The sequence below is a fragment of the Aegilops tauschii genome, chromosome 1 (genome assembly GCF_002575655.3).
Source record: "Aegilops tauschii subsp. strangulata cultivar AL8/78 chromosome 1, Aet v6.0, whole genome shotgun sequence".
In the NCBI taxonomy this organism is placed as follows: domain Eukaryota; kingdom Viridiplantae; phylum Streptophyta; class Magnoliopsida; order Poales; family Poaceae; genus Aegilops; species Aegilops tauschii.
This window is the reverse complement of record NC_053035.3, coordinates 76,486,634-76,557,799: the sequence shown is the minus strand read 5'-3', so window position 1 is coordinate 76,557,799 and position 71,166 is coordinate 76,486,634. Positions and strand designations below refer to the sequence as shown.

The window sequence follows — 71,166 nt, the reverse complement described above, 5'->3', positions numbered from 1 at the left end:
TGGGACGTGTGAAACCTCGTTTATGTTCCTAAAACCACCGTGCTCCCCCTTTCCTGTACCTGAGGGTCAGAATTTGGTAGTAGTGTCGGTGGCGAGGAGATGAACGAGGAGCCTAACTCTACTTCGCCCCTGCCTCCGCCAATAGTGCGAGAATGGTCGACTGAAGTGGGGAAACGGCAAGGCCTGTTGCCGGGCAACGATGTTTACCTTAAAAATAACAAGGATTCGTCCTTGGCATGGGCCTCGCTCACGCACAAAAAGCCCAGCAAGCACCCTTTTTCATTAAAAACGTCCCATACAGGTACAGTTCGTACGGAAAGAAAAACATGAGCAAGGGGATTACAAGCTTTAAATCTAACAAGTACCCGCAGGCTTACAAACTAAAAAGAGATAAGGTGCCCGTAATCCCTTTCTTGTCCCTCTCCTCAGAAGGTGGAGCAATACAGCGGAGGGCAAAAGGGGTGCCTAGGCGAGGTGCGAGGAGCAAAAGGCACCAAGAGAACATCTTGGTGCCGGGAAAGGAGCTGGAAGACGAGGCAGCGGGCCGGCAATACGCGACGAAGGCGTCGGTGCCCGCGTACTCCGAGTTGACGGCCGCCACCCGCCTTCTTCGCCTTCTCCGGCCCTCCTACGCCAGCCGCCCAAGGAGACGACGGGGAGCACCCCAATGGAGAACTTGGCAAGGATGGCCCTCGGCAGGGTGCGTGGCCGAGGGAGGGGCGGCGCGGTCAGTCGGAGTCGGCATCCTGCCGCTCGACTCCCTCGTCGCCGCTGTCGCTGTCCTCCTCGTCACTCCCGCTTGAGGAGGAATCTTCATCGTCGGAGGAGCTCTCCATGCAGCACTTCAGGCTAGTGCCAAGATCTCCGAAGACCTTGACGGAGAGCAGGCCGCCCTCCATTAACTTGAAGTAGAGGACGAGCCCCACCGTCAGGCTATGGATGCGGGCAAACATCTTCCATCCACGACGGAGATACATGACATGAGGAGCGGGAAAGTCGACATCGACCCGCGTGCCGCCGGTCCCGTAGCCCCTCATGTGCAATCTGAGGGTCTGGGGCGGATCGAGCTCCATCTCCTGTCTGAAGGGGGTGGGGAGACGGAGATGATGGCGCAGTGGCCGGCGCAGCCTGATGAAGAACTCGCGGGGCCGGTCCCTAACGTGACCCTCCATCACGGGAGGCACCGCTGGCGTAGGCACGGCTGCCGCGCCACCTCGTCCCCCTCTCCCCTGACCGCCGCGGCGACCTGGGCCACGCCCCCTCCCCCTTCCTCTTGTGGCTGGCTCCGCCGCCACGGGCTCGTGGGAAGGAGGGACGCGCTGACGAGCAGTGACCCTCGCCGCCACCGTCGACGGTCCAGCACCTCCTCTCACCAAGGCAGGTGGGAGAAAGAAGCAAAGATGAAGGAGCATGGATACTGAAGGAATGTGGGACGACGCCCTCCCTCCCCCTCCTTATAAAGGGGCGAGGTCGAGGCTTGGCCGCCCCACTCAGCCAATCCAGACGTCGGAGGCGCAGGGAATCAGGACCGACCCGCTGCCCCAATCAGGACCGACCCGCTGCCCCAATCAGGTCGAAAGGATGGGTGAGGCGACCGTTCCCCGCCCCGTGATCGGGGGCGTAGGCGCCTTGAATACTGCGACCCAAGTCCATCTAGTAAATGAGCCGCGCCTCCACGCCTCCCTCTTTTTATGGGGAAGGCATGAGCCGCCTCTTTACCACGATGTGACGCATGCATGTTGGAATCACCCCACGCATGACCCCCACGTCACGCACGACCCTCCACGTCGCGCGCAGGTCGTGGGGAAGCACAGCGGGCGGAACAGTTACTACGGTGAAATCCGCGCCACCTGACCGCGCACCGTTCTGGGCCTGGCCCAACAACGTGTCGCGCTCATGTGTGGCCCAGGACCGGGGGTTCCTGTCAGTGTACAAAAGTAGGGGCGCTCCTTTTGACCCCTTTACTTGTGCATGGACAGTCGGAGCCGCGCCCACGGCCACGCTAAGCAGAGCAGGGGAGGGAAACCGGAGAAAAGCCAGAGGCACCAGATGGTCAGACGCAACGCCAAGACCAGAAACACAAGACAGCAAAGGGGCGAGGTGGAGCCCCCCAGCAAGGGCCTTGCCGGGGCGGCCTCCGCGGCCCCGGCAAAGGCCTTGCCGGGGCAACTTGCCCAAACACCAACGGAGTGAGCCACCCTTGAGCCCACAGGTTCCAACCCAACCAACTACGTTGGGACTAGGGCTCGGGAGGCACCTCCGTGGTGGCATGCAGAGCTTTGTCAAGATCATAAACACACAAGATCAGATGAGGGTCAGAAGACGACGACCCTCGGTGACATCCTTGCCGAGGAAAGCCACAAAACCCCCGGCAAGATCCTTGCCCGGGACGACTGCGCGCCACGGCAAGACCCTTGATGGGCCCCCGGCAAGACCCTTTCCGAGGACATCAGCGGGGCCACTGCCAGGCCCGCGCCAGCCAAGTTTCCACCGCCATTAGCATGCAGCTGCTAGCCCGACCAACTGGGTAGGCACCTGCGTGGCAACATGCGGCTCCCAGGCCAACTCAGCAAGTGCCTGCGTGGCGGCATGCAGATCTTCGTGAAGACCCTACCACCGTGCCACCTCAGCTGCCTGCCTGCCTACATGGCGCCGCATGCATCGCTGGCCAGGGCGCGTGTCGAATCAAGGAGGAGCGGTGACGGACGGGACGGGCCTCGTTCCCGTCCCCAATAAAGCTAAGGGACACCTAAGCGATGCATTAAATGCATCTTCTCCTGTAATACGGGCGATAAGCTCGCAGTACTGTAGGCCTTTCCACCTCATGTGTGCCACAGTGGCGGCCCCTTTCGACTATAAAAGGAGGCCCATGGCATACTGGAGAGGGATTCGGCTCTTTGGAACGGCACAACCACCGTAGCTAGTTCGAGAGCTCAAGAACACTCAATACATCCACCAAAGCAGGACTATGGTTTTACGCACCCTCGCGGCCCGAACCTGGGTAAACGATCCTTGTGCTGACTGTTAATCCTGCTCTCCTCACAACCCCGCGCCCCGGCAACCGTAGTAGGGATTCTTGTGATCCCATAGGTGTCGTTTCCCACCGACAATCTTATTATCTCTATCAGATCTCACTTTTGCAAGTGGACGTGAAGGGATTGACAACCCCTTTATTGCGTTGGTTGCAAGGTTCTTATTTGTTTGTGTAGGTACAAGGCGACTTGCCTGTAGTCTCCTACTGGATTGATACCTTGGTTCTCAAAAACTGAGGGAAATACTTACGCTAGTTTGTTGCATCACCCTTTCCTCTTCAAGGAAAAACCAACGCAGTGCTCAAGAGGTAGCATTGCCATGGCGACATGTGGGTGAACACAAGGTTTCCCGCCCCTCAAGTAATGCTCCATCGTCGAGGATGGAAAACCTTCGCACGTGCCCATTGCTTGATGGATGGGCACGTCCTCTGCTTCAAGCTAGCGGAGAGCGACCTGCTCTCCATCAAGGTCTCCGGGCGCTCGGGACACAGGCTAGGGTGCTGTGCAGAGAGCTCGACCGATGACGAAAGCTCCTCCTCAGGCGACAGCGACGGCGACGACGAGGGTAGCGGGCGGGAGGATGACGGGTCCGACTAGGTGTTGGACACATCGTCCCTGGGTGACGCCGGCAGCACCACCGTCTACACCGCCAGCTCCTTGAACTTCTCGGGGCCGCTGCTTCTGGTGGCTGGCGCTGGAGGGCCGGAGAAGGCGAAGAAGGCGGGTGGCGGGCCGTCAACTCGGAGTACGATGGCACCGACGCCTTTGTCGCGTATTGCCGGCCCGCTGCCTCATCTTTCGGCCTCTTCCCCAGCGCCGTCATCACCAGCCTTCTCTTGGTGTCTTCTGCTGCTCGTACCTCGCCTAGGCACCCCTTTTGCCCTCCCGCTTATCCTGGTCTATTTCCTGGGGAGAGGGACAAGAAAGGGATTACGGGCATCTTATCCTTTTTTTAGTTTTTAAGCCTGCGGGCACTTGTTAGATTTAAACCTTGTAATCCCCTTGCTCATGTTTGCATTTCGTACGGACTATACCTGTTTGGAACGTATTAATGAAAAAGGGTGCTTGCCGGGTTCTTTGTGCGTGAGCGAGTCCCATGCCAAGGAATGAATCCTTGTTATTTTTAAGATAAACATTGTCGCCCGGCAACAGGCCTTGCCGTCCCCTCACTTCATTCACGACCATACTCACGCTCTCGGCGGAGGCAGGGCGAAGTAGGGTTAGGCCCTTCGTTTGCTTCCTTGTCATCGCAACTACAACCAAGTTCCAGCCCAGGGAATAGTTCTGGGGCACAGGAAAGGGGGAGCACGGTGGCCCGGGAATAAATGAGGCTTCATACGTCCCAATTCCATACGGAAATGCATAATAGGGGATAAAGGACTGATCTGAATCTGCAGCCCCAGGCAACCTTGGCTTGTCGTGGTCGGGTGCTTGAATCTGCAGCCCCCGGCAATGGCTTGCCGGGGTCGGGGATGTCGATTCGTCTCCCTGCCCTTAAATGGCTTAGCTGAAACGCCTGTGCAGCCTGCGAACCAAAGAAAAGACTGGAAAGGACGGAAAGAGACACACCCGACCTCTATGCTAGGGGTTAGTTGCCGTCGGGCACTATCAACCCTACCAAAGAGAGACTTAACCTAGCATATGCATGCTAAAACTTAGAGCGCCAGCGCTTCATTTATTTATGCTCAGGATCTGTGCCTGGCTTTGTACAAAGGGTTACATGCCTTGTCGGCAAGGCTTGTACAAAAGGTGGCTTGTCGAGAGGCCCGGCAACCGCTCCTCATGGGTAAAACTTACGAAGATGTTCGATGTTCCAGGAGTTGCTCACTGGGATACCATCTTCGGTCTCTAGGCGGACTGCGCTAGGCCTGGTGACTCGTATTACCCGATAAGGGCCTTTCCACCTTGGTGTCAACTTGTTGGAATTCTTGGCCGACTGAACGCACTGAAGAACAAGGTCGCCTTCCTCAAGACTCCGGGCATGAACCTTGCGGCTATGGTAGCGGCGCAAGGCTTGCTGGTAGCATGCAGCTCGCACAGCCGCCCAAAGACGATCTTCCTCAAGGAGCATCACGTCAACTTGCCGCAACTGCTCTTGCTCAAGCTCATCATAAGCGAGCACTCGAGGTGACCCGTATGTGAGTTCTGTGGGGAGAACTGCTTCTGCCCCGTATACCAGGGCAAAGGGTGTCTGGCCGGTGGCTCGATTTGGTGTCGTTCTGATCGACCAAAGAACCGTCGGCAACTCATCAATCCAGCGCCTTCCACACTTGTGCAGCCTGTCAAAAGTCTTTGTCCTCAGGCCTCGCAGTACTTCAGCATTTTCCCTCTCCGCCTGGCCGTTGCTCCGTGGGTGCGTCACTGAAGCGAAACAGACCTTGCTGCCGAGGTCCTGGATGTATTGCATGAAGGTGCGGCTTGTGAACTGTGTGCCGTTGTCGGTGATAACCCTGTTCGGCACACCAAAACGGCAAACTAGCCCCTTGAAGAACTTGACGGCTGACCGTGTTGTCACCTTCCTCACTGCCTGCACTTCGGGCCACTTTGTGAACTTGTCGATTGCGACGTACAAGTACTCAAAGCCCCCGACAGCACGGGGGAAGGGGCCTAGTATGTTGAGCACCCAGACCGAAAATGGCTAGGAGAGAGGGATTGTTTGAAGGGCTTGAGCTGGCTGATGAAGCTTCTTCGAATGGAACTGACATGCTTCACACTTGGTTACTAGCGCAGCTGCATCCTGGAGGGCTGTGGGCTAGAAGAAACCTTGCCGGAATGCCTTGCCGGCAAGGGCCCTTGACCCTATGTGGGAGCCACACATACCTCCATGTATCTCTGCCAACATCTCTAGTCCGTCCTCTTGAGGTATGCACTTCAGCCTGACTCCGTTTGGCCTCCTTCTGTACAGGGTATCATCCACAAACTGGTACATGTTGGACCGATGGGCTACTTTCTCTGCTTCTTCCTGCTCCTCGGGGAGCTCTCCTGTTTGGAGGAAATGAACGGTGGGCTGTGCCCATGCCGGATCATGGGGCTCGATGGTAAGGACCAAAGGCACATCTTCGGCCGCAGGGGCAGCTGCCTCTACGGTCACGGCCTGGGCCCTGTCGGAGGTAGTTGCCCCTCGGCAAGCTTGGGGTACCCGGCAACCTCCTTGCCGGCGGCTCCTGGGAGCTCAGCGGGAAGGTACTTGCCGGGGCTTGTCTTCCTTCGCTTGTTCTACCCTGCTGATGGCTCTACGGATGGTTGTATTAACTGAAGTACAAAGGTACCTGGTTCCACAGGCAACTTGAGGGCAGCGCGTTTCGATAGGTCGTCGGCAATGTCGTTCTTCGCTCGGGGTACATGTTCTGCCTGTAGGCCGTCGAAACGTTCTTCCAACTTCCTAACTTCATTCATGTAGGCCTCCATCAATGGGCTCTGGTAATCTTTGTTAACTTGCTTGACGACGAGCTGTGAATCACCTCTGATGATGAGCTTCTTGATTCCAAGGTCTGCTGCAATCCTGAGACCGGCAAGCAGCCCCTCGTACTCCGCCTTATTGTTTGTTGATTTTTCCTGGGGGAAGTGCATCTGGATTACGTACTTGAGGTGCTCTCCGGTGGGTGCGACGAGTAGCACGCCAGCACCAGCACCTTGGAGTGAGAAAGCTCCGTCAAAGTACATAATCCACTCACTGCTCGCCTCCTTGCCGGGAAGGGTGGTCTCTTGGTATATCCGCATCGGGTGTTGCGGTCCACTCTGCTATGAACTCTGCCAAAGCTCGGCTCTTGATTGTTGAAGTACTTTCAAACCTAAGGCCAAAGCTTGACAGCTCCAATGCCCACTCCATAATCCTCCCCGTCGCATCTGGGTTGTGCAAAATCTGTTGCAAAGGGAGGCGGGTGACGACGGTGATCTCGTGCGTGTGGAAATAGTGGCGCAGCTTTCTCAAGGCCATGAGAAGGCCGAAAAGCAGCTTCTGCATTCCAGAATATCTTGACCTAGCCCCCTGCAAGAGGGAGCTGACAAAATATACTGGGTGCTGCACCATCTTCTTCTTCTGTCCCACTTCGCCCATCCGCTCAGGCTCTGCCTCGCCGGGTCTGGGCCTTGCCGGGGGTTCTGGTTTGCCGGCATCAGGCTCTGCCGGGGAAGACCCCAGCCCGCCATCTGACAGCTCTGCTGCAACTGCTGCTTCTCCCTCAGGTTCCCTCTGCGCCACTAGCGCAGCACTGACCACTTGATTCGTTGCTGCTAAGTACAGCAGCAACGGCTCTCATGGTTTAGGCGCGACTAGTATTGGCGTGGAGGAGAGGTACCTCTTCAAATCTTGCAGTGCTGCCTCTGCCTCCGGAGTCCATTTTACTGGACCCGCCTTTTTCAAAACTTTGAAAAAGGGGAGGGCGTGCTCAGCAGATTTGGAGATGAACCTACTCAGGGCAGCAACGCAGCCGGCGAGCCTACGGACGTCTTTGACCCATTTCAGCGCCTCAATCTGCTCAATCGCTTTGATCTTGTCGGGATTTGCTTCCATTCCGCGTTGAGACACAAAGAACCCAAGAAGTTTGCCAGAGGGGACACCGAACACGCACTTCTCTGGGTTGAGCTTGAGGTTGATCTTGTGCAGGTTTGCGAATGTTTCTTCTAAATCTTGCATGAGTGTGGCCCTGTCCTTGGTTTTGACCTCTATGTCATCCATATAAGCCTCCATATTTCTATGTAGCTGGGGCTCAAAACCAATCTGGACTGCTCGGGCAAACGTCGAACCAGCGCTCTTCAACCCGAAGGGAATTCGTACAAAACAGTACGTAGCACATGGGGTGATGAACGCGGTCTTCTCTTCGTCTTCCTTCATCATGAAGATCTGGTGGTACCCTGAATAGGCATCGAGGAATGACAGCAGGTCACACCCGGCAGTGGAGTTTACAATCTGGTCGATGTGTGGCAGAGGGAAAGGATCCTTTGGACAGGCTTTATTGATGTCTGTGTAGTCAATACACAGCCTCCACTTCCCATTTGCCTTACGCACCACCACCGGATTGGCCAACCACGTGGGGTGGAGTACTCCTCTTTCCAGGCATGCTGCCTCCAACTTCCTGATCTCTTCAATGATGAACTCTTGTCGCTCCAAAGCTTGCTTCCTGACCTTCTGCTTGACGGGCCGCGCGTGAGGACAGACAGCAAGATGGTGCTCAATCACCTCCCTGGGAACGCCGGGGATGTCAGATGCTTGCCATGCAAATAAATCGACATTCGCCCGCAGGAAGGTGACGAGCGTGCTTTCCTATTTGCTGTCGAGGGTGGAGCTTATAGTGAAAGCCCCGCCCGTGCCGTCCTCCTTGACAGACACCTTCTTGGTTTCTGATGGTGCAGCCTTGGACTTGTTGGTCTTGCCGATGGAGCTCTCTGGCACGTCCTCAACGGGAGCACAATAGTCCAAAGAGGTGCACTTGCCGGAGTGGGTGCAAGAGGTCTTGCCGGAAGAGGTCTTGCCGGAAGGAGTCCTGCCGGCCTTCTTCCTCCTTGGAGCTTCAGCGTCAGGAGCAAGTGCCCTGGCGGCAGTTGCTGCAACTGCCTCTCGGTAGAGTTGGTCGGCGCAGATGAGTGCGTCTTTCTTGTCAAAGGGGACGGTGATGATGGTCAGCGGCCCCGGCATCTTCAACGTGTTGCAGGCGTAGTGGGCCACCGCCATGAACTTGGCCAGCGCTGGGCAGCCAAGGATCCCATTGTATGGCAAGGGGATCTCGGCGACATCGAAGACGATCTTCTCCGTCCTATTGTTCAGCTCGCCCCCCAAACGTAACGGACAGCGTGATTTTACCTTTAGGATGGCTCCTTCCCGGGTTGACCCCTTGAAACGTGCCCGTCTCTTCGAGGTCTCCATCAGGAATCTGCAGGTTCTTGATCACAGCGGGCGAGATCAAATTCAGACCGGCCCTACCATCAACCAGCACTCTGGTTACCTTGAGGTTGTGTATTATTGGTGAAACCAACAATGGCAAACACCCGACTGTAGTTGTGCGGTCAATGTGATCCTCGGTGTCAAAAACGATGGGCGTGCGGGACCACTTCAGTGGCTTCTGGGCATCGAACGACGGCTCCGGCACAGTGACCTCACGCGCCCAGTGCTTCAGCTGGCGGTGTGAGGTGTGCAACGAGGCGCCACCGTCGACGCACATAGCCTCTATAGCCTTCTGAAACTCGTGCTCGCCAGACTCATCGTCCTTGTCGTGATCATCATCCTCCTCTTTCTTGTCGCGGCCCCGAGCAGGCCTCTCTTGTTGGTTATCTTTGCCGCGGTGACCCCCTTGGCCGCCATGCTTCTTGCTGGATCCCTCAGCATCCTGGCCCTTCTCCTTGTCTCGCCTTTCATATTCAGCCTTCTGCTTTTCTGCAAGCAGCTCAACTTGTCGGCAGTTCTGGAGGTCATGGCCCTTGGTGCGGTGGATCTTGCAGTACTGCTTGTCGGTGGCCGCCAGGGCCAAGCAAGCGGCACACCCGGCAACCACCTTGTCGGGGTTGTTAGCCTTGGCCTTTTTGGTAGCGTCGAGCTCGCCGGATCCCTCAACAGCAAGCACAGTCTTGCCCTTGCGCTTCCTGTTGCGGCGCCGACCCTTCTTTGTTGGGGCGGCGGTGTCTTCCTTTGTGGAGTCGGTTTCCGCACCGACGTCCTCGCCGGGGTACTTCCTCCCCTCTTCAGCTCGAGCACATCTATCGACCAAAACATAAAGTTCAGCCACATCTTTGACCTTGTTCATCGCCAACTCTCCACGCATCTTGCGGTTGCGTAATGGCGGCGGGATGAACATCTGGGATGTTGTACTGCACCCGGCTGAACCTCTGTATGTACTTGCACAGGTTTTCAACTTCTTTTTGGGGGATGATATGCAAATCGCTTGCCTGGCCATGAGCTTGGTGGCCTCCAGTGAAGGCGCCAACAATCTCATGACACAAATCCGACCAAGAAGAAATGGAATCCACTGGCAAGTGCATCAACCATGACATGACGTTGGGTTTGAGTGCCAACGGGAAGTAATTGGCAAGCACCTTGTCATCGCGAGCTCCAGCAGCTTGCATCGTGATGGTGTAGATGCTGAGGAACTCCAATGGGTGGGTCTTGCTGTTGTACTTCTCGCCAACATCGGGCTTGAACGTGCGGTGGGAGGGCCACTGGAACTGCCGCAGCTCTCGGGTAAAGGCTGGACAACCCACCTCGTAAGGCAGGTCGCCGGGGCCCCCCGACGCCGGGTGGTCCATAGTAGGCCCTGCACGCCGATCTGACTAATGGCACGTCTGCCGTCGTCGTTCGATGGTAGTTCGAGCGTCTTCCTGGGCCCGTTCCCAAAGGACTTGACATTGGTCGCAGCGGGTTCGCGGGTCGGACGACGCTGTGGAAACGTTGTCACCGACGTCGGGTCGACAGGCCGGTGGCTATTGTCGCGGCCGCGGGGGGGGGGGGGGGGAGTGCACTGTGGTCGCAGCGTCTCTGGTCCCCCCACCGCCGGCATGCACCAGCTCGTCTGGACGCCAGTGCGAGGGTCCCGTCAGGAGCGGCTCGTCTTTGTTGGCGAAGCTGACAAGGCTTCGGATGGTGGCTCTCCACTCGTCGAGCTTCTCCGCAGCAGGGGAGAAGTCGAGGAGCAGCTGCACGCGCGCCAGCGCTTCTGCTGGCGTAGGCGGTGGCGAGATCTGCGTAGGCCGTGATGCGCTCAGACCTCTAACCAGGTTAGAAGGGGCCCTGTCGCGGTCTTGCGGTCGCACACCGCCTGCACCGGAGTCCGAGCGCACACGCCGGCCTGGTTCGTCCTGCGAGTGGCGCACAGGGCTCTTTCCGCGGCTGTGCCCGGTGGCTCCGGCATCGCGGTGTTGCTCATCACGCGCGGCCTGGGAAGGGCGCGGCGCGGGAGCCAGCTGGGGTGCCGTAGAGGCTGCTGCGCCGCCTGTGGGCAGCACGGCCCCGCCCTCGGACCCAGCGGCGCGTGGCTCGTCGTCTCGGATTCGGACGATGCCGCTCGCCTGGCTCCGATCACAAGAATGTCATGGATGCTAGCGGGCCACGTCTCCGGCCCCATCCGTGGGTACCCGTCCGCCTGCTCGCGCTGGCGCGGACGGGCCGGCCCCGGACGAGCCGATCGTTGTGATCCCCTTTCTCTTGGGGGCCATGGTGATGATGAAGTCGGTGTGCTAACCTTCCAACCGGATTTTCACAGCTTGCGCCCCCTACCTGGCGCGCGAAAGATGCCAAAGATGTCGGGGGAAACGACACCTACGGGATCACGAAGAATGCCTTTTGCTACGGTTGGCGGGCGCGGGGTTGTGGAAAGAGCGGGATTGAGAGATCAACGCAGGGGGATTATCCAGGTTTGGGCCGCAAGTGATGTGTAATACCCTACTCCTGCGGGTTTCTGTTTATGTGGTGTTCTTGGACTAGCTACAAAGCATGCATGGTCCAAAAAGTCCGAATCCTTCCTCAGTACGTCGTGGGCCTCCTTTTATAGTCAAAGGGGCTGCCACAGTGGCACACAGGAGGTGGAAAGCTATACAGCGGTTGAGTCTATCTCTTGGCATCGTAGGACAAACGCATTTAATGCACTGCCGACGTGCCCTCCTTGCTTTATCGGGGACGGCAAGGAAGCTCGCCCCAGCTGTCGCCGCCTCGCCTGGCTTCAACGCGCGTCCGAAATGACGAGGCGTGTAGTGCCATGCTGGTTGGCTGGCTGCTGAGTTGGTGCGATGGCAGAGTCTTCATGAAGCTCCGCATGCCACCACGCAGGTGCTTGCTGAGTTGGCCTAGAGGCCGCACGTCGCCATGCAGGTGCTCACCTAGTTTGTGGGCTGGCAGTTGCATGGGAACGGTGGAGTCTTGGCAGAAGTGGGCCTGGCTGCGGCCCTGCGGACGTCTTCGGCAAGAGTCTTGCCGGGGCCCCAGCAAGGGTCTCGCCGTGGCATCGTGGTCGTCCCCGGCAAGAGTCTTGTCGGGGGTCTCATGGGTATCCTTGGCAAGGATCTTGCCGAGGATCTTCGTCTTCTGGTTATCATCTTGTCTTGTGTGCTTCTGGTCTTCACAAAGATCTGCATGCCACCATGGAGGTGCCTCCCGAGCCTCGGTTCCAAAGTGGTTGAGGGCGTTGGAACTCTCACGCTCAAGGGTGGCAGCTCTGCTGGTGTTGGGCAAGCTGCCCCGGCAAGGTTCTTGCCGGGGCTGTGGAGGCCGCCCCGGCAAGGGCCTTGCCGGGGGAGTCCGCCTCACCCTTCTGCCCTTCGTGTTTCTGGCTTGGTGTTGCTCTGGTTGTGTTGTGCCTTTGCTTCCTCTGCCCCGCCAAGCGTGGCCAGGGGCGTGGGGCTGTGACTTCCCGTGCACAAGTAAAGGGGTACAAAAAGGGGCCCCTACTTTTGTACACCGACAATGAGACTGGTTCCACCGACAGACATGCAACTAGTTTTGCATAAAGGTGGCTGGCGGGTGTCTATTTCTCCAACTTTAGTTGAATCAAATTTGACTGCGGCCGGTCCTTATTGAAGGTTAAAACAAAAAACTTGATAAATCACCGTTGTGCTTTTGATGCGTAGGTAAGAACGGTTCTTGCTAGAAGCCCGCAGCAGCCACGTAAAACTTGCCACAACAAAGTAGAGGACGTTTAACTTGTTTTTGCAGGGCATGTTGTGATGTGATATGGTCAAGACATGATGTGATATACGTTATTGTATGAGATGACCATGTTTTGTAAAAGTTATCGGCAACTGGTAGGAGCCTTATGGTTATCGCTTTATTGTATGAAATGCAAACGCCATGTAATTGCTTTACTTTATCACTATGCGTTAGCGATAGTTGTAGAAGCAGTAGTTGGAGAGACAACCACGATGCTATGATGGAGATCAAAGTGTCAAGCCGGTGACGATGGAGATCATGACGGTGCTTTGGATACGGAGATCAAAGGCACAAGATGGTGATGGCCATATCATGTCACATATTTTGATTGCATGTGATGTTTATCTTTTATGCATCTTATTTTGCTTAGTTCGGCGGTAGCATTATAAGATGATCCCTTAAAAAAATTTCAAGGTATAAGTGTTCTCCCTGAGTATGCACCGTTGTGATAGTTCGTCGTGTTGAGACACCACGTGATGATCGGGTGTGATAGACTCTACGTTCAAATACAACGGGTGCAAGACCGTTTTGCACATGCAGAATACTCGGGTTAAACTTGATGACCCTGGCATGTACAGACATGGCCTCAGAACACTAGAGACTGAAAGGTCGAACGTGAATCATATAGTAGATATGATCAACATAGAGATGTTCACAATTGATGACTACTCCATCTCACGTGATAATCGAACACGGTTTAGTTGATTTGGATCACGTATCATTTAGATGACTTGAGGGATGTCTATCTAAGTGGGAGTTCTTAAGTAATTTGATTAATTGAACTTAATTTATCATGAACTTAGTCCTGATAGTATTTGCATATCTATGTTGTAGATCAATAGCTCGCGATATAGCTCCTATATTTTTTTGATATGTTCCTAGAGAAAACTAAGTTGAAAGATGATAGTAGCAATGATGCGGACTGGGTCCATGATCTAAGGATTATCCTCATTGCTGCACAGAAGAATTATGTCCTCGATGCACCGCTAGGTGACAGATCAATCGCAAGAGCAGAAGCAGACGTTATGAACGTTTGACAAGCTCGGTATGATGACTACTTCATAGTTTAGTGTGCCCTGCTTAACGGCTTAGAACCGGGACTTCAAAAACGTTTTGAATCCACAGAGCATATGGGATGTTCCAAGAACTAAAATTGGTATTTCAGACTCATGCCAGTGTCGAGAGGTATGAGACCTCTGATAAGTACTTTGCCTACAAGATGGAGGAGAATAGCTCAGGCAGTGAGCATGTGCTCAGAATGTCTGGGTAGTACAATCGCTTGAATCAAGTGGGAGTTAATCTTCCAGATAAGATAGTGATTGACAGAGTTCTCTAGTCCGTATCACCAAGTTACTAGAACTTCGTGATGAACTACAATATGCAAGGGATGATGAAAACGATTCCCAAGCTCTTCGCCATGCCGAAATCGACGAAGGTAGAAATCAAGAAATAGCATCAAGTGTTAATGGTTAACAAGACCACTAGTTTCAAGAAAAAGGGCAAGGGAAAGAAAGCGAACTTCAAGAATAATGGCAAGCAAGTTGCCACTCCCATGAAGAAGCCCAAAGCTAGACCTAAGCCTGAAACTGAGTGCTTCTACTGCAAAGGAATGGTCACTGGAAGCGGAACTACCCCAAATACTTGGCAGATAAGAAGGATGGCAAAGTGAACAAAGGTATATTTGATATACATGTTATTGATGTGTACTTTACTAGTGTTCATAGTAACCCCATGGTATTTGATACCGGTTCAGTTTCTAAGATTAGTAACTCACAATGGGAATTGCAGAATGAGCAGAGACTAGTTAAGGACGAGGTGATGATGTGTGTTGGAGGTAATTCCAAGGTTGATACGATCACCATCGCACACACTCTCTACCTTCGGGATTAGTGTTGGACTAAAATAAGTGTTCTTTGGTGTTTGCATTGAGCATGAATATGATTGGATCATGTTTATTGCGATACAGTTATTCATTTAAGTTAGAGAATAATTGTTGTTCTGTTTACATGAATAAAACCTTCTATGGTCATACACCAAATGTAAATGGTTTATTCAATCTCGATCGTAGTCATACACATATTCATAATATTGATGCCAAAAGATGCAAAGTTGAAAATGATAGTGCAAAATATTTGTGGCACTACCGTTTAGGTCATAGTGGTGTAAAGCGCATGAAGAAACTCCATGCAGATGGGCTTTTGGAATCACTTGATTATGAATCATTTGATACTTGCGAACCATGCCAAATGGGCAAGATGACTAAAACTCCATTCTACGGAACAATGGAGCGAGCTAATGACTTATTAGAAATAATACATACCGATGTATGCGGTCCGGTGAGTGTTGAGGCTCGCGGCGACTATCGTTATTTTCTGACCTTCATAGATGATTTCAGCAGATATGGGTATATCTACTTAATGAAACACACGTCTGAAACATTTGAAAAGTTCAAAGAATTTCATAGTGAAGTGGAGAATCATCGTAAACAAGAAAATAAAGTTTCTATGATCTGATCGCAGAGGCGAATATTTGAGTTACGAGTATGGCCTTCATTTAAAACAATGTGGAATAGTTTCACAACTCACGCCACCTGTAACACCATAGCGTAATGGTGTGTCCGAACATCGTAACCGTACTTTATTAGATATGGTATGATTTATGATGTCTCTTACCGATTTACCACCATCATTTTGGGGTTATGCATTAGAGATAGCTAAATTCACGTTAAATAGGGCACCGTCTAAATCCGTTGAGACGACGCCGCATGAACTGTGGTTTGGCAAGAAACCTAAGCTGACATTTCTTAAAGTTTGGGGATGCGACGCTTATGTGAAAAAACTTCAACCTGATAAGCTCGAACCCAAATCGGAGAAGTGCGTCTTCATAGAATACCCAAAAGAAACTATTGGGTACACCTTCTATCATAGATCCGAAGGCAAGATCTTTGTTGCTAAAAATGGATCCTTTCTAGAGAAGGAGTTTCTCTCGAAAGAAGTGAGTAGGAGGAAAGTAGAACTTGATGAGCTAATTGTACCTTCTCCCGAATCATGTTAGCAATTGCCGCATTTTTATGAAATCTGGCAAATGGATATCAAAACTGCATTCCTTAATGGATTCATTAAAGAAGAGTTGTATATGATACAACCAAAAGATTTTGTCAATCCTAAAGATGCTAACAAAATGTGCAAGCTCCAGTGATCGATCTATGGACTGGTGCAAGCTTCTCGAAGTTGGAATATACGCTTTGATGAGTTGATCAAAGCATATAGTTTTATACAGACTTGTGGTGAAGCCTGTATTTACAAGAAAGTGAGTGGGGGCACTACAACCTTTCTGATAAGTATATGTGAATGACATATTATTGATCGGAAATGATGTAGAATTTTGGAAAGCATAAAGGAGTGTTTGAAAAGAGTTTTTCAAAGAAAGACCTAGTTGAAGCTGCTTACATATTGGGCATCAAGATCTATAGAGATAGATCAAGACGTTTGATAAAACTTTCGATCAGTACATACCTTGATAAGATTTTGAAGGAGTTCAAAATGGATCAGTCAAAGAAGGAGTTCTTGCCTGAGTTGTAAGGTATGAAGTTGAGTAAGACTCAAAACCCGACCATGGCAGAAGATAGAGAGAGAATGAAAGTCATTCCCTGTCGGAGTAAATGGCCACGGGTAGCCTAACCGACTCCTCCTGGCTCTTTGAAAAATAATCAGGCCAATCGAGCCTTCAAGCATCCAAAGCACAGGGCCGCCTTCCCCTGGCCAGCTAGCTCACGAGCCGACTCCTGGACGGCGACCCGGCCCTAAAAACCATCCCAAAGAGAACCACAAGATGGCCGACTCCAGGAAGCCGGCCCCAAGGGTGCCGACTCCCAGAAGCCGGCCAAGATTGCACCCTCAAGGGCTGCACCCTCATAACAGTGACGAGACGGGACGTGGTTACAGTACAGCCTGCCACCCCCCCCCCCCGAATCCCAGAGCACGCGTGGCCACAGTGCGTCGTACGGGTCGGCCATCCCCCGTCCGGCGTAGCACTGTTGCCATGTTGACCATGACGCCACCCATGACAGGCGCCAGTACGGCCCGCGGGCGGCGGGCCCCTTCAGCCAGAGAGACGCTCGAAGGCGGCCAAGCCTCCCCCAGTCGGCCTGGGGCGTAGCCGGCTCCCAATAGCCGGCTACCTCCCTCCCTCGAAGTATGTGCATCATTAAGGAGACAAGACGAGGTAAGGCTACAGTGAGAGCCCGCCAGGCGGCGGCACTGTGGCCATGCTTACCTCGACAAAGCCCTCGTCATCAGGGGCGAGGCAACAGTAACCAGCCACTGACAAGACCCCCAGGCGGTGGGGCCGGCCTGTCGGCCAAGAGGCCGGCAGCCGGCGGGACCCACCAGTCGGCGAGCCCCAACGGACGGCGGAGAAGCCGGCGAACACAGACACTGACGGCTGGGACCCGTGCCCAGCCGGATTACCATTGTATCCCTGGGGGGTAGGCCTATATAAACCCCCTAGGGCACCCATGCAAAGGGTTGATCTCTTAGAGTTTTAGGCGCCACATAGAGAGAAAAGGAGAGCTAGCCTTGCCCTTCTTCTTCCTCTAGCCAAACAGCTCAAGGAGCCTCTTGTAGCTACTTGTGTTGATCTAGTGATCATGCGGAGACCCCGCAGAGCAGGATAAGGGGTGTTATCTCCACGGAGAGCCCCGAACCTGGGTAAGATTCGACGGCGTGCATGTCTTCGCCTTATCCCGTTTCCAGGCACCGGCGATGTCTTACTGGCTCCCACAATGATAAGCCACCCATTGGCATATGTCGCACCTACCACCCGACATTCCCTATGTATAAGCCATAGGTTCTATAAAGTATGCCATGCTGTGTACCAGACCTATTGTGTACTTTGCCATGAGTTTGGCAAGGGGGTACAATAGTGATCCAGTAGTAGATCACTGGACAGCGGTAAAAATTACCCTGAGAGGACTAATGAAATATTTCTCGGTTATGGAGGTGATAAAGAGTTCGTCGTAAAGAGTTACGTTGATGCAAGCTTTGACACTGATCTGGATGACTCTGAATCTCGATCTGGATACATATTGAAAGTGGGAGCAATTAAGCTAGAGTAGCTCCATGAAGAGCATTGTAGACATAGAAATTTGCAAAATACATACGGATCTGAATGTGGCAGACCCGTTGACTAAACTTCTCTCACAAGCAAAACATGATCACACCTTATTACTCTTTGGGTGTTAATCACATGACGATGTGAGCTAGATTATTGACTCTAGTAAACCCTTTGGGTGTTGGTCACATGGCAATGTGAACTATGGGTGTTAATCACATAAAGATGTGAACTATTGGTGTTAAATCACACGGCGATGTGAACTAGATTATTGACTCTAGTGCAAGTGGGAGACTGAAGGAAATATGTCCTAGAGGCAATAATAAAGTTGTTATTTCATATTTCCTTATATCATGATAAATGTTTATTATTCATGCTAGAATTGTATTAACCGGAAACTTTATACATGTGTGAATACATAGACAAAACACCGTGTCCCTAGTAAGCCTCTACTAGACTAGCTCATTAATCAAAGATCGTTAAGTTTCCTAACCATAGACATGTGTTGTCATTTGATGAACGGGATCACATCATTAGGAGAATGATGTGATGGACAAGACCCATCCGTTAGCTTAGCTTATTGATCGTTCAGTTTTATTGCTATTGCTTTCTTCATGTCAAATACATATTCCTTCGACTATGAGATTATGCAACTCCCGGATACCGGAGGAATACCTTGTGTGCTATCAAACATCACAACATAACTGGGTGATTATAAAGATGCTCTACAGGTATATCCGAAGGTGTTTGTTGGGTTGCACTACTAGGAAAATGCTTACAGACAGTAGCATAGTAGTAGTGCTTTTTATAATAAAGCGCTGCTACTACTTATCAGTAGCGCTTTTTATAAAAAGCGCTACTGCTATGCACTTAGCCGTAGCACTGTTTTAGTAAAAAAACGCTACTACTACAATTACCAGGTCGTTGCCGGCGGGCCAGGCATAGTAGTAGCTCTTTTATGTACGAAGCGCTGCTGCTACCGGACGTAGCAGTAGCGCTTTCTACATATAAGCGCTACTACTACGGGCTCTTTATCTAGCCCAACGGCCCGCGCTCGACCTCTCTATCTCACTCCCCCGCCCTCACACACTCACTCGCCTCTCTCCGCCGCTGTTGCCACCGCCCTCCCCCACGCACCGTCGTCCCCCGCGCCAGAGGTCTCCCATCGGCCGCCCTCCCCCGCGCCGGCCTCCTCCCCCGCCGGCCTCCTCCACCACCGTGAGGTACTCCTCCTCCCTCCATTTAGTTCATTAGGTTAGGTAACTTAGGTGAATTTAGTTAATTAACTTAGATGTTTTTTAGTTAGGGAAGTAGGTTAGGTAACTAATTAAGTAGATGCTAATTTAGGGCAGTGGTGTTTAGTTTATAGAAAAAATTCAATATACTTTTCTTTACTATTTTTTAGTAAGTGTTTAATAGAATTAGTTAGAAAATTAATAGAACTAGTTAAACTAGTTTATTTTTAGTAAGTACTAGTTTATTTTATTTATAGTAAGTGCTTAGTTGAACTAGTTGAATTAATAAACTAGTTTATTTTTAGTAAGAAAATTTAGTTATATGAGATTTGATGATCTAATTAAAATTTTACTATAGAACTAGTTTAATTTTAGTAATAAAATTAATAGAACTAGTTTATTTTTTTAGTTAAACCAATTATTCCCGCATCGACGTCGACGATGCCTATCCAGCATCCTCGCCGTCGACTCGGCGGATGAGGCCTGGGCTTGGTGAGGAGCCATGTCCGGGACTGGGCTCCACCGGGCTGGTACTGGGAGGTGCTACCTTCCGGGGGCGTATCTTGGTGAGGAGCCAGCCCGTCGTTGACCCAAACCTTCTTTGGTGGCGGTCGCGTGGGACAGTGACGGTGCGGAGGCTTGGGGACCCCGCGGAGGTGGTACGTCACCATGTCAGTGAGGAGCACGAGCACGTCCGTCGCTACATGGTTGCGTTGGAGGGCAGGTTCTCCAATACCTGGAAGGTTCTTCAGGGAAATCACTGGAGCTATGATCCTGTGATGGTTCCTTCTCTTTGGGTGTCCACCGCCCGCGCCGATACCCGTCGTTCGCTCCGGTTTTAGCTGTATTAGTGATGTTATATGTATGATACTATTCGAGATCTATTAGTAATAATATTCGACGATGTACGGACGAAAGAGATGGTTTAATTTTGCTTATTGAATGAATGCTAATTTAAATACTAATTTATTTACGATTTGGTTTTGCTTATTGAATGCTCAAATTGGAAAACTACCCCATCAAGTTTGAATGCTCATATGATGTAGATATAAACATGTATATCTTGTGTTGCTCAAATAGGATATGTGCTTGCCCAAGTGGTCGGCCATGTTTGCAGGTTACACCTCCTATAGTGGCCTATGTTTTGCCGGAGTGTTGATTAATTTCCATTCCGGCAAATTTCAGGCGCTCAATATGTCCTTTTTTAGCAAAGGTCATGCCGGATTTTTCCGTGAATTCTGGCATGACTTGTGCTAGAATATGTAGGAAATATTGAGTGGCCTGGATTTTCTCGAAAAATAATTAAACGACATTTCGGGTTGACTTTAAGTCTGTCGAGGCTCCATCACCGAAGGTCGAAAAATCAGTGAGGGAGTGTATCCACCATATATGAGAGAGGACAAAGAATCCCGACTGTTGTCGTGGGGGTCGTTTTTCCTTCTTCTCCTTGTGCTAGACCTTTGTTATGCACTAGGGGAAGGAGGAATAACGACCATCACCGACGGTCGAAAAATCTAAGAGGGAGTGTATCCACCATATATGAGAGAGGACGAAAAATCCCGACTGTTGTCGTGGGGGTCGTTTCTCCTTCTTCTCCTTGTGCTAGACCTTTGTTATCCACTAGGGGAAGGAGGAGTAACGACCATCACCGACGGTCGCAAATGTCAGAGAGGAATCAGTGAGGGAGAGTCTCCACCATATAGACTCGGCACACCGATAGTCAACCCGTGATGAATAATAATGATCTAATTTAATTTTTAGAGTACATATATTGAATTGTACAAGTTTAATCTTTGAATTATGAATGTAGGAAATGTCGTCATCGAACGACGAAAGTCTCCCGGGGGAGTGCAGCTGGAGGAACGATGACCGAGGTCTGTGCGACAGGCCTCACCTGGACGAAGATTGGCACTTCAGCATTAAGCTCCAGGAGACCTTCGATGTTGAAACGGTACGCAACGACGACAAGTGTTTTTTTGTAATTAATTAAGCACGACTTCAACTATTTCAACGTGTAATTTTCATCTTTTACAATTTGACTAGCTTATCCCATGCCATGCAAGACGCTATGTCTTGGAGAGGATGGGTTTTGAAGACCATGAAAGTTTCAAAACAAAGAAAATTCACCTAAGGACCCATCATGATATGGATTTTGAAGTAAATCTGTATAATTCTGAGAGTAACCCATTTTGGTTGCAAAAATTGGGAAGCACTTTGCAAGATGTATGATTTTTATGAGGGTATGCTTGTCACCATGGATCTTGGTGATCTTGACATCGACCAAGACAATATGGACATTTGGGTCCTTGTTCATACGCTTCCAATTCTACCGCTATGTGAGTTTCTCAAACATAGTTATTAACTAATTTATATTGTTCATTTCAAAATAGTTGACAGCTTATTTTCATTGTTCAAACAATGTGCGGAACATGGTAGACAGAACCTACTACACCGATGGCTCTGAGTTAACTTATCAGGAGAAAAATCAACTGGTCACATTTTGTACTTATCTTCAGAATTACAATATCTATTATAAAACTCCTCCACATTATGGTCAATACGTGCCTATAGTGCATGTGTTGAACTACGGTAACATCCATGGAGATGCCATGGTAAGATTTTTTAGTATTACGACATCCGTGCATCTTTTGCATAAATTCTTTTAAAACATAACTATATTGCTAACTATGAAGTTATTACTATGTCTTTCAACAGAAAATCCCGAATGATTGTGTGCCTCATCTGATGTATCAGAATGGTCGCCTTGATGTTTTGAACATACGGCCAGGTCATCCTACGAATCTCACCTGTCCATATCGGATTTCTAAAAGAAGTGGAGACATGAAAATCAAAGAATGGAAAAAATGTATGGACAGTCGTAAGGAGGTACTTGGAAGCAACATTGTGCGAAAGGCAAGAATTGAAGACAGGATAATCTCCATTCTCCATAATGGAGAGTCAGGGCCTATCTTGTTTTATGCTATTTTACCTAAGAGAAGGTAGTAGGTCCTAGTTAATAATACTCATGATCATGTGCTAAGAACAACTAAGTAGGATTGGTTAGATGACTATGATGATGATGTGGTATCGAGTAGAAGTTGTATGATCGATGATGATGAGTATGACTTGTTATTATGATACCAATGATGAGTTATTTATTATTATGATCGATGATGCATGATGCTAAGTTGTTATATGAGCATGATTACTTATTATATATAACAGTGGGTGAAATGAACATGGATTAGATTCAAGTGAAGCCAACATGTGGTGCACATCGAAAGTACTACTAATCCAAACTAGATCAAGTTTGGATTAGAGTAGTACTTTCGACATGCACCACATGTTGCCTCCACTTGAATCTACTCCATGTTCATTTCACCCACTGTTATATATAATAAGTAATCATGGTCATAAAATCATATGATGAAAGTACTGTATGTAAAACCACACAATGAAAATAAGCTGTGTTTTTTAAAATACAGGAAAATTTAGCAGCAACGCTTTTTAGAACAAGCACTACTGCTACATACAAGTAGCAGTAGCGCTGTCCAAAGGAAAGCGCTACTGCTAACTAGGTATAGCAGTAGCGCTCCTTTTCCAGCGCTACTGCTACTAGTTAGTTGTAGCGCCTTAGTGGTAGCGCTTGGCCCAGCGCTACTGCTATGCATATTTCAAGCGCTACTGCTACTTGTATATATCGAGATTAGGATTCACTACTACAGGATGGTCCAAACGCGACACTATGATCAGAGACCCTTCGACAAAACTGTGTGCGATGCCATAATCGCAAATGGTGGTGTAAAAGAACCGTCAAAAAAGGTGCAAAACGTTTGCGATGGCGGAGCCATCAAACAGGGTTCAGATTTTAGTTGCATGTGCGATCCAGGGCATACGGTTCAGCTCAATGAACTGTTTGCGATGAGGCGGAACAAAAGAAACGGGCAGCCTGATGATGGCGTGTGCGATATAGAGCATACGGTTCACTCGGATGAACTGTTTGTGATTAGGCAACACAAAAGAAATGGTTAGCCAGATCAAGGTGTGTGTGATTGATGGGAAACACGTCCGTAATCAGAAATGTGTGCGAAGACCAATAATAACACAGACGATTGCTGCTAATAAGCTGTGTGAATTTCTCTATCTACAGTAGAATAACATGTATATATATATAACTGAAATAAACATCCAATTACATAAGTGACTGTATAGATCATTCGCACACACCTCAATAAACAATTGCATGCATTCTAAAGTAGGAGAAACGATCATCTAGTCATCTACTTCTTGTGACGCTCCCGCCACTGCTATGTGGCTCGATCCCTCGTCTGGGTCAGGAAGAAGGAAATCCTCATGTTAACATGCGCCTGTACATCTCGTAGCTTGAGTATGCGTCCATGGCCGTGTACTTTACATGTTGTTCATCCAGTCTCTCATGCCACACACTGTGCCAGGCGTTCTTATCCTTATTGCTCTCTTCCTTCATCTTCGCGTAGTAGGGGTCGATGATGGCCGAGGCGAGGTCAACCAGGGAGTTCAATTTGTTTTTGTCGCTGCCCCAGACCTTGTAGTGGTGCTAGATGTTGACAAGATTCGGGCATTTCAAGTCCAAAACCTTAAGCGCTTTTAGATCGTTGGTGGTGTCCACCGTAGCGAAACTGTAGTCGGAGCTGTTGATAAACCTGGAGAAATGCTCGCAAGGCCTTGTGGCAAGGTGGTAGTGGTAGACGAGGACGTCATGTCGCACGCACAACTGGGCGACGGCAACCTTATGATTGTGCCCGGCACGACCGATGGTGTACTCGAGGTCAAAGCCGACCACTTGGTACTTGTCCTCGGCAAGGAACTGCTCCATAGTTTGGATGGAGCTCTCCACCGAGACCGGATCGTTCGTGTACACCACCGAGAGGGCCTTCCCCCTCACGTGGGTGTCCACTACGTGATGCGTGGTGAACTGCCTGCCGTTGTCGTCGTCGGCCGCTGGGAGCGCCATTGGAGCCACGGGGAGCGCCATTGGAACCGCTGGATGTCCTCTCTGTATGTGTCCTTGTGGGTGTGCTTATTGTGTCGTGTGAGACGAGAGATGAAGGTAAATGGCCGCAGGAATAAAAGGGGGCCGGGCGGCATGGATTCTCGGCGCGTCCGCATGGCAGTTTTTGCAGCGGGTAACTGCATCGTCGTGCCGCGCCCGGTGCAACCGCTTGCACACGAACGTGCGTGATCGTGTGCTGGCCCCAAACACTAGCAGCGCACGTGGAGGGACGAGGGCAGAGCACCCGGAGGGACGAGAGAGTAGAGCTCGCGCGGCGGGACGCGAGCAGAGTGCGCCGTGGCTGCCTGAACCGCAAGCAGCCACACACATAGAGCAGTTGAACACGCAGGAAATGGTCGCCTACAAGCCGGCCGACCATTGCATCCCTGCGTAGAGAGCAGCCGTGTGCTACTACCTCCATCTAGTCTATAGTCGCCTTTATATTCTGTGCCATACTTTGTCCTTAAATTTAACCAACAAAATGTTAATGCATGTTTTAAAAATTATATAATTGGAAACTATGTTCAAATACAAATCCAACTATATAATCTTTGGGGACATGCATTCGCATTTTATTAGTTAAATCATACTTATAAACCAGGACGGTGGTATAGTAGGTAATTAAATTGCAAACGTTTTTTTATTAACCGTATGTCTACGTGGCCTTTCATCCTCCTCTCGCACGTCTTGTCACCGCGCTGCCGCAGACAGCTTACATCGCAAGCTTGCGCAGCGCGCGGGGGCGTTCTTTTGGCCAAACGGTGACGCCAACGAATCATCGGTGAGCCAGTTCCCACGCAACCTCGCAGGTTCCCGCGCAAGCTTCCCCCCCCCCCCCCCCCCCCGACTCGGTGAAATCCCCCAAAATCCCAATGCTTACCTGCCTGCTATAAAAACCCTCACGGCCGGCGAGTCGCGCGTCGCATTTTCCCCTCCCTCCCTGTAGCTTATCTCGTCTGCTTCTCCCACAATTGCCAATGGCACCGGTCCATCGTCGTCGCTCAGCCACTCTGCCATCATCAGAGGACAGCTCCAGCTGGGAGGCTACACCGCAGCGGCGGCGCAGTCCTCGGCGTAGTGTAGTGCGCGTGGCGTCCCTGTTCGGTGTGAGCGGAACACTCACCACATGCTCTGCCGCCGGTGCCCGTCGGCTGCTGTTGCTGCCACACCACCATCGAAAGCCAGGGCCATCGCCCGCTCCGCCGCCGCGGCCCGAAGGCGGGAGGTGGCCGTCGTGGCCGCCACCCCACTACCGGCCACTGTGGCCATCACCCGCTCCGCCACCGCGGCCCGAATGCGGGAGGTGGTGGTCGTGGCCACCACCCCGTCGTCAGCCGCTGTGGCCGCCAGCCCACCGTCGACCGCCGGGGTCATCACGCGCTCCGCCACCACCACCCGAAGGCGGGAGGCGGAGGTGGATGCCTGCACGTGCGTCAGCGACCTTGCGCGCTACACCGTTTTCCTGCAGGAGGAGGAAGAGCGCCTCGTCGAGCATGCAAAGAGCCTTACCGCCGCCGTGGCCGCGGCACACGTCGCCTCAGAGGCGAGGAATCAGGAGATCTACGAGGAGAACCACCGCTTCGAGAGGGGTCTTCTGGAGCAGCAGAGGGCGTTCGAGGTGAGCGTCGCTGAAGCTGCAACAAAGGCAGGCACCGTATTGCGGTTGCCCAGCTCGTCGGTAGGCTCCTCCTCCTCCGCCTCTTACTGAGCACGCTCGGCAGAGGAGAGGCAGCCGAAAGTAGTATACAAAGCCCCTCCACAGTAGTAGTAGTAGTAGTAGTAGTAGTAGTAGTAGTAGTAGTAGTAGTAATATTTAGGGGCTATTTTGTTCAGTTCATTTGACTATAGATGTGGTGGAACTGTACAACGTACTTAAAATTAGCTAGTATATATAGTTGAACTAGCTAACAATTGGGGAAAAGTTTGGTCGGTTCAGCTGTCGAGTTGAAATGTTTGTATAAATTAAGAACGACTGCTTAATCTATGAATGAAATCTATGCTTAATTACTGAATTTTAGTTGCAAAAATTAGATACTGCTAGTGATTTTTAGCTTCATATTTTGACAAATTGCAGTGTTACAAGGATTGACAAATCTTACCAAATTGTTTGTACGTGGTTGCGCACGGGTCATCCAAAACAACCATTTGCGTTGAAAGGATGCACAAATCCTACGCTGCTCTCACTTTGCATACGGGTGTTCTATCTAAAACGTTTGTGATCAAGAGCTGCAGAAATCCTGCTCGGCACATTTTCTCTTGGCTTCCTGGGGAAGCTGTCGGTTTGCATACGGGTATCTATCTATCTATTATGGAAAATGCTTCTTTCCAGCCGACTGATCTCTCGCTCTCGTAAATCTCCTCGCGCACCGTCCGATCGCGAGAGATCCGACGGACCCGGTGTAGCGCCCGACGCGAGAGATCTATCGGGTCGGCGTTTTCCCTCACCCGCACCCCCTTCCGAACACCGCAACATTTCCCCTTTCCCCTTCGTTCCTCTCGCCCTCGCTCCAAATCTCCGATGCGACGGTCGTCGCGGCGTCCAGCTCCTGGGGCGGCGAAGCTGACGCGAGGTCGACGAGGGGAGGCGCGCGAGGAGGTCCGCGAGGAGGCGGCTGAAGACATGGACGGCGACAATCTGCAGGACAGGTACCTCGGATCCTTCTCCAAAATAATACGGAAATCCGCAGCAGAAATTCGTAGTAGAAAGGCCAGACGATCTATTTTTGGGGAGGCGGATCGCCGGCTCGCCGGAGTTTTAGTGGCGGGCTCGTCGGTAGACATCTATTTTTGGGAGAGGCGGGGTGGTCTTTGTTCTGGATCTGGAGCAGGAGTTTTGCCAGAGCCCATACACTCTCTCCGGGATCTCGCGCTCGCAACTGCCTCTGTTTCAAGCTTGTTGCAATCTTCCACGTCTTTTTCACTGCACCTTGCTGAAGGTCATCAGTGATGGCATGTGTGTGTGTGTGCTGCTGCTTTTTTGACAGGTTTCGGTGGTGCTCACGACTAATGCTGCAATGTCGTCGACTGCATGTGGATTTATGCAGACGGTTGCTGCTGTTTTTATGTGTGTAGCAGGTCTGATGATGCAGAGATATGATTAGACGGTTTTTTGCATTTGTAGTACTTGCGAGTTGTAGATTTTAGTGTAGTTTTGTCTGTTGTTGTGTTTGTTCAGGAGGCAGTTGTGTTGCATTGCAGTACATGTTACCCCAGGATTTTTACCCATATTGCATGGAAATTGCAGAAGTAGTTGTTTGTGTTTGTTTTTATTTGATATCTGTTAGTGATAGCTATATAAGTTTTCCCTTTCAGAAGTTAGTGAAGATGCTACATTGCATTTTTTATGTGGCCTCCTAAAATGAATGACCAACCAGCATTTTCATGCAATGACCAAGTACATTTCAGATTTTTTTTCACAAGTTTCAGATTTTTCATGCATTCCTTCTCTATAGCTTTTAGTGTTGTTAATGGGTGTTCTGAACATTTCCTTTTTGTTTTTTTTGCAGTGATCCAAAAATGGATGATGATGAATCTTCCGATGGGTCGTTTTCAACGCGCTTTTCAGCTAGCTGTTTGCGTGAGGTTGCAGAGAAGGAGCTGAATGCTAACAAGAGGGCAGTGCTAGAGAAGTCGAGTTTTGGTTCGTTGTTGAAGATCAGACCATTTTCTGTACCTCTTGAGCTGATTGACTGGGTAGTTATGAGAATTGACACTAAGCATTCTTTGTTCAGGTACCTTCAAATCACCCTTTGGCCCATTTCATTTTGTGTGTGTCTCTGTTGCAATGTTCTTTATTTGGAATTGCATAGCAATGTTCTTCGTCCTCAAATTTGACATGTGCCTTTTGGCAGCCATAAAAAGAAGACTATATTGTTCACTAGAGACATGGTGCAAAAAAAAATTAATGTCCCATCCGGACCAAGGGTAGTGGAGCTGCTGAAGAGGAACGAACGTTGCGAGCTGCGCGACATATATCGAGAAGGCACAAGGGCTCCAATTAAGAAATCCATTTCTGTAATCAAGAAAGCATCGGATAATGATGTTGTTACTTTAGAGAGGACTTGGGTTCTTTTATGCCTTGCTCTCGTGCTAGTTCCTGGCACCGGCAACATGGTCTCGTTGGACTACCTTGCTAGCTTGAAGGACTTGGATGAACTGAATGAGTTTGCGTGGGACGAGCATGTGTTGGCAACTGCGTTGAGGGAGGCGAGGAATTACCAACTAAAGAGGGAGGCTGGGGCAAGTGGCTTCTGGATAGGGGGTTGTCTACCTATGTTCGTGGTATGCCAAACGCAAATCATTTTTGTCTATGTTTTCATTGGTTCATATTTTTGCTTTACTTTATTTTATTTTATTCTGCTCGCAACAATCATATGTACGATACAACCTTCTGATTTGTTTTCTTTTTCAAAAATATATGTAGTTAATTTACATGGATTTCCTGGATGTGCCTCGGTCATTGATTAGTGAGGAGACGTTCAACTACTCGCTGCCCAGGGCTTGCTTTGTGTGCAATGCAGATTTTGAGCTTGTTAAAGAATTTGACAGGAACAAGCTCACCCTCGAGAAGGTTGATTTTGGAAAGCGCAATGTAAGAGCAGACCCAATCTTCCTTTTTTTAAAGATTTCTTTCGGTGATAAACATCTTACTTTCTTCTTTTTGGTGATTGTTGTATGAAGCATCGTCCTTTGTCTCAAACGCCATATGCAGTACTGAAGGCGGACAAGCAATGTGAGGGTCAGAATCAACATCATCCGGCAAATATCACTAATAGAGCTGACAAAGCCAACACTCAAGTCAGTGTTGAGGGTGATTTAGGTGCCAAGTTTCGCGTCTCTCTGGATGAGTGGCTGCAGCCGCTCCCTTCCTGCCAAGAGTTAGAGGTAGAAATGCACTACCTTTTGTTAGTGCATGATTTTGCTTCTTTGTGTTCTTTTGATCTTCTTTTTTCATTTTTATTTATGCTTACCCCCATTTGTTTGTTTCTTATTTTCTGTGCCAGATACCTTTGCACTTGAAGCCTATATATGAGAAGCACAAAATTCTCTATACGGCAGAGTTGAAGAATGTTGTTACCTCTTTTGGGCAGGTCCTGCAGTCAACTTTCTGCAAGCGGTTGGGTCTCATGTTGATGGAAGCGCACTCCAATGCAGTGTCAAACCATGAGCACAGGAGTGAAGGTTTTGTCGCCCCAAGAGTCATTGCAACAAGAAGTGTCGAGCACACGGGAGCGGTGACTTTTGGCACCCCAACAGCCACTGCAGCAGGCATTGCTATCCACTCTTCCAAGTGTCCATTATCGGATCCTGATTCCTGGGCAGAAGCAGGTGCTGATGATCAGAACAAGGCACAACCTGGTGGTGTAGTTGCTGCTCCCAAAGTAGTGGAGACCGGTGCATTAGCTGAGAAGGTTGGGGTGGAAGCGGAACAGGGGGCGGGTCAAAGCACAAGCGTTGCTAAGCGTTCCAGGGCTGCTGCGTTGCAACAAGGTGAGAGTAGCAATCATTCTCATGGGAAGGATTGTGTGGAGCAAGAGGAAGTTATACATCAGGGCGGAAAGGTGACCCCCAAAGATGCTTGCAACATGGATCCTTCGGGAGCTTCTGATAAGGTTGAAACACCAGTTCTTTCCCAGGGCACGGTGCAGGCAATGATGGTAACTGCCTTGGAGTGGGAAGATGGCCCATCTTGTGCTCTTTTCTCGGAGGGGACCAAAGACTGTGAGTGGATGAATCAAAAAGTAGACATACCAGTCAAGCATGTGCAGACAGCAAATGCTTCTAGCTCTGATGTGCAGAATTCAATCCCATCAGTGCCAAACTTTGACAACACTCCTCAAGTTGAAAGGCCTAGCAACCTCCCAACCGCAACAGTTGACATAGCTCCAAAGCTCCCTAGGGCAAACGACATTCCGGGGCCTGTGTTTGATGTGTCCCCCATCTCATTCAAAAACGCTTCCTCCGATGGACCTCAAGGTTTTTTCTTGCTTCAGAACACAAGCTCCTTTTTATCCAAGAGTTTTCTCAGTGCGTTTCCTTTTTGCATTCTCATTTTTCTTTCTGTTTTTTGTGTTGTTGCAATGTTGTGCAGTAGTAGTGGATTTGCACGAGACAACCGAGGCGAATGTTGAGGTCAGGGGTGAGTCCAACAGTCTTGGTAAACAGTCAAAGAAGAAAAGGGTGGCTGTCTCCCCAGACAATGTGCCAACGATGAAGAAGATTAAGGTTGATGCACACGGTGATGCCTTACACCATCAGTATGTAATGACCAGATACAAGACAAGAAAACCAAAGAAAAACGAGCTTCTGTGAGTCATATGATGATGCTTTTCTATTACTCATTTTTGCCTGAAATCTTTTTTTTTTGTTTCCATAGATGAAAGAGTTTGATATGTGAGCATATCTCTTGCTGTTTTTATCTAAAATCAACACAAATTTTCTTTTGCAGGCCCGACTTCATTGAAATAGATGGCTTCCATACATCTCTCGAGAATTTTCATGCATCTCTAAAGCCAAGAGCGGAGATTGACAATGAGGTCATGACCTTATACCTGAAGACATTCAACTATGATCAGTCCGTGAAGAAGAAGAAGCCAAAAAAAATTGTTTTCTCAGTGTTGATGAGTGTTAGTGTTCAAATCTGTTTTTTTCTATCTGTTTGTTTCAATGCTTTTTTTATTTATCATATAGTTGTGGTCTGCCCTCTAATATTTTTGTTTTGTTTTGTGATTTTCTCCATCAGTTGAAACTCAGTGCTGAGCCAGATGTGTTTGATCCGAAGGTGTGCGAAAAAGAATTTAAGAATGCTTGCTTACAAAATCACATTTCAAAATCTGACCTAGTAAGTTCTTATCTTGTTCCATCTTGCATTCTTTTTCTATTTTTTTCATTTTTTTTCTAAATGGATTTTCTGGTTCTGCTTTGTTTTGATGCATTGCAGCTATTCTTCATGGTTGTACACAAAAGGCACTGGGCAGTAGTAGTTGTTAACATCACCCAAAAGGAGTTCAATATCTTTGACTCCATTAGGAACTCGGAAGACCTTTTTGAGATGGACAGGATCACTAAGAATGTGGTAATGCTCCTGTTGGAGTTTGGCGCAACAAATCTTTTCCTTCTTTTTGCTTTTCCACACCGCACACTTATGCATTTTGTTTGTCCATGTTTTATCGGGTTTGATCAGGTCGCAAACATCAAGAGTGTTGCAATGAGGGAGCCACTTTTTAAGCACAATCTCGAGTCTTACTCGCTATTCACCCCACTTGATTACCCTCAACAAAAAACTTAGTAAGCATTTTTATCCCAGAAGAATATGTGTTTATTTTGCATTTAGAGACATTTTTCTCTTTTTTCACCTAAAGCTGCTTTTGCATTTTATAACTATATACCTTCTATTTTTTCAGCTATAACTGTGGCTACTATAGTATTTTATACGTGGAGAATTGGGATGGCCTTGTTATGCTGTCATTTGGCGAGGTATTTTCTTTAGATAGCAAACCATATTTTTTTTTGTAATTCTTCTCAACTTGATTGGGATCTGTTTCATGACTAAATTTTTACTTGTTTCCTGTCTTATTGCTTCCTAGGATTACATCCCAAACCTTCGGAAACGCATTGCAGCAGATCTGTTGAGACACCCAAGCAACAAGTTGGACCCCGTGCATCAGCTGAAGCTGCTTCTTCAGCGTTAGATGGGTGTTTTCGAGCTTCTGCAACAGGTGGAGTCATGGCGGCGGTGGCCTAGTACTGCTGACGCGAGTTATTGTAGCTAGCTAGAGTGTAGTTGGGAGCATGTTCTTGTCGCCAGCTCGAGTGTAGTTGAGAGCTTGTTCTTCTAGCCAGCTCAACTGAACTTTTTTCACAATGCAACTCTGAATGAAGCACAGGAATGTTTCAGTGTGTGACTGTATGCAAGGATTTGTTTTTTGTGAAGCCTATTCAAGATTGTTTGTCAGCTTATGCAAGGATTATTTGTTTTTTACTTGCCTTTTCAAGAAGATTGTTGATATACTTTGTCTGTACCTGGCTTGAGATCTTTTTTTTCTCACAAGTAGTTACAGTGTATCTGCTAGTATCTCTATTACTCATATGGAATTAGTAATTACAGTGAATATACACCTTTTTTATATGGATTTAGTAATTACAGTGAAGTTCGACATCATCAATGAAAGTCAATACACTGTACTCACACATGTAATCGTGTGTGAAGTTGAATAATCGCAACAATAGGGTGGGGTTGGGGCGATTGTCGGGCTGTTGTTTCTCTTCATCTTCATAACTTTTCAATCTCACTAAAACAAAAGGAAATGTAATGCAATATCCTTTCTATGTGGCAACGGGCATGTCAAAAGTTTTTGCTGCAGTTTCTCCAGTGTGTTTTTTATGGAAAAGTTTTTAAAACAGGATGCTTCAATGTACTTGTATGTTTAAGTAGCCAGCAACAACATCATGCATTGTTGTCCCAAGGAAACCTTTCAAAATAAAAGCTACAATGGTGGAAGTACAATGAGCCAGCAACAATATCATAAGCAACAAGGGGAATTGTAATTTCAGAAAAAGAAGAACATTATATCAGGCACAACTCAATGCATGATGAAATAACTACTTTTTGTCCTCTAATGTAAATTGCACCATTCTCTTTGTCAATAAACTAATCTATGTAACCAATATTACAAATGTGTAGTAGCAAGAGAGTTTTCTTTTTCTTTTTCTGGTCGAAGTTGATCACAGCCTAAGCTCTGTTGCTCTAGCCATGCTAGCATCTGTCTTCATTGCAGCTTTTAGGTAGGGACATTCTTGCACAGCATGACCTTGCTCTTCACAGTAGGGACATTTTTTGACCCCCATTGCAGCCTTCAAGTACTGGCATGTTTGGACACCGTGACCTTCTTCGTTGCAGTACGAACAAGGAGGCGCTTTCTTCTTTGGTCCAGGTTTTCCTCTGGGCTTGGTTTGCTTCTTTTCATCTTTCTTAGCTTTATTCTTATGTGCATCTTCTCGTTGCTCAAGCAGAGTCTTTCTCCTCTTTGATTTTTCAGTCGGACGCCCTTTTTTTGGAACACGTGCGGGGTTCTGAAGCATGGCATCGCCATCAGGTTGCGGCACAGTGGTTGGCTCGGGGGTTTGTTGTTGTTGCATTGCTTGCGGCTGATTTGCTTCCTGTTGTTCTGGGAGTGCCCCTTGCTTTGCTGCAGCTATGAGGGGCTCAAGTTGGTGAGCTGCATCATTCATTATTTTGTAGGCAAGATCGTTGCTGCAAGCTTGTGAAGCCAACCATGTATACTTTCTGCACAAGGCGTTGTACTTGAGAGTGTTGGTTGCAGGGTGCCCAAAATCTAGGAGACATCCACCACCGCTCATTGCCGTTGTCGCAGCTTCTGACCACCTCTCTAGCATGTATCTTTGTGGAATTTTTTGGACATTGAGATGCACCATTACCCTTATGATGTGTGCACAAATAATCCCATTCATCTCAAAACAGTTGCAGCTGCATTCAAACTTCTCCTCTGCCAACACAACATTCACTGAAAATATTCGGGGGTTCTCAAAGTAATTTGAGTGCAGCTCAAACCTCACGCTTGCATTGTCAAGAGCAGGGGCCAGGTTCATGATGAAGCCTGTTGATGCCATGACCTCTTTTTGAAACTTGAGAAACACGCTTCGGGTATAGAAGTGAACTGCTTGGCGCTCAAAGTTGTACCTGAATGTTGCAATGAAAAGGTCAATGATTTTGAGTTTTTCAAGTTCCCTGTTCTAACTTTTTCTCTCTACAAAGCACACACATACCTTGAGTAAAGTGGTGCAGTTGTTGCGTGGCCTATGAAATATTGATTATCTTCACGGTCCAACATTGTTTCTTGAAGCACCTCATATTGTTGTACAAATCTCCAGACAGAGTCTTGAGGGTTGACAAATGTCTTGAAGTAGGAGTTGAGACCCTCAGACTACCCTGTAGTGCTTGTAAATGGGAAGAAGTTCTTTCGGAAGTATGCTGGAGCCCATGTCTCTCGCTTACGCCACATGTTGCTTAGATGTCTGTTGTCAACCAATTCAAAGCAATGCAGCATATGCTGCCAATTCTCCTCGAACTCATCCACCGTCTCCGAATCATTGATAACCCCATAGAAAACCTGCTCAAAATTTTCATCCATGCTCAGGATCCTACCCAACTTTTCCCTTGCTTTTCGCTGGACGTGCCATTTGCAGCACCTATGCACTGTGTTTGGGAAGACATCTTTTATTGCTGTTTCCATTGCCTTGTCCTGGTCAGTCATTAGGTTCAACGGGTGCTCATTATTCATTGCAATCATCCAATGTTGAAACACCCACTTGAAAGTTTCTATTTGTTCATTTGGCACCAAGGCACAACCTAGCAGCACGGTTTGCAAGTGGTTGTTCACACCAACAATAGGAGCGAAAGGCAGATTGTACCGATTTGTGCAAAATGTTGTGTCAAAGAACACACAATCTTTGTACTTTGGGTACAATGCTCTTGTCCTTCCATCCACCCAAAACAGAGCTGTCACTTCGTTTGTTTCTTTGTCAACTTCTGTTGCGTAGTAGAATTGAGCATTCTCAGCTTGACGCCTCTTAAAGTAAGCAACTGTCATATCCATGTCCTGAAATGACTGATTTTGTCGCAGCTTGGAACGCGCATTTGAAACATCCCTCTTCACATATGGCAGTTTCCTCCGGTCTCCGCCATGGACCATTCCAAGCATTCCCATGCAATTTGTAGTTGACAAGTTTACATCATGCATTGTCATCAGTAGTTGGTAATCTTCTTCTGGAATTTTGCGGTGTGAGCGGTAGAACCTCACAATCTCCTCATGCTGCATCAAAGGGTGTGTATGTTGTGCAACAAAGTAGGTAACAACCCACTTATTGCCCCTGAGGCCAACAATCATATGAGCTTTGCAATCATAACGAATAATCCGATTCCTCTGACGCTTGACTGTCACATCCATTTCAACCCCGGCCTGCTTGCTTGATGAGCTTCCCCCTGCTGCAATTCCTTCCGAGTGGCTGCTTGTCTCACATGTAGTCTCCGGTTTGCCAGCATGCACACATTGGAAGACCCTCTTGATAAGTTGTTGTGGACCTTTCTTCTGGCTGTTCTTTGAGGAAGCTATGCGTGAGCCAAAACCCGTTCCAAATGCGTAGTCATTATAGAACTTTTGGGCATCTTCAATTGAGTCAAATTCCATGCCAACATAGGGCAGAAGTGGCTGAGATGAAATATCATCATCCTCATCTGCATCATGCATTCCACCGTGAGTGTTTAGGACACCACCTGAATCCCCACCACCATGACTTGTGAAAGGTTGCTGAACAAAACTCTCCTCATTTGCCGCCCCATCTTCGGTATGCTACATCATTGCAACAACAGTAGAACAACACCATCAGTAGCAGTTGAACAGTATTTGAGGTCAACATTTCTTTGCAAGAGAAACATTTTTATAGATGAAACATCAACATGTATATCAGTAGTATATTTTTTCATTGCAGCATGTTTATAAGATCTATAGGTAGTACTGTAGTAGTACATTTTACGACATTTTTTGGTCCTGCATAACTTTTTTATCAACTTCAAATAATATTTTTTTTCATCATAGAGTTTTTGTGCTTGCTGAAATCCATAGACTAACACCACTATAACATGCATAAGGTCTCTAATCTACTACTGTTTTTTGCTATTTTCAGCAGCAAAAATATTTTTCTGAAGCTGAATTTTCAACATTTTTTTTGCAATATTTGAAATCTAAAGCAAAGCAAACATTCAGTAGTCTTACATCCTCTGAATTTAAAGCAAGCAAACATGCAGTGCTGTTGCATTCTCTGAATCAAAGCAACATTCAGGGTCACTGAAAGTAACCTTTTCCAATTTTACACAACCTTTTTTTCTTGTTACTGAACTGAACCAAAGCAACATAACGTGTAGTTTCAAACATTTTTGTTTTTTCTACTTTTTGTGAATTAAAACCAATTAGCATATCAACATCCAATGAGCATAACTGGCAAATGTCAATGCAGCACATAAACAAGTGGAGGATTTCAGAGGATTTGGCAGCAGGGGAAGCTCACCCAATTTGCAGCGGATCCAGCCGGAGGAGCATCAGAGAAAACAATTGGAGGATCTCGGTACATGCGCGTAGCAGAACTTTGTCGCCTGAGATCGAAGGCGCTCGCCGGAGCTGAAGTCGTCCGCCGGGGAACAGCCGAACCCTCACCGGAGCTACCACCTATGGCGGAGTAGGCCATGTCTCTGGCGATGTGGTGCGCCATCGCGGGCAGGGGGTGGGGGGTGGGGTTGGGGAAGAGGTGGAGGGAAGGGGAGGCGGCCGCCGGATCGCGACCGATCCCCGGTGGGGCGAAAGCGCCCGCGATCTGCGGGTGGGGATCGACCTATCCCCGTTTCATTGCAACCGCTCGCGTGGAGGTGGGAGCGTGCGCGTGGTTCAGCTCGCGTGGATCGGACGGACCAGCGTTGTTCGATCGGACGGACGCGAACGCGGTTTACAAATCCAGCATATCACCCGACCTACGCCTAGCTGCGGCCATCTATTATATATATAATTAAAACAAGAGTAAAATAAGCCATCACGTTTGTCCATATATGCTAATCGTTTTTACACCATTTGATTAGAATAACAACGGCTGAGATTTAAAGTTTCTATGTAACATGTAAAAATATATGTACCAGCAATATTGAACCTTTATGTTGCCACGTTAGATGCATATAGAACCATAACACCAGGGCGCACGGGAAGAAATACATGGACACATATTGTTTTAAAAAAACTTGGACACGTATTGTTTGAGTCCAATACAATCAGGTACGAACTGATGCATGTCCGAATTGGAAAGCAAAAAAGGGAAAAATAAAAAACAAAACGCTTACACATATCCAAGAGCAATAAAACTTGGACACGTATTGTTTGAGTCCAATACAATCAGGTACGAACTGATGCATGTCCGAATTGGAAAGCAAAAAAGGGAAAAATAAAAAACAAAACGCTTACACATATCCAAGAGCAATACAAACTCCAGGAGCCACACGTTTGCATGCTTCGAATACATGGACAATATGGACTAGGCAATTGGCAAAAAAAAACTGGTCCCTTCTCTCACATGATCCATCTCGTCTTCCCTGAAGCAGGTTCCACGTCCCTTGCCACACACGTTTTATAAAGAAGATCAATTCCTATGGTTTCCAAATTCCTGGGGCTATAGCCGTCACTTCTGATCCTTCCTTCCCTGTCGTCAGCGAGGCACCGCTGAAGCGCTTGAGCAGCCTAGGAGAAGAAGAGTAGGGTAGGTTCAAATCAGCAGCATGAGGGATAAGGCGGCCATGACTAAGGTGACATATTGAGGAGCAGGACGCAGCGATAGGGAGGCAGAGATTGCTTCTTCGGCCTTCGTCCACTTCTTCGCCTTGCACATGCATACCCACCCACACCGTTGCCTCCAAGCTAGGATGAACGTAACCACGGTCCAGCGGCAAAAACTTAGGTCTGAGACACATCCGCCTACAAGCCACCATAGCTGACAGCTATGTGATGCTCGAGCTCCGACTCTTCTTTGGATCATCAGTTCTCAGGTTTGTTCATCTTCTGCGTACCTCAATTTCGTGGCTTCTGGAACAAACAGATATGCGTAGTTGAGATGTTAGATTCTCCATGAATGTGGTTAGAGCCTTAGACTAATGATGTGACGCAAGACCATTGCATAGCTACCTCTACTCTGATCGGATTTATACACCAAGGTTAATCTTATTTGCAAAGCTATAAAAAATTATCTACATTATCTTTACAACAAAAATGCTTAACTGTGTATTTATGGAATTGTACAAAATTTATTTACATATTCATCATAGCAAAAATGTGTCATTGATTATGCACATTACATAGGTGAATTAATCTCCAAATTTGGATGCCAATGGATTATTCACCCAAATGAAGCATGTGGAATCAAGAATAACCAAAAAAATCACAAACTCGCTTCTGTCCCATAATATAAGACGTTTTTGGCATTGTGTACTGCCAGAAAACGTCATATATTATCGAACAGAGGGAGCATAATGGAACCATATCTGGATCATTTATGTCTCTTAACTTCCTCGGGTTGCTATTGGGTGATTTTTTAAGGATTTTTCTTTCACAACAATAGCTATAATAGATTTGTTACAACAAAATATTCAAATGATCATGTTGTGATTGTCGCAAACTAACTACAAAGAAAACTGACAAGAACTTTCATATTATATTTAATCTGTAGTGAAAATTGTGGTATATATCTATAAATTCTAACCCCTGGTAAGCATATTCTACTAATTTGAACAGGAACTTCCATATTATACTTACTCTGGTCCTTCCTTCCCTGTCGTCGGCAAGGCACCCGCTGAAGCGCTCGAGCAGTCTAGGAGAAGAAGAGTAGGGCAGATTCAAATCAGCAGCATGAGGGATAAGGCGGCCATGACTAAGGTGACATATTGAGGAGCAGGATGCAGCGATAGGGAGGCAGAGATTGCTTCTTCGGCCTTCGTCCACTTCTTCGCCTTGCACATGCATACCCACCCACACCGTTGCCTCCAAGCTAGGATGAACGTAACCACGGTCCAGCGGCAAAAACTTAGGTCTGAGACACATCCGCCTACAAGCCACCATAGCTGACAGCTATGTGATGCTCGAGCTCCGACTCTTCTTTGGATCATCAGTTCTCAGGTTTGTTCATCTTCTGCGTACCTCAATTTCGTGGCTTCTGCAACAAACAGATATGCGTAGTTGAGATGTTAGATTCTCCATGAATGTGGTTAGAGCCTTAGACTAATGATGTGACGCAAGACCATTGCATAGCTACCTCTACTCTGATCGGATTTATACACCAAGGTTAATCTTATTTGCAAAGCTATAAAAAATTATCTACATTATCTTTACAACAAAAATGCTTAACTGTGTATTTATGGAATTGTACAAAATTTATTTACATATTCATCATAGCAAAAATGTGTCATTGATTATGCACATTACATAGGTGAATTAATCTCCAAATTTGGATGCCAATGGATTATTCACCCAAATGAAGCATGTGGAATCAAGAATAACCAAAAAAATCACAAACTCGCTTCTGTCCCATAATATAAGACGTTTTTGGCATTGTGTACTGCCAGAAAACGTCATATATTATCGAACAGAGGGAGCATAATGGAACCATATCTGGATCATTTATGTCTCTTAACTTCCTCGGGTTGCTATTGGGTGATTTTTTAAGGATTTTTCTTTCACAACAATAGCTATAATAGATTTGTTACAACAAAATATTCAAATGATCATGTTGTGATTGTCGCAAACTAACTACAAAGAAAACTGACAAGAACTTTCACATTATATTTAATCTGTAGTGACAATTGTGGTATATATCTATAAATTCTAACAGCTGGTAAGCATATTCTACTAATTTGAACAGGAACTTCCATATTATACTTACTCTGGTCCTTCCTTCCCTGTCGTCGGCAAGGCACCCGCTGAAGCGCTCGAGCAGTCTAGGAGAAGAAGAGTAGGGCAGATTCAAATCAGCAGCATGAGGGATAAGGCGGCCATGACTAAGGTGACATATTGAGGAGCAGGACGCAGCGATAGGGAGGCAGAGATTGCTACTTCGGCCTTCGTCCACTTCTTCGCCCTGCACATGCATATCTTCCCGCACCATTTCCTCCAAGCTAGGATGAATGTAACCACGGTCCAGCGGCAACAACTTAGGTCTGAGAAACATCCGCCCACAAGCCACCATAGCTGACGGCTATGTGATGCTCGAGCTCCGACTCTTCTTTGGATCATCAGTTCTCAGGTTTGTTCATCTTCTACATACCTCAATTTCGTGGCTTCTGGAACAAACAGATATGCGTAGTTGAGATGTTAGATTCTCCATGAATGTGGTTAGAGCCTTAGACTAATGATGTGACGCATGACCATTGCATAGTTACCTCTACTCTGATTGTATTTATACACCAAGGTTAATCTTATTTGCAAAGCTATAAAAAATTATCTACATTATCTTTACAACAAAAATGCCTGACTGTGTATTTATGGAATTGTACAGAATTTATTTACATATTCATCATAGCAAAAATGTGTCATTGATTATGCACATTACATAGGTGAATTAATCTCCAAATTTGGTTATCATTAAATAGTAAGCAGACTATATGTATTTACAAATATATTGTAAGAGTACTTGACAACGACCAGGATAGGAAGGATACTTATTAGTAGATTGTAAGGGTGCGAATATTAAACTATGAAAAAGAATCTGATAGTATAATTTTCTGGAAGACATGCACTTTTGTCAGTTTATTGTTGTGGGTAATAAATAAAACCTCTATATCTCATCCAACAATTTCAATTTAAAAAAACCATGACTAGATCTTCGGTACCATATGACACCTAAAACACATGTAAAATTTCAACCATTGTATGTCGACTAACACATATATACAATATTTCAATTCACAAATTAATCCCATCTTGCTCGAACACGGAAAAAAAAATTGAACACTTCATGGTGATTTGAAGGAACTATAAGACTTAATCCGCATTAGAAAGGATGCTTATCATCAGCACTTACATTTGATAGGATTCCGGCAGCAACAACAATGAGGAGGGTAACAACAGTGGCCGCCCTCAGGCGCTGCTCATCTTGCTGCTATATTATTTGCCCCGCGATCTCCTTATACGAATATGTCGCCGTTACCCCATACCTCTCTTGGACCATAGCCGCTGTTCCACCCTCTCCCGTGTGCTTCAGATGCAACCGTTCTCCATTAGCCTGCCTTGGCCAACCACTGCTTTGTGATATATGCTGCCCTAGAATTGATGCCCTTCCACCAACAAGCTTAGACCCAGTAAAGTGATTTCGTCCCAGAAATTCACCAACCGGTGGTCCATGCTCCGTGAAATCCCTCACCGCTAATTGATCTCAGGAAACCCAGCGATTATAGATCAAATATGTGGAACAAGTCTTATGTTTTGATTCATCTTCGTCACATGAAACTATGCAGTAAGTTGTGCATGATGATAGGCTTCAGATGTTGTACTTGAATGATACTTTAACAAAAACAAACAAATCTTCAATGTCATAGGCACCACCTACAACACATGTAGAAATCCAACCAATTGTATGTGACATATGAACCAGATTACCATTAATAAATGAAGGCCTTCTTGCAAGGACGGGGTAACAACAAATAAAAGAAACAAACACTTCATAGTGCTACGGATGAATTATAAGCAATAATCTACCATTAGACAACAAGATTGGTTCCTCTGGGGTGCAAAAGGTTGTTCTAATTCAGAAGAAAAAAGTGTACAAAACGATTGGTGTACTGCCCTACAAAATTTGTAGAAGTGGCACGAACATTGAATCAGAACTTTTAAACTCTAGCATTAGTCAATAAGATTCCAGAAGCAAGATAAGAGAACATGGGTGTAGCTACTTCAGATGCCTTGCATTTGTATGTTCGCCAATATAGCATTGCCGGCGTTATGCATGTCTCACTTCAGGCTGATTCTTTTGCTACCTAGCTCAGCAAATGTGAATGTAAACGTAAACCTCTTTTTTTGGTCAAAGAAAAATTAGATGCAAAAAACCCTTGCTAGGTTGAGATCAACCTAATTAGGCGGATCCATATGTTCGCTTTAGTCTGTTCTCTAAGTACAAATGCCCTTTTCCACACGGAAAGTTGTAATGTGAGTATCGCTTAGCAGTAAAATTTTAAAAAACTAATTCTGAATTCAAGCTGGGAATTTTGGAGTACTTACTAATGGTAGGAGTTCGACAACACAAAAAATGAGGGTAGCAACTAAGCAGCGGCCAGCAGACACCAACATCCAGAACCTCGGCCACTGCAGCGAGCCTCAAGCAGTGAAAGTTTGATCCACGCACTCATCCAGCCTCATGCGTCTCCCAAGGATCAAATCCACCTCCCCAAGGAATTAAAATATGAAGAAAATCACCTATCTGTACCGGCACCAGTGGCCTCGCCGGCGACCACCCTCCGCCTTTCCAGCTCGGCGACGGCGAGATGCGCCCTGGCTGGTGGGCGGCGATACAACCGCAGCTCGAATCAGACCTGGAGGATCCCCTTCCTATCATTGGCCATGCACGGGCTGTCGGTGCTCCGGTCACGCGAGGGCAGGCTCGATCTGTTTTCTCCTCCGCGGTGGACAAAGAAATGGGAGAAGAGATGTACACACTCTAGGATAAGTTTACCCTGTTGTGAATTCTAAGGGGTAACGAATATATTTTAATACTATTACTTTTTTTCTAGAATTAGGTACATTTCTTACACCGGTGGGTCTACTTGCTACAGACTTTGGTAGTATTGTAGAAATATAAAGACAGACTTTGGTATTGCCACCACCACCATGGATTAGGACCATGCCAGAATGGATTGGGACCATCACACCTTGACGCATGGTTTGTTTATTTCAAGAAGATTTGTTCATTGCTTACCCAGCCAGTCAGCATGCAACAAGAAATAAAATTTGCCGATTTAAACTAAAATAACACATGAAGATAATTGGAACACGAAGGAACATGTGACGAAGCTACAAAATAGCATAAAGTAGTTTTCAATTGACAAAAAAATTAAATTGCATACAATGTTAAAAGGCAGAAATGCAAGTCCAAATAATTGTAACAGAATAACATAACAAAGTTCATTTACCAATAATGTAAAATATAACATAATTAAGGTCCCATGATTTAGCTATATAGAGCATTATTCACATTAGAAGGAAACATGTGGCTCTAATGCGCAGTAATCCGTTGGGACATTCAAAAGGTTTACCGTTAAAAATCTAAAATATATTCATAAATGAACTAATTCTCTTTAACGTATAGTAAAACATGCTTTATTTTTTTACTTCAATACAATATAACATATTTAATTATCACCTATATTTAGAATGGCAAAACATACTAACAATAAATCTAGCCGCGCAATTGCGCGGGTGCACCCTCTAGTTCTAACTAAAACGTTTGCGATGAGTGTTTTATATTTAAAAAGCGATTTAAACTGCAGCTTGGGCGCCATTAATGGAGAGGATGCGAGCAAGGTGGGCAGTCATTGAAGTCAAAGGGCTCGCTTCCTAGTGAGCCTGCGCAGCGTACAGCTCGCACGCTTCTCGGTGAGCTTGCGCATTCGAGGACAGCTTGCCCGCCTCTCGGTCAGCCTGCGCACCGGACGGCGCACGCACGCCTCCCGTTTAGTCAAGGTCAACCAGCTGTCCGCATGGCACCTCCTACAGCCATTAAAACCAAGACACGTGGCGTCACGTGAATGGTTAACAGAACGCACATGGTTTGAATTATACAAACGTTTGAGATATTAATGTGGCCGCTATTTTTTCAAAATGCCTTTGTTGGCTATCATTATTCGAGTGTGCCTTCTCCCATAATGGACATGAAAAATACCACAGCATGTCGGTGCCATTCCATGATAGCATGCCAAGTTTCATGAATTGCAGACGAGTTTTGGATTTATTATAATTTAAAAACCAGGCATCTCAATGTTTTGCCGGCAATCAACGGTGCCCTGGTGTTTGAAATTCATACCAATTTCTTGCATGAGACCTAAGCATGCACCCAAGGACACAGATTTGATTTTTTAACCAATTTATATGCCCTGGAGCATGTGCATGTAGTTCAAATTTGAATTATGCACATAAATGCATTGAAAACTCAGTTAATGCATAAAAATGTCCGAACGAACCCCAAAAATCACAAAAACTCACACAACACTCCTGTTCTTCTATGTTGACATGAGAAAAAAAAATTCAAACCAATAAGAGGCAATGGATATTGTTTCGTCCTCAAAGGTGGGACGTTCACTACCAAAAATCATCATCCTTGTTGTGAGAAGCTCCGGTTTGTGAGAAGCATATACCCAAACTTGCCCAAATGGGACAAAAAATTTACCACGGCATGTTGATGCCACTCCATGATAGCATGCCAAGTTTCATGAATTTCAGACAAGTTTTGGATTTACTAGAATTTAAAAACCAGGCATCTCAGTGTTTTACCGGCAATCAACGGTGCCCTGGTGTTTGAAATTCATTCCCATTTCTTGCATGGCACCTAAGCATGCACCCAAGGACACAGATTTGATTTTTCAACCAATTTATATGCACTTGAGCATGTGCATGTAGTTCAAATTTGAATTATGCACATAAATGCATTGAAAACTCAGTTAATGCATAAAAATGTCCAAACGAACCCCAAAAAATCATAAAAAATCACACAACACTCCTGTTGTTCTATGTTGACACGAGAAAAATTTGAAAGCAATAAGAGGCAATGGATATCGTTTCGTCCCCAAAGGTGGGACGTTCCCTACCGAAAACCATCATGCTTGTTGTGAGAAGCTCCGGTTTGTGAGAAGCGTATCCCAAAACCTTCCCCAAATGGGACAAAAAATTTACCACGGCATGCTGATGCCGCTCCATGATAGCATGCCAAGTCTCATGAATTTCAGACGAGTTTTGGATTTACTAGAATTTAAAACCAGGCATCTCAATGTTTTGCCGGCAATCAATGGTGTCCTCGTGTTTGAAATTCATTCCCATTTCTTGCATGGGACCTAAGCATGCACCCAAGGACACATATTTGATTTTTCAACCAATTTATATGCACTAGAGCATGTGCATGTAGTTCAAATTTGAATTATGCACATAAATGCATTGAAAACTCAGTTAATGCATAAAAATGTCCAAACGAACCCCGAAAAATCACAAAAATTCACACAACACTCCTCTTGTTCTATGTTAACACGAGAAAAAAATTTGAAAGCAATAAGAGGTAATGGATATCGTTTCGTCCCCAAAGGTGGGACGTTCCCTACCGAAAACCATCATGCTTGTTCTGAGAAGCTCCGGTTTGTGAGAAGCATATACCCAAACCTGCCCCAAATGGGACAAAAAATTCACCACGGCATTTTGATGCCGCTCCATGATAGCATGCCAACTCTCGTGAATTTTAGATGAGTTTTGGATTTACTAGAATTTAAAAATCAGGCATCTCAATGTTTTGCCGGCAATCAACGGTGCCCTGGTGTTTGAAATTCATTCCCATTTCTTGCATGGGACCTAAGAATGCACCCAAGGACACATATTTGATTTTTCAACCAATTTATATGCACTGGAGCATGTGCATGTAGTTCAAATTTGAATTATGCACATAAATGCATTGAAAACTCAGTTAATGCATAAAAGTGTCCAAACGAACCCCAAAAATTACGAGAAAAAAAACACAACACTCCTGTTGTTCTATGTTGACACGAGAAAAAATTGAAAGCAATAAGAGGCAATGGATATCGTTTCGTCCCCAAAGGTGGGACGTTCCCTACCGAAAACCATCATGCTTGTTCTGAGAAGCTCCGGTTAGTGAGAAGCATATACCCAAACCTGCCCCAAATGGGACAAAAGTTTTACCATGGCATGTTGATGCCGCTCCATGTTAGCATGCCAAGTTTCATGAATTTCAGACGAGTTTTGGATTTACTAGAATTTAAAAACCAGGCATCTCAATGTTTTGTCGGCAATCAACGGTGGCCTGGTGTTTGAAATTCATTCCCATTTCTTGCATGCGCCCTTAGCATGCACCCAAGGACACACATTTGATTTTTCAACCAATTTATATGCACTGGAGCAAGTGCATGTAGTTCAAATTTCAATTATGCACATAAATGCATTGAAAACTCAGTTAATGCATAAAAATGTCCAAACGAACCCCAACAAATCACAAAAATTCACACAACACTCCTTTTGTTCTTTATTGACACGAGAAAAATTTGAAAGCAATAAGAGGCAATGGATATCGTTTCGTCCCCAAAGGTGGGGCGTTCCCTACCGAAAACCATCATGCTTGTCGTGAGAAGCTCCGGTTCGTGAGAAGCATATACCCAAACCTGCCCGAAATGGGACAAAAATTTTACCACGACACGTTGATGCCGCTCCAAGATAGCATGCCAAGTCTCATGAATTTCGGACGAGTTTTGGATTTACTAGAATTTAAAAACCAGGCATCTCAATGTTTTGCCGGCAATCAACGGTGCCCTGGTGTTTGAAATTCATTCCCATTTCTTGCATGGGACCTAACCATGCACCCAAGGACACAGATTTGATTTTTCAACCAATTTATATGCACTGGAGCATGTGCATGTAGTTGAAATTTTAATTATGCACAGAAATGCATTGAAAACTCAGTTAATGCATAAAAATGTCCAAACGAACCCCGAAAAATCACGAAAATGCACACAACACTCCTGTTGTTCTATGTTGACACGAGAAAAAATTTGAAAGCAATAACAGGCAATGGATATCGTTTCATCCCCAAAGGTGGGACGTTCCCTACCGAAAACCATCATGCTTGTTGTGAGAAGCTCCGGTTTGTGAGAAGCATATACCCAAACCTGCCCCAAATGGGACAAAAATTTTACCACTGCATGTTGATGCCGCTCCATGATAGCATGCCATGTTTTATGAATTTTAGACGTGTTTTGGATTTACTAGAATTTAAAAACCAGGCATCTCAATGTTTTGTCGGTAATCAACGGTGCCCCGGTGTTTGAAATTCATTCCCATTTCTTGCATGGGACCTAAGCATGCATCCAAGGACACAGATTTAACTTTCCAACCAATTTATATGCATTGGAGCATGTGCATGTAGTTTAATTTTGAATTGTGCACCTGAAATGGCTAGAAAACCAATTTAATGTATAAAATGTTCAAATAAACCCTAAATAATTACAATTCTTTTACGACACACATATAGTTGCATGTTCACTCCAGATAAAATGTCTAGCAATTCAAACACCGTCCATTGCCGCTATGACCCCATTATGTAATTCAAATCAAGATGAAAAATCAAGTAGATCGCACACTGTTTATTATCAGCAACCGTCACTACAAAAAAATACACTTCCGTGATGATACGTGTTTGTCACAGTAGGTCGCGTTTTTGTCATGCATGTACATGCATGACGATTTTATGACAGAATCAAGATAGTCATACCTGTGCTGTCGTAGAAGTGTTCCATGACATTACCAAAATTATCATCACGGAAGTGTCCACTTCCATGACGATAAATCGCGCGTCACAGAAGTGCTTTCGTCAAGGGTGACCGACACGTGGCATCCACCGTAACGGAACGCCGTTAAGCTATCGGGTCGGATTTTGGATCCGATGACCCGTTAACAGCCCTGACCAATGGGAAATTTCCACGTGTAAAATTCTGATTGGCCGAAGGGAACACCTGTCAGCTCGTCAGTGGGCCAGATGTCGTCCGTCCATTGGAGGAGACATGCCTATGATACGTCGACAGATGGCTGGGCCCAACAGAGGCCCATATAGGTTAAAAAGGTCGGCCCAGTCAAAGGCCCGTAGAACTTAATCAGGTACTAGTGGGCCAGTCCAATAACGGCCTGCTTAATAAAGGCCCATTTACGGCCCGAAGCCAGATCTGGCCCGTTAATTGTTCGCCCAATATTTGGGCCCATTTACGGCCCGAAGCCAGATCTGGCCTGTTAATTGTTCGCCCAATATTTGGGCCCATTTGCGGCCCGAAGCCAGATCTGGCCCGTTAATTGTTCACTGAATATTTGGGCCCAACTACAGCCCAGTGACTTTTGGCCTGTTAGAGGCCTGATGCAGACATGGGCCCATTTCAGCCCGGTGTGACTTTCGGCCTGGGAATGGCCCGTGCTGCCCATGGGCCATATATGGTCCGACGGGACATCGGGCCCACTAACGGCCCGTGCTAAAGGTGGCAACAGTTAAGCCCAACGTGACTTTGGGCCTGTTAAAGGCCTGTCGCGTAATTCGGCCCGTTGATGCCTGTGTTAAGCTTTCGACCTCTTAAAGGCCCATGATATCAGTGGGCCAACTAAGGCCCGAGATATGTTTCGGCCTGGTAACGACCCGTGAGCTAACTGGGCCCAAAACGACCCGGTCTACATTTCGGCCTGTTGAAGGCCCGTCGACGACTAGTGAAAATTGAGGCCCAACATGCAATTTGGCCTACTAAAGGCCCCTGGTTTCATCTCGGTCGTAACAGGCCCATACAATATTCAGCCTGTTAATGGCCCAACGCTACCTGGGCCAAACTAAGCGCTGGGTCGACAAAAGGCCCAACTAAAATATAGGCCGGTGTAAGTTTGGGCCTGGCGCAATGTGTGAAGGCCCCAATCATTCGGGCCCAAGAAAGACGCAGGCCGGCCCAATTGTGGCCCGCTAAAAACCTGGCCCGTTAGAGTCGAATGTTTCGGTCCGGTCGACTACATCTGATTTTTTTCAAATAGCGAATGATGGCAGTAACTAGTAGGAATTAAGAACAAACCTACTCTATACAATAAAGAAATTACGGCATAGTAACTAAGAATAAAACTACAGTATACAATAAAGGATTTAAGGTATATTACATCCACTAGCATCGAAGTTTGCTACCAGTGATCATAAAGCGCAACGAAGAAGCAGATTACAAAACTGGGCACCATTGCAGCGTAACAAAATAATACTGAACCGAGACCACTTCCAAGACAGTTCAAGAAAGGTTAGCCTTGCGGGGGAACTGCTGCGCAAGCTGCTGAGCAAGGCTGTGAGACCGGCCTAGCATGTCGGTCATAGCTTCCAGGTGTAACTGTTTAGCGATGAGGTTCTCATTGGTGTTCTCCGCAATCTTTCTTAGAGATAGGACTTCAAGTCGAAGTTGAGTTGCAGAATGCCTTTCTGCTAGAACTTGGGACTGAAGAAGTCGAACTGATTCAGACGACGAATTCTGTGAGCTTGTCTAACTGTTAGTCTCAAGTGACTTGAACACTGCATCAAGACAAGACTTTGGGGTTGTCTCGCTATCTTCAAGATGTTTTGCCTTCTTTGCTGCAATATATGTTGGGTTTGTCTCACAGCCTTCAGCAGACTTGTGCATGCCATCAGGCATATCACCCTGAAACAAAGCAGAGAGATGACAGGTTTTGCACGTGTATAAACAAAGATGATAACTGTTCTGTCCTATCCAATTTCAAATTAGAAAATAAAGAGTAAGTTCAAAATATCAATAGCATAATTTGGCATTGTTCATAATGCGGGAGCTTCACCACACTAGTGGATTACCATGTCAACATAACAAGCATAAATGAAGGGCAAATAAAATCATTGTATCTATTTTGGATAATGTGCATGGCATGTTGTTCATATCATCAGCCACATCAGTAAGATAAAATAGGAGATGACAAGGTGCAAACGTGGGCTGCTTCACCACACACTGGATTATAGATCCACAAAAACAAGCATACATATAGGGAGTATTAAGTAATGTGCATGGTATGAATAAGGAATTTGGTTTTACAATTAAAACTTAGAACTTACGATTCTTACGAACATGCATTTTGGTAGAAACAACAAACTAAACAGCAGTAAACGATAGGGAGTATGAGCAAATTAAACAGCAGTTGAGGATAAAGGCTTTAGAAGGACTGACTTACATTAACAGTTAACACCGGCTTTATAATGCCCTTCTCCATGTCAAGGGAAGGATAACTCAAGAATTTCAGCACAGAATCTTCTTCATAAGCATTGCCTGTACTCTACATTTTGTAGAGAGTAATTATAGATATGATAATACTGGAAGGGATAGAGGATAATGAAGATAAGATGCAGATTGATGCTACATAATCAACTACCAATCCCTGGAAGTACAAGCGTTACAGGACAAAATGTACTGACAAGAGCAATGGGCTACACTTCTGCACTGGAATTGTCTGTGTATTCTACTTGTTGGTAAGATTAAATATAGATCCGATATTTTTTAGTAAATGGTGGGCGAGGGAGATAAGATGCAGAATGCTACAAAATGAACCAATCCCTCTTCCCATAATACAAGAGTGTTTTGAACACTGGTGTACTGTACAAAACGTTCTTATATTATGGGACGGAGGGAGTAGCTGTTAATGTAAGTACAGTGATAGACCACGTTCAGTCCTTACAAGAGGACTGCAGAGCTAAACCTCTTCAAAAGCATTGGGTTGATTCTAAATTTATGTAAGAGTCCATACATATCTTATAATGTCCACCAAATGGACGATTACGAGGCTAACATGTGCAGTGATGCTACATAATCAAACAGCTATGAAAGTAAGTATGGTCATACAGGGCAAGAGGTACTCACAAGAGCAATGCAGTGTGCAGTATAGTTGCGAGATTCTGCGGTCCCTTGAGAACGAATGTTCTTCTGCTAACAGTTTTCGTACAAGTGAGACATTAAGGCAAATGCAGAAATGTAGTTCAAATTGTGATGTGATATCATAGACAGTACCTTACGCTGCAGCCGAGACCAATGTGTAACAAGATTATTCCAGTCACCGTCGGATAAATGTAGCACCGGAGAGTTTACAGAAATTTCGTTCAGAGGCTTGCCATCGAAGTGCGCTTGCCTCAGGTAGGAACGATACTTCATCAACGAGTGCTTGAAAAGCGCAACCAACCCTTGCTCGTCATCACAATCCAGTTTGCTCCTCGCCTAATTAAAAGAATGAAATCTTGTGTCTTCTGTCAGCAGAAACAAATGCAGTAATGACCATGAATAACATTAGTACATTACTTACGCGTAAGTTGCGGAGGAAGACTGGAAATTGTTCTGTGTCTGCGGTATAATCTTTCCATGAAGGAAAGATGCGCACAAAGTTCCTGACAACAACATAAGCTTCATCTTCTAAACTAGGAAGAAATGGAACAGGGGTCCTATTTGCTGCAATTGGGGCTCTCTCTGGTTCGAAAAGGGATTTGGCAACTGGATTTGGAGTACTCTTTGTTGGAGTGGGGGTTTTGCGTCGTACAGCTGGTGCTATGTCAACTGGCATAATCATACTGTTTGCTGCAGTTGGGGTCTGCTGAGTTGGGGCATCAGAAATGACCAGTGTAGTAGGGCTAGAGTCTGCTAGAGTTGGGTTATTTTGTGGGTCAGGTGATATTGCAACTACACCTAATGGGCTATTTGATTTATGAGGTGCCACTACCTTTTCCAAATACTTTGCTTGTGCTCCTCCACGATCAGCAATCGCCCTCTTCCTTTTGAACGTCTGATACACAAGAACAACATTTGAATGGATAAATATGGTATGATGACAGATGGAATATGTACTGAAAATGGATAGGCAGGGCGTATTCACATACACGATGTGTAAACTAAGCTAATGGCAGTTCAACAAAGTAGAAGCAATGCAAAGCATCAGTTGCAAGATATGTGCGAGCAATGTAACCTTGGAAAGTTAGAGCAAGTACCTTGATGGGTGAATAAGATAGGGCATCTTCCTCTGACTCCTCCACTAGGGAGCTACATTGACTTAGGTCTCCCTCTAGCTCAGAATCACTGTTAGGATCATATTCTGAGCATGAATCTGTAGGTGGAGAGTGTTTGCATTGCATTGCATCCAGACTTGATTTCAGTCCCTTAATGCCAAGTTTGACAACCATGGCATTGTTCTGCTTTATTCTTTTCATGCGCGCAAGCTCATAATCATTATGATGCTGTTCAGAATCTGAGATTCATGAAAACATAAAAAGTAGTCAGATTATCTATGGAATGCATTGCAGATTCAACTTGGAGAGTGTCTCCCTATAAACCTGTGCATATGCAAAGTTCACCTCCCCAACCGTGCTGACCAGACCACACACAGAAATACAAACCCCTTATGTCTCTATAACAGGCAGACACACATTTCAAAACTGAAGTAGGAACATTAGAATCATATGAAATTCGTATTTGAACAAATAAACTAAGCAATTATGAGTGGCGTAATGTTTAGCTTCAAGGGTGGAGTGTTGGTAGTGCGACACAAAGCAAGTAGGCAGATTGTATTCCATGTAAAAGATCGAAACCTATGTAAAAGCTGGAAATGACACTTTCTTTCTATACAATGCAGTGTTCGTTACCCACACATGATGGAAGAGATCACATAGAGAAATACTATTCACTCATGTCTACGGTTCCAGTATTTAGAAATAGGGTGGTCCACCCTAAAAGAATATTGACAACAAATATGACAAGACAAGCATAGATGTAGTGAATCAATCATTTACTTGTGAGCTTACTAGGACAAGTATGCAGAATTGTAACTACAGTAAGAGACCGTCCAAAATTTGAATGAAGAAGTTTGTCTAGCACTTATTGTTTGCAACTAATCGACGTGAATAATTGGATATTATATCGAATGAGTAAGAAAGACAAGTAAAATTGTCAACAAACCTGGCTTGCAGTAGTAATATGGGTCAATGTCACTACGACCAACAATCCAAAATGACTAGTTTCTGTTCCGAGGGCCGGAATTTTGAAAACCCTATGAACTTTAGAGGTACTAAAGATTACCGAAATACATCTGAACCATTAAGTGTAGGTAGCACTGAGCACACAACAAACCCTAATGACAGTCCTGCCTAATGAGTAATGAATCAATTAGAAAATGGGTGATGAGGAGTGGCTGCTGAGTGTTGAGGACGTATCTCAGGATAAATCGGGTTGGCTTGGTGGGTGCTGCACGCCTGAGCCCTGAACGGACTGGAAAGGTAGGCACGGCGGCGCGCCCGGGCAGTGGTGACGCTGTTGGGCGAGCGGCTCCTGGCCTCCTGTTAGTCCGGCGTCTCCTCCTAGAGTCATGCCGTCCGGGGACGGCAAGTCGCCGGCGAGGCAGGCGGCTGGGGGCGAGTAGAGATCGGAAGCGCGCAACAGAATAGAGGGGAATCGGGGCCTGGGACGACCCAAAATCCCAGGGTGGGCCGGCCCACCGTGGGCACCCTGTAGAGATACACACCCGAGCGGCGAACATGCATTTTCGAAACTAATTTAGGAACATTTAGCTGACCAATTAAACAACTCTGTTTTAATAATATCAGATTCGTATTTGAACAACTAAGCTTGTTTAGCTTGATGGGTGGAGCAGTGTTATTATGACACGAAGCACGTATTCTGATCGTATAGTGATCATAAAAGGGGGAAACTCTAAGCATATTTTTTTTAGCAAAAGAGGGTTTCCCCTCCGATTTCTATTAAAGAAACCACCACGGAACCAACATGATCAATTAAACCCTAAGCATGATCAATTAAACCGTATTATGGCTGTGCCATGGCAGATTTGAAGCTGCAAATCGGAGAAATGATATTTAGCATCCATTGTTTGCTTCGAACTAAGAACTAAATTCTAAGAGCTGAAAAGAAAGTAGAGTAACCAAGTTAAGATCTATTTTCTGGTTGAGATCAAAAAGTTGAGGAGATATGAAGTGCCACCTCTCTTGCGGCGCCGTGTAGGCATCGGGGGTGCGATGGCTGTCGGTGGCGTTGAAGTAGATCTGCGACGGTAGACGGGTGCATCGGGGGATAAGTCCCGTTGCGGTGGAAGAGAAGGTCGTGTGAGCGGCCCCGGCAAAGAGGACGACGACGCCGATGAAGCGAGAGGACACGATGCAAGGTTATTGGTCTGTCGCCGTGGATGAGAAACGTCCATCTCTAGCAGTGGACGACGCGGTCTTGGTAGGCGCTCCGGCATGGTGGAGGACGGTGGCGATGGATGTGGTGGAGGACAGCGGCGATGGATGGGGTGGCGGACGGAGGCTGGTGTGGGGATGGGGTGTTCTAGCGCGGACGGTGTATGAATGGGAAAATGGAGGGAGAGGTACGGGGAACCATGTTTTTGGGACGCGCCTGTCTGAAATATGGGAAAGTTACGAACTTAGCCCCCGTTTAAAATTTGGACGTCTCGTCGGTTGGGGATAGGACGGTAATCTCGCATCTCGCCAATATTTGCCCAGAGCGATTTCCGGCGAGGAGAGGGTGGTTGGCGCCCATGGTTGGCGCCCACGGTGTATGAACGGGGCTGACAGGTAGGGCGGTTGTGTCATGTCTGAGTGAAGTTACAAACCTGCCCCTATTGAAAATATTTGCCTACATCGATTTCGGCCGAGTCGAGTTTGTTTTGCCACCCACCGTGTATGAATGGGGAATGGAGGGAGAAACAGAGGTCTTTCGGACGAGCTTGAATCAAATGAGTTTTGCCGCCCATGTTTGACGCCCACCATGTCGGAATGGGCTCAGAGGCGGTCGTGTCACGTCTAATTGAAGTTACTAACCTACCCCTATTTAGAGTAGTGGAAATCGGACCGATGGATTGTCCGTGTAATGGGTAGACAGTAATTTCCATCTCCCAAACACTTGGCTTCGGGCAACCGACGTGGGAGTGGACATTTTGCTGCTTCTTTCGAATTTTGGGACAATAAGCATCCATGTTTACCCTGGCAACTAAATTCGAATCCATTTTGTATTCCTATATGAATCTTTATAAATCATTCTATGTGTTTTTATATATCTTCAAAAGGACGACAAAGATGTATTCCACTGTCATATATGAATATGGTTTACAAATGCCGATACTCAAATTCAGAAACTAGAATCCAGTTTAAGGTGAATTCGAATATTTGGAACACTTCATGTCCAACTCAAATGTCACATGCAGCATAATGTGTACTCCCATTTAGATATGTACACAAGCGATGTATCAAGATTCAAATACCGAGTCAATCAACCAAGAATGTACAGAACTAACAGACATATAAACACTTATAGAGTATATGGATCAATAATATCAACTAACATACATAAGCCAGGCCGCTGTACTTTTTTTGGCTACAACAGCATCCTTTTTTAGCCAGCATCTTGGCCCTTTCCTTGGCCCTTTCCGATGCGTGCCACTTATGGTCCATCTATACTACTACTATTGTTGAATGCACATTCAGCCCGATTGGCATATTTGTAGGTCTGGCATAGCAATCCAAATGAAATGTCTCCGAGTCTTATCAATTAATACAGACTTGTGCTCAAATAAAATTACAAACCAAAAAACAAAAAAAACAATTATTACATGATCTCTAAAACAAATGGTTTGATTGATTACATGAACAGACAACACAAAGGTTATTCAACTATGGAAAGAACATTTCACCTATGATTTACCAAGTAGGAATTTAATTTCCTTTTTTCCTTCAGGACCTTAACAATCTGGTCAGTCTCAGCTTGCTTCATTTTGAAATCCACCAAATATTTAATGGTTGTCTTGAGTACTGCTTGTGATTGTGCTGTTTGCTTCCTCAACATGTCAACTTCATCTCTAAGTGCAGAAGCAGAATCTCTTTCTACCACTAGTTTAGCCTCTAGAGCATCAGCAGTTAGCAATTCATAATGCACGATTGGGCCGGTGCCACTGCTGTGGGATGATGCAACGTCCATGGGGACCTCGCTCTTTGATCTTGGGCTAACCTGTTTTGCCATTAAAGTTCCGATTGGATTCAGAAAAGTTGAAGTTAGCAAAACATCTCAACTGGGAGTTACAACAGCAAACCAGTTAAACAAACAAGGAATTAAAGAGTTTCAATTGGATGCTGAAAAGTAGTTATTAACATCATTGTAACCCGCTGTTGCAGCAGCAAAGCAGTTAAACAAACAAGTAGATATTTAAGTTAAGGCAAATAGGTAATTCTTAACAGTAAGTATCAAACACATAGATAGGCGCAGTCTACAATATGATTAACAGGCTGTGCCATTATGTAATCAGTAGCAAACTAAATTAAGCCAAGCAACGTAATTGAACAATTTTGCAATAAGTGGCTAACTAAAATTCCGAGAAGCAGGTAACTGAACTTATGCTAGTTCTTTGTACAGGCACACTGCAACGTCTTTTTCGCTTACAAGGTTGTACGAAGGAGTCCATGGCATCAATTGCTTGGATACGCAGTCCCAATACTTCTTTCTTCCCACACTGCATGGGTAAGTCGAATGGTTAATCTGGTAAGATGGTGCGTCCTTGATATGTTATATGAGGACGTGTAGTCAGACTAGTTGTAGCCAAACACATCACACTGGCTTTTACTGTATATTTCATGCGATTACTTTTGGCATATCGAGATAGCAATCTACAATAGGATGAAAAGACTGGCATCCTTCACATTATTGGCGAACTCAGTTCATAGAAACAAGCAATTCAACCATTCTGTGGGTAAATCAAAAGCGCCACTAGAATATTTTTCACTATCCAATCATACACGCAAAAAGGGGCGACGCCACCATAGGGGCTGGTATGGGCGGCCGCCTCAGGTGGCTGGAAAGTGTGCACCTAGTTTGAGTCGTCCAGGTTGGCCCACGCTAGTTTTGTTCGTCCCAACGCACAAGCAGACAATGTAAAAAATGAAGAAAAATGTTTCAATTTGGATGGGCCAATAACATAAGTGCAAGGCAGGCCCTATAGCAGGCTCGCGGCCCAAACGAGCGCCTCCCATATCGATCGACAGCAGGAAAAATCCCAATTCATTAGCTCCAGCCTCCAGTCTGGTTCGCTCCTAACCTAGCCGCCGCTGGACAGACCGACACAGCACTTCCTCGCGCTGGAGGACAAGAAGATGAAGATCCAACCCTGGGTGTAGCCTGCGTGGGAGGCAGCGGTGGCATCACGGGCATGGCATCGAGCTTGCGCAAACGGACAGTCGCATCTTGCAAGAGTAGCATGCGCAATGAGCAGGTAGATCACATCCCTGATTATATCTAATTCAACTCTTCAATTTCTGGCCAATAGTTAAACCTGACGGTGTTGTAAAACTGCTTGTATGTAGGGAATCTATGAGAAAATGAAACCAATTTCTACTTATTTTATAACTCCCCCAATCAATACTGAACTGACTGAATCTGATGTATCTAATCAAGTTTCCGGTGCAAACATACAAGGTCATGTTGTTCTTGAGCCTGAAGTGTCTAATGAACAGACTGCTAATGAAGGATTTGATGCAAACATTTTACATGCTCCTAGTGATGAACATATAGTGTCTAATGAGGGATCTAATGCAAGCATTTTGCAAGCTCATTGAAGGATTTAGTGTCTAATGATGATCTACTATGTTGATAGAGACAGAGATTTGCAGGCATTGATGACAAGCAAATTATAGTGCATTTTCATAGCTTGAGGAAACGTCGAGGCCATCTACCAGAAAGTCCCCGTATCATGACAACATAGCATAAATACTTTTCTAATCTGTTGTTTGAAACTATTGGCATACTTGTGCAGGATAGATATATTGATATGCAGTTTGCGCACTGGTTATACGTGCAATTACACTTCGATATTTTCAGCCAGAGAACGAATAATTCAAGAAGGTACAGACCATGTTTGTAGTCCTTGTACACCATGTTGCATTTTGTGTTTTTTGGTGCTTGCATCATTTAGTGTTTATAATATGAACTACTTTGGATCATTAGCTGGTTTTCAAAGTGCATGTAGCTTCACATTTCTCAAGTTATGTTGATTTCCGGAGTGCAAGTGCCTTCGTATTTTTTAAGTTAAATGTTCGCCCCTGGTAACTTGAATTCGTGGATCAGCCACTGCACACAAATCATACACGAATGCCAGTACGAATTAAATGAAATGCAGGGACTTACGCTAGCTCGTTGTACAGGCTCACTGCAGCTCTGCTTGCGCTTGGGATGTTCCATGTACAAGTCCATGTTACCACTTGCTTGGATGTGCAGGCCTTGTGCTCCTTGCATCCCCCTCTGCATTTTTGACACAACGAATGGTTGATCAAATAAGAGGAATCGACCTTGATGTTGTACCGGAGGACAGATACTTACAAGGTTATACGGGTGTGCAGGATGTGTACCAGATCCCGTAGCGCCGTCATGCTTCGCTAAAAAATGGATTTGCTTGTTTCAGATGATATCTCCAGAAGAAATAAGACTTAAAGTCAGAGTTGCATAGGCGTGTAAGCTAAGAGAGCAGTGAAAGGATATCCAAACATCGTCGGAACAGTGCACAAGGGAGTGATGTGTGGATACCTAGTTCGGGCCGGCGTTTGGGCATGCTCGCCTAGCTAGAGTGCGAGTCACTTCAGAGCCGTTGAGGGTGATGCATTGGCGTTGGCTGGCCGCGCACGGATGCAGATCTTGAGTGGCAGCGGAGCGCTATGATGCGGTGTACGAGACCGTTGGTGAAGCCCCAACGGCCTCGGGGGGCGGAGGTGCGACGATGTGCTCGGTGAAGTAGCCCCGGTGAGCTGGGAGACGGCGTCGGTGAAGCGCACCTGATGCGGTGGACTCGGTGTCTGTGAGGCACGTCGGTTGCGGCGGCCGACGTTGTCGGTGGACCACCCGGTGCGGTGGACAAGGGCGTAGATGAGGTAGCTCCGGTGCGGTGGTGAAGCGCGACCGTCGTCTTCGTCGTCGTCGTCCGGCACAGAGGTGGGGAACGGTGGGGAAAGAGACGAGACGAGGGGCGATTCGAGGGTTGGCGGTGAATTAGGGATTTGAGCAATCTGGGCGCGGAAGGGGACGGTGGAGAAGAGAGATTTTGCAGGGCTTGAAAGAACACGCGGTGCCCCCATGTTTGGTTTTGGTAATTGATGACAATCTCTATGGACTAATGGTTGCCTTAAGTTATATTTGAAGGATTTGTCCATAGGCATTTCTTGAAGTTCATGTGTTGGTTTCAAGGAGTTTATGTGGTGACCAAGGTGTTATTAAGGAATTATCCAAAGATTGGTCATGTGAGAGTTGAGCTTATTGCAAGCATGTCTCGGAGAAGAAGATTGTGTGATCATTCATGTTTACCTTCAAGACATCATCCAAATGAAGAGAGTTGGAAAGAGTCAAGGTTGATCAAGACTAAGTCAAGAGTGAATCAAGTTGATCAACACACAAAGCGCACAAGATGTACTGAGAGGGATCAAGCGATCCCATGGTGTGGTGAGCATTGTCAATTACGCTTTGTGTACTAACCCATGATCTTCGTGAGAGTTCTTTGTGGGGTTAGGTTGCGGTGTGCAAGTTCAAGTGAAGCATCATGAAGAGATCAAATGCTTGAAGATTGCCGTCCATTGTGGTGACAATGGACTTGTGAAGATGCTGCGGTATGCAAGTTCAAGTGAAGCATCATGAAGAGATCAAATGCTTGAAGCTTGCCGTCCATTGTGGTGACAATGGACTTGTGAAGATGTGCGGAAGAGTGGCTCACCCATAGTGGAGCATGGGGGAGCAATCAACTAGTCTTCATCGAGCCAACGCAACCAAGAAAGGTGGTCCAACTTGAGGGAGTCAAGATCGTCATCATCTAGCTCAAGTGGACCATGTGCAAGGCAAAGGTTTGCTCTTGATAGGTTTTCTATTTTATCGGTCTCATGATGGTAGGTGGGAGACCGGGTTATAGGATCGATTGCCGTACTATCAAGGGGGGCTCTCGATGAGTAGCTTGATCGTATCGTTCATAGAGAGCTCAAACCATTGCATCCTTGCATCATCTTTATTGGTTCTTGTTTGGTTCTTCTCTTTGTGAGTTTTGGAGCTTATGGTCATCTTGATGACAAGCTCGAGTTCATCGAAAACGGAGTTCACTCGCATCTTCTATGATGTTTTCGATGTTGGAGGTTATGCCAGTTCTTCTCGGTTGGAGGTTTCACTCCTCTATTTGTTGGCATACCTCCCCTGCCTCTTCTTACTATAACCAGTCGCTGTTTTGATGCTACTCGTCTTCCTCTATCCAACAAGCTTGAGTTTGCTCAATTCGGAGCTCATATGCAGAAGTTATGGCAGTTTTGGTTTCCTAGCGGTAGTACCGCGGGCCAGAGCGGTAGTACCGCTTGGGTGCTACAAGCGGTAGTACCGCTCCTGAGCGGTAGTACCGCTGGTAGCCCCCAGCCGTAGTACCGCTGCGGTCTCGTGCTAGTACCGCCTCGATTCGAGGGGTCTTTTTCGTGTCGGGTTTTACGGTACTGGCCACGGCAGTGGGGGCCGTTGTACCGCTCGTATGAGGTAGTACCGCCCTGCCACCGCAGTAGTACCGCTCTGGGCCCAGTGGCAGTACCGCGAGGAGGAGCGGTAGTACCGCTTATAGGGGCAAGCGGTAGTACCGCTGGCCAAGCGGTAGTACCGCTCTCTGCGGGGCTGAAGTGGGGGTAACAGTTGGATTGTTCCCCCCACTATATAAGGAGGTCTTCTTCCCCAATGAACCTCATCCTTTGAGCTCGTGTTCTTCCCCCATTGTTGACCTTCTTCGAGCTTGCTAACTCTCAACCCCTCCATGGATTCTTGCTAGTTTTTGAGGGAAAAGAGAGAGGAGATCTAGATCCACATTTCCACCAATCACTTTCTCCTCTATGTGAGGGGAACCCCTCGGATCTAGATCTTGGAGTTCTTGGTGTTCTCCTTCTTGTTCTTCCTCTCATTTTCCTCCCTAGCATTAGTTGCTTCAGTGGGATTTGAGAGAGAAAGACTTGGGCACTCCGTGTGTCCTTGCCATTGCATTTGGTGCATCGGTTTGAGTTCTCCACAGTGATACGTGGAAGTTACAAGTTGAGAAGCTTATTACTCTTGGGTGCTTGGTACCCTTGAGCTTGTTCCTCTTGGGTGCTTGGGCGCCCTAGACAGTTGGTGGTGTTCAGAGCTCAATCATTGTGGTGTAAAGCTCCAGGCAAGCGTCGGGGTCTCCAATTAGGTTGTGGAGATCGCCCCGAGCAGTTTGACGGGTTCCGGTGACCGCCCCCAAGGGTTGCCAAAGTGTACGGGTTCGGTTACCGCCCCCAAGGGTTGCCATTTGTACGGGTTCGGTGACCGCCCTCAAGGGTCCCTTAGTGGAATCACGGCATCTTGCATTGTGCGAGGGCGTGAGGAGATTACGGTGGCCCTAGTGGCTTCTTGGGGAGCATCGTGCCTCCACACCGCTCCAAACGGAGATTAGCATCCACAAGGGTGTGAACTTCGGGATACATCATCGTCTCCACGTGCCTCGGTTATCTCTTACCCGAGCCCTTTACTTATGCACTTTACTTTGTGATAGCCATATTGTTTCTTGTCATATATCTTGCTATCACTTAGTTGTTTTCCTTGCTTAGCATAAGTTGTTGGTGCACATAGGTGAGCCTAGTTGTTTTAGGTTTTGTGCTTGTCAAATTAACCGTTAGGTTTATTCCGCATTTGTTCAAGCCTAAACCGTAATTATTTTAAAGCGCCTATTCACCCCCCTCTAGGCGACATCCACGATCTTTCAGGGCTGGAATTGGGGCCGCCAGATATTTCAATCCGAAACGTGGAAGCGCGAACTTATATTGTCGTCGTCCTTTTTTTGGGGGGAGGGGGTGTGGGTGGCTGGGTGCTACGCGTCCGTCCGACACACGCGACCACCCCGACAGGACTATGCTTCGGTGCCTTAAGGCACCTGCCTTTGTGTCCATGACATGTGGGCCCAACAGGTGGCTGGCCCACATGTCAGTGACCCAAAGGCAGTTGCCTTTAAGGCACCGAAGCAGCGTCCACCCTGACACGACCCTGGTTTGCCTGGTGCGCCTACATTTGAGAATGCAAACGAATCTTCTTTCATTTGCAAACGAATCTGTATGTATTACCATGCCCGTGTTTTCCTTGCAATAATTAGTCATTCGAACGAGATACTCCATCCGTTCACTTTCGTAAGTCGTTTCAGACAACTTAAAATGAACTGTTTTGCACATTGTCTGAAATGTCTTCAAGGTCTTATAAAAGTGAACAGAGGGAGTACTATAAATTAATTAATGAGGAGTTATTTGAAAAAAAAATCGAAACGGTACCCAAGCTAACATGGATTAGAGTGTGTGTCACATAATTAGTTATTTGAATTGGAGTGTGTGTCACGTAGTTAGTTATTTGAATTAGAGTGTGTGTCACGTAGCGATCTCCAATTCTAACGTGGATTTCGCATTTCACTGTATCCACGCTACTTTTTAATACAAATTCATATGTATATGATGAACACCATGGTAGTGAGAAAACTTTTGGATGGATTCAAACATATGACCTACAAAATAGCACAACAAACTGAGTCAATGTCAACTTTTCGAAACTTAGTATGGCACGAATTCGAAATAATTACCCGTATGCCTGGTCCTCGGTTCAAATCTTACAATGTACACCGAATTGAAACATCGATATTAAGTCTCGTACTATGTACATTCAAATGTTGTTTTTAGCCCCCCCCCCCGCACAAACGCTACATACTTCCTGTATCGGTCAATCTTCCTCTCCTAACCACCTTAGGAAGCTATCGGTTTCCAACACACGTTCATTCTTTCTCTCCATGTTTCGATCTCTAAGTCTCTCAACTACACAACCCCTTTTTCCACTCTGTTACCAAATGTATTTACCTCACACACCTGCCATTGCACCCCATGCCGAGCTCTCTCTCTCCCCCCTCTCCCTCTCACCCTCTCGCGCTAAATACATGCATTGCCTATCTAGCCCCCAACCTCTCGTGCGCACGCACGCACGTTGTATACCTAGGTCACTCCCTCGAGACTGTCTCGCTCTTTCTTCCGCACGGCGGGCCACACTCGCTCAATCTCGCTCTCTTTATCTGAGTCTCGTTTAACCTCGTTTTCTTTCACACACAAATGATATATCTCCCTGTTAGGGCCTCGATCGACACACTCTATACTCTCTCACGCAGATTGTCTATCTAGGTCAGTCCATCCAAGCCGCCGCCACTCTTTCGACCTCATGGTGGGCCACGCTCACTCAATCTCTCTCTCTCTCTCTCTCTCTCCGTATGTCTCGATTGACCTCGCTCTTTCTCGGACAAAAACGATATATCACCATGTTTGAGCCCAATTCGACCTATTCACATTGTATACTCTCTCACGCACATCGTCTATCTAGGTCACTCTCTCCAACCCGTCTCACTCTTTCGATCGCACGGCGACCCTATGTGATCGGTTGACCTTGCTTCCTCCCACGGACAAAATATATCTACACGTCTGTGACTGGATCATCTCTCAAGCTCTATCTTACAGCCCTCACCCTTGCCAAAAAGCTCAATCAGACAATATCTCTCCAGAGCATATATATTTGTTCAATGAATGTCGGACCACACTCACTTTGTCTCTCTATCTATATGTCTCTCGATTGACCTCGCTTTTCACACCGTATCTTCCACGCGTTGAAGCTACTACCTCTCCATCCCTCGCAAAGCCGGAGCTATTTACATTGCGAGGGGCACTCCAACCTTGGATTAATTTGTGTAGGCATTTATTCCGGTCGGTTTAGATTATGTTTTCGTAGCATTCGGCCCACAACTACTCCAAACACCGTTGCAACCCACGCAACTCCCCTAGTTGATTTCCCTCTGGCTCGGTCATCGCTCTCTCGCACGTCCTTTCTCGCCTTCAACATCGCACCATGGTATTATTGAAAAAACTATGTTGTTCTCTTTAATTATTATAAATAATCAACAAAACTACACACCGATAGTCCACTTGGAATGGAGCAAATTTCGACCCACAAATTAAAGTGCTACAAACTACACACCGAGGGGCCCACATGTCATGAAACAAATTTGGACCCATATACAAATTAAAAAAATAAAGGACGAGGATCGAACATGCGACCGGGCCTTCAAGCCGCACGTCAATAGGCAACATACGTAGAATAGCAATGTTTGTTGTACCCCCTTTGTTCACATAATGTTTCTATATTACCACAGCCTAATTAATGGATAACATGTAATATTATTTTTAGTACTATTCGCCTTCACTTACTGGTGGGTTCCATGTGTGCTCTCTCTCTCTCCTCCCCTTCTGCGTTTAGACGCACAGGCAAACAGGAAGAACTCGCTGGCGATGTTGCCGTTGACCATATCTGGACGCGTTCACAAGTCACGGCACCAGTTTCACGTACTAGCAGCACTAGTCAGTGTGTACGTGCAATGCACGTTAATTTGGAAGTATATTAAGTGCATGCGGATATTAACTACTAGGATATTATTTGCGTGTTGTCATGTGATTAGCACTATTTTTGGCATGAAATTAACTGCACGCTAAACGTGTTGAGCGCTCGACATTGAAGCAGTCTAGGTCGTTGGATGACAAGGAATACATGTGGCTTGATGACGTTTTATATTTAATTTGATACGACTCTAGCAGAACATTCAATCGATCAAACCATACATTTCGTTCAGTCTGACTCCGACTTTAAATTATACGACGATCGATATAAAATAAACGGAAATGATAAACGTTCGGATTTTTAAGCATGGCAATCCGAACGTTTTTCATGGCAAATTTAGATTACGCGGCGGCGGCGGCGTCTTGCGGTGGGAAGCGGCTCCTCTGCCGTGCTCTGTGTGTCGTCGGGCCACTGACCGACGGCGACGGCGGCGTCTTGCGCCGTGGTTGGCGTACTCCTGGACGTTGGCCTAGCTTCAAGGAAGGCCAAAATGTTCTGGACTTCGGAGCGAGTCAACTGGCGGGAGGAGGCGACTGGCGTTGGTGCAAGGAAGCGGTCGACGACGGGCATCCATGCCGCTGAGGGGGGCACTGGCACCCGCGTGGGGACAAGCGCTGTCAACGGCGCGGCGGAGACATTCATGTGCACGGCCACCGGCATGGGCGCGCACGTCAGTGCACGCGCAGGCGCATGCGCTGGCAGGTGCATGGGCACCGGCACGGGCGTGCGCGTCAGTGCACGCGCAGGCGCATGCGCTGGCAGGTGCACGGGTGCGTGAAAGTCGGCGGGGACCTCGTGGAACCCCGTGGGATCAAGCTCGGCGACAATGTGCGGCTCCCAGCCCATCAATGCCATGGAGATGGGCGCTGGCGCAGTCGGGGCGACGGGAGCCGAAACGGGAGCGGGGACAGGCGCGGCGTCTTCCCGCAAGGCCAGTTCAAGCTCGTCCCAAAGCGCCTTATGTTCTTGAGACTCCGGCTAGGTGTCTTCCTCAGGAAACTAGAACACTAAGGGCAGACCATCGTGATGCGGCATGGCGTACGTTTAGGTCAGGCTAGTTGGAGGTAGACGACAGGAGATTCAGAGAGGAAGAGAGAGGATTGTAGCGATACCGGGTAGTGCGGGGTTGATTTTAAACTGCGGCGCCGGCGACATTAAAAGTGAGAGCAGTTGGGACGACGGTGGGCGGCGGAGCCTGGTCAAAGGGCTCGCCTCCCGGTGAGCCTGCACATCGGTCTGCTCGCACGCCTCCCTGACAGCCGGCGCAGCGGTCTGCTCGCACGCCTCCCATCGACTCACACGCTTGCTCGGACGGCACCTGCCGATGAGAAGCGGGGACTCGTGGCGGCACGTAAACGCCCACGGTTTCAATAGTGAAAGCGTTCGCCTTAACGTGACAGGTCTTTGTTCCAAAATACCTTGGCTCTTCATTTGTGCAACTTGTCATAAGCAGCTTGTCTCAAATTGAAGAAAAAACTTACGAAGTAATATTTGTGCCATATCACGTGACCATGCTTAGTTTCAAGAATTTATGGTCACTTTTGGATTTTCTGAAATTTAAGATCCAGGATTCGAAACAATATCATAACCTGCATCATGCAATAAATTTTCAAGCCGTACATCTGTCCTGTTGTATTTCTTAAGAAAGGATTTGGTCAAACATTTTGCTTAGTTAGACTTCAGACAAGTTATATATGCAGAGTAAAAGGATAATCCCTTAGTACTAGTGCATTGCCTGATATATTAACTTAAGTACTAGGCACGAACAAATGGGCTCAATTCTGTGCTCATCCTGGTGTAGTAGTATGTAGTACTAGGCAATGCAGTTGACGGGTGACCTTGACGAGCGGCCACCGAGGGAATTGAACCGTGCTCGGCACGGTAGGTAACGTTGTCTAGTTACTAAAGCATCCCTCCATTGTTTCATTGGTAGTCATTATGGACCGGGGACATGAGGGGAATTTCCTAGGGCTGGAATTCTGGCCGCCAGATATTTTGACTTGAAACGCTGAGGCTTGACTGGTTGGGGTTGCCTAATGTGCGTACCACGCACGCCACCGAAGGACACGAGCCCGTTTTTTTAGGATCAACACGAGCTAAGGTCTGGCTGGTACGCCGTTGGGTCCTACCATTCGAGAATACGAAAGGAACCTTTTAAATTGCCGAACGAATCTATGTGTATTACAATACCCGTATTTTCCTTGCACATACTAATCTCAACGTGGTAATTGATTTATGACGAGTTGTTGAATTAGAGTGAGTTTGTGATATAGTGATCTCAACGTGGATTTCACATTTCATGGTATCCCTAGTAAGTTTTCCAAAGAAAATTCAAATTTAAAAGATGAACAATATGGAGGTGAGAAAACTTTGTATGTATCAAGCATATGACCACACACACACACACAGAGAGAGAGACACACACGCACGAACACAACAACAATCCAATAAGTATAGTGCATCTATTTTTTGAAACCATGCATGTATGACACGAATTCAAAAATACTCCTTCTATTCCTAAATATTAGTCTTTTAGAGAGTTCAACAAGTGACTACATACGGAGCAAAATGAGTGAATCTAGACTCTAAAATATGTCTATATACATCCGTATGTGCCAGTCCATTTGAAGCCTCTAAAAAGACTAATATTGAGGAACGAAGGGAGTAAAATGTAAGACATCCATGGTCCTCAGTTCAATATTTAAAATGAACATGAAACTGAAACATGAATATTAAGTCTAGTACTACAGTACATGCAAATGTTGTGTTTAGGCGGAGCTATGATTGTCGGGGGTCAACCCCTCGACCTTAGATAAAATTGTGGAGCTCTGTTTAGGGTTGTTTAGATTATATTTGTCCCCACCCTCCCAACCACCGATTGGTTGTGCACCCCCCACCCCTCCTCCCCGGGAGAATATCATGTGCCCCCATACCTTAGATGCTATATGCCGATACGAGTTGCTTGGAGCTTGTAGATCTGAGATATAGCAGCTCACATGATGTGTCTTAATATTTTTGCAGGAAACCTTGATGAGTTTGAGAATTGCACACAATTTGTACAAAAACTACTTAGATGCCCTTTGATCCCATATCCAACGACCTTGAAGCTCGTATCACCGTAGCATCTAAGATGAAGGAGGACATCATATTCTCCTATATGTAAGAATATCATGTGCTACCACACTTTAGATGCTTTGGTGATACAAGCTCTTCGGAGGCGTTGGATTTGTGACCCAACACCTCCTCGGTGGTTCGAATGGTTTTTTGCAGAAAAGCCCCAAAAGAGTTCGGCCACTGCTTACAAGCACAAAGACTGCTCAGATGCCATTGGATCTCAGATCAAACGACCTCCAAGCTCGTATCACCGTAGCATCCAAGCTGCGATAGCACCTTATGTTTTCTCGCACGGGAGAGTATGAGGTGCTCCCGCACCATAGATTCTATGGTGATACGAGTTCACTGAGATCTAACGGCCCACAGTAAGAGGTTTGAATGTTTTTGCAATATACGGCTGATAGAGTTTGGGAAATGCGCAGAAAGTACAAGTACTACGCATGTGCCATCTGATCACTGATCGTACGACCTAGATGCTCATATCACCGTAGGGGGTAATTAAGCTACGGGGAGCACCTAATATGAGCACCGGGGAGCCGTTGGATCGAAGATGCAGCGGCACACATGAGGCCTGAATGTTTTATTTGCAAAAAAAACCTTTGGAGAGTTTGGAAATTGCGCATAATTACAAAGACTACTCCCAAGCCATTGGATCTCACTTCCAACGGTGTAAAAACTCGTATCACCATAGTATCTAAGCTGCGGAGTGGATGTGATATTCTATGCCGCTGTCATTTTTGTTCGTAAACTTGCAAAATACGTCTAACTCGTGCCGTTACTTGTCTAACCATGCAAATTGTTTGTTCAAAAAAACCATCCTACACTGAAATATCGGAACAACACACGGGGGTCCCACTTGACATTAATCAAATTTGGACCTAAAACTAACAAATCTGAAAGACGAGATTCGAACTGGCAACCTGGACTACAAAGCGTAAGTCGATAGCCTGAAAAAATGAACGGTTGTTGGCTTTGTCCCATAACTTGATTTTATACAGTACTTGCGTTGAGTAGAGTAGAGGGAGTGCCTCGTCAACACGTGCATGACCGTTGTCTCACTTACTGGTGGGTCCCAGGTCTGCGATCTCAATCTCTCTTCTCTCCATCGTCTAACCTTTGCACGGGCACACACGAAGAGCGGCACTAGCTTGCCGTGGTGTTATTACAACTAAAAAAAGCTTGGAAAATAGAAGAATCGCCTAGAACAAGAGACGTTGTGGCTGGTCGAGACGGAGCTAACCACATCTATCCTCCGTGCCACGTTTGCATGATGAAGCTGTGTGGCCAGTGGGGTGTTTTCGACCGACTGGCTGGGTCCCGAGGTCGAACCATAGGTACTACGTCTGATACAATATATTTTTACACGCACATTTTTCCTTCGTGCCGAGACGTGGCACACCCTACCGCGCGGTTTCAGGGTCCTCCCGGGTGGTGCACGCATATATTCTTCCTGACGTGGGACGCCCTACCGCGCGTTTTCTGTGTCCTCCTCGGTCGTAGCGCCGAAGCAAGTAAATGAGTCGTCAAATCACGAAAGACCACCTTTCCCGCCGAGTTCATCAGTGAAGCACGGTGGCTAGCTAGTTGGGCTAGTTCGACCGATTAGCTAGGCCGCCGCCACATTTGTTTTTTCACCCCTTTTTTTATCTACTTGCCGGCAGGTAAATTTAAATATCCACCGCGGCGTTGCTCTGGTGTTTGGGTGCAGCATGATTTTTAATTTTTGATTGACGGGAGCAGGCGCGGCAGGATTTTTAATTTTTTGATTGACGGGAGCAGGCGCGGCAGCAATTAGTCACGATGACTCCGCCTGTAAAAACCCACTGCTCCCTAATGTGAGAATTCGTCGACTGGTGTTTTACCGTGGTGAAAACCAAAAGATTCCCCGCTCCCTCTGCCTTCCTGTAGATTGCATTGCCTTTCAGCCGTTTCGCCCCCTTTGCTTCCTCTCCCCATTGCTTCTACCTAGTGCCATGGCGGCGCAGCAGATCACGGAGTCCGAGGTGAGGCGCCTGACACAGGAGCTCCATGCCAAGGATGCGGAGCTCGGGGCCAAGGACGTGGAGCTCCGTGAGCTCAAGGAGGAGAGGAGTGCCATGCTCCTCCGTTATGTGCGGGAGTTCATGGAGCTTCAAAAGCGGCAGGCGTCCACCACAAAGATGCTCGAGGCGTCGGCGGCGTTGCTGCAGAAAGCGGGAGATACGATAGGCCGTCAGGGGAGCCGGCTAGAGCGCGAGCGGGCCGATCGTGACGAGGTCCAGGATCGCCTCAGCTACTTGGTGAACCAAGTTGCCACACACGTGTTGCGGCTGCGCGATGCCTACCGTCGTGCCAGCGCGATGATGCCGGCCGTCGGGCTAAACCCGTTTGACCACCCGGTCGACTTCAACGAGCTGCGGCTTCCTGACCTGGTCTCCTTCTTCACCTATATCTCCGAGGAGCTGAGCTGTCTCCGCGCGATGGTGGGGGCTGAGCTAGACAAGGAGGGGTTGCGGGCTGCCGTCGCCGTTGCCGGGCGAATCCTTTCAGGGCTCCGTCACCGAAATCCATTCGTGCCATTGGACGCCGTCTTTGACGAGCTGGCTCCCATCGACCGGGAGCGGGCTCTGCGGGCGGTTGCACCCTGCATCACCAACGTCGTGCGCCTCGAGAAGCAGAGGGACTTTGGTGGTGTTTAGGCGCCCTCTGCATGGGCATGTCCATGTCTCGGCGCAACATGACCATTGGATCAAACTCAGACGATGCAGATCAGTCACTGTAGCACAAAGCATGTGGGTGTGTTTGGTTGCATTCTCATCTCAATATAGTTGTTTCCTCTTCGTGTATTTTTGTCAACCTACTAGTGTGGACTCATGCACCCTTCATGCACTCTGCCAAACACCCAAAAGTGGGTCGAGAAGGGAACTTTTGCTCCCATCCCGTGCACCCTTCATACACCCTGCCTAACACTATTCGTGCTTCATATGGTTCATGTTTCGTGGAGTACTGTAGCACCGTACTCTCCATGCGCTGTGGACCTAGTTCTGTTAACATTGATCTCACTGTTCATTCTCGACCGGACAGTCGAAAAAGCGGTACTATGTTACATATAGGAGTAGTTGACATGCGCACAACATCATTTGTTATCGTCATATCTTACCACACTAGCAACAAGATTGTGTAGTACTGACGTATGAACCACTGCACATGCCTAGTAGCAGCAGCACTATGTATGTTCAAGTGGCTGCCGTGTTTCGCACTCCTCCGTCATAAGAGTGGAAACGCTTGCTGTAATCATTTTTTTCTTCAGAAAAATAGTGGACATGCTCTACCGTGCGGATCCTCCTCCAGCCATGCACTAAATTACTCACTTTCGCCGACGTGTGGGACAGCCAGCACCTGGGTCCACCAGCCATGCACTAAATTACTCCGTAGTAGAGTGACGGTAGACTACCCCGATCGAACCGCCGCAGTAATGCCCAATGAGCCATCAAATCACAAAACCCCCTCATTTCCAGCAGTAAGTTGGACGGACGAAGCAACCATCATTTCACTCTTCTCTCTCAGCTTCCTCTCTTGAAGAAAACCCCCACTCGCTTCGCTTCTCCCTCATCTCGTTCCTCCTTTCACTCTTCTCTCTCAGCTGCCTCTCTTGGATGGACGCCAGAGCACCGGCCGACGTGATGTCTATGGCTCTGGCCAAAATCGTCGAGGCTCATGTACGAAGAAGCGCAAGCACCCCACCGAGACTACCGCAGACAAGCTCAAAGCCATCGCCCTGTCCAAGCCCCCCTCTCCGGGATCCCTCATTAAGCAAGTCCAGGTAATGTCTCTTGTTAACGATCTTTTTCTCGATCTTGATCGTGTTTTTTCATCTAACACGCAGTACTAGTACTGGTAGTACAACTTTCTGGGTGATCTTGCATGTGATTTTAGTGTGCCAAATGACGGTTCTAAATTCCTCTTTTGACCAAAACATGCGAGAGGTTGACACTGATTTCTTATAGATTACTTTCAACTACTCCCTCTGTCCCAAATTTCTTGTCTTAGATTTGTCTAGATACGGATGTATCTAATACTAAAATGTGACTTGATACATCCGTATCTAGACAAATCTAAGAAATGAATTTTGGGACGGAGGGAGTACTTTATGAACATCAATGCTACCTTTTAAGAGGGTATATTTGCCTCAGTAACTTGTGTTATGGATA

General features: G+C 46.8%; 3 protein-coding genes and 2 long non-coding RNA genes across 5 annotated transcripts; 3 read left to right on the top strand and 2 right to left on the bottom strand.

Annotated features, from left to right (window-relative positions):
• Positions 1–27,015: 27,015 nt before the first annotated feature.
• Positions 27,016–30,436, top strand: LOC120969896 (uncharacterized). The gene is made up of 6 exons (XM_045231388.2): positions 27,016–27,770; positions 27,891–28,630; positions 28,720–28,923; positions 29,043–30,015; positions 30,131–30,264; positions 30,416–30,436. The coding sequence occupies exons 2-6, from the start codon at positions 28,472–28,474 to the stop codon at positions 30,434–30,436; spliced, it is 1,491 nt and encodes a 496-aa protein (XP_045087323.2). The 5' UTR covers positions 27,016–27,770; positions 27,891–28,471.
• Positions 30,005–31,915, top strand: LOC120973343 (ubiquitin-like-specific protease ESD4). Its single transcript, XM_040398867.2, has 6 exons — positions 30,005–30,347; positions 30,488–30,665; positions 30,782–31,114; positions 31,223–31,326; positions 31,443–31,515; positions 31,626–31,915. The coding sequence occupies exons 3-6, from the start codon at positions 30,941–30,943 to the stop codon at positions 31,728–31,730; spliced, it is 456 nt and encodes a 151-aa protein (XP_040254801.1). The 5' UTR covers positions 30,005–30,347; positions 30,488–30,665; positions 30,782–30,940; the 3' UTR covers positions 31,731–31,915.
• A 1,736-nt stretch (positions 31,916–33,651) lies between these two features.
• On the bottom strand, positions 33,652–36,364 carry LOC109733081 (protein FAR1-RELATED SEQUENCE 5-like). The gene is made up of 3 exons (XM_020292282.4): positions 36,124–36,364; positions 33,826–35,408; positions 33,652–33,739 (listed from the first exon to the last, which is right to left on the bottom strand). The coding sequence occupies exons 1-2, from the start codon at positions 36,322–36,324 to the stop codon at positions 33,984–33,986; spliced, it is 1,626 nt and encodes a 541-aa protein (XP_020147871.3). The 5' UTR covers positions 36,325–36,364; the 3' UTR covers positions 33,652–33,739; positions 33,826–33,983.
• A 448-nt stretch (positions 36,365–36,812) lies between these two features.
• LOC109733074 (uncharacterized) lies at positions 36,813–42,135 on the bottom strand. Its single transcript, XR_002225527.4, has 5 exons — positions 41,856–42,135; positions 40,663–41,183; positions 39,526–39,922; positions 38,403–38,799; positions 36,813–37,676 (listed from the first exon to the last, which is right to left on the bottom strand). It is a non-coding gene; the product is annotated as an uncharacterized lncRNA (long non-coding RNA).
• LOC141041696 (uncharacterized) lies at positions 38,482–42,456 on the top strand. Its single transcript, XR_012202797.1, has 2 exons — positions 38,482–38,762; positions 39,505–42,456. It is a non-coding gene; the product is annotated as an uncharacterized lncRNA (long non-coding RNA).
• The last annotated feature ends 28,710 nt before the right edge of the window (positions 42,457–71,166 follow it).

Coding starts and splice junctions, on each gene's coding strand:
- LOC109733081 (XM_020292282.4), bottom strand. CDS start 36,324: ATGGCGCACCACATCGCCAGAGACATGGCCTACTCCGCCATAGGTGGT. Junction 35,409..36,123: donor CTGGATCCGCTGCAAATTGG/GTGAGCTTCCCC, acceptor GCAATGATGTAG/CATACCGAAGATGGGGCGGC.
- LOC120973343 (XM_040398867.2), top strand. CDS start 30,941: ATGGATTTTCTGGTTCTGCTTTGTTTTGATGCATTGCAGCTATTCTTC. Junction 31,115..31,222: donor ACAGGATCACTAAGAATGTG/GTAATGCTCCTG, acceptor GGGTTTGATCAG/GTCGCAAACATCAAGAGTGT. Junction 31,516..31,625: donor TTATGCTGTCATTTGGCGAG/GTATTTTCTTTA, acceptor ATTGCTTCCTAG/GATTACATCCCAAACCTTCG.
- LOC120969896 (XM_045231388.2), top strand. CDS start 28,472: ATGGATTTCCTGGATGTGCCTCGGTCATTGATTAGTGAGGAGACGTTC. Junction 28,631..28,719: donor TTGATTTTGGAAAGCGCAAT/GTAAGAGCAGAC, acceptor TGTTGTATGAAG/CATCGTCCTTTGTCTCAAAC. Junction 30,016..30,130: donor TTCCTCCGATGGACCTCAAG/GTTTTTTCTTGC, acceptor AATGTTGTGCAG/TAGTAGTGGATTTGCACGAG.